This window comes from Musca domestica, unplaced genomic scaffold (assembly GCF_030504385.1).
Source record: "Musca domestica strain aabys unplaced genomic scaffold, Musca_domestica.polishedcontigs.V.1.1 95, whole genome shotgun sequence".
Classification (NCBI taxonomy): Eukaryota; Metazoa; Arthropoda; class Insecta; order Diptera; family Muscidae; genus Musca; species Musca domestica.
The window spans coordinates 2,351,412-2,423,500 of NW_026712445.1; positions in this window are offsets into that span (position 1 = coordinate 2,351,412).

Below are 72,089 nucleotides of genomic sequence, written 5' to 3' on the forward strand. Positions count from 1 at the left end.
TATCCTGGCGTTTTAGATTAAACCAGCAGCCACAAGTTGCACAAAAGTCAAAAGATCAAAGAGGTGGCAGCCGTAACAGCAATGGCGTACTTTTTTGTATTGTGTATTGGCCAGAATGGTGTTGGCGTTTTTTTGTTGTCTGTGTGTTAAGTCTAGCTCCCTTTTTCTCTCTCTCCCGCTCTCCGTATCTCTCACTTCGCCTTATTTACATAAATAATAAACCGGCAGACAGTGCAGATGTTCTGACGTTGTTTTCAATTAGAAAAATGAATTAAAAGTCTAGTATTTATGGCCTTTTGTGGGGGATATTTTGTGTCGTCGTGGTGTTTAAGTATTAATGTGTGTGTGTGTGAACATGTGCCTGTCCGCCAGCCTCTCTTTTGTTGTTAATCAGCTAAAAATTTATTACATTTTCCATTAATGGATCTAATTTCAAATGTTTCGAATCAATAGAAAGCTTTGTAGCATTTAATGTTATTGAAATTTTTAATTCGTGATATCTATTATGCTATTGAAACAAAAATAACAATAAATATTATATTATGTATTTTAAATTTATTTATAATCTCGTCATAAACATGCGGACTAGTAAAGAAAATCGTCAAAGGCTTAATTCTTGTTCTATGAAAAGGCCAAATGAAATATTTAATAGAGAAACAAGTAAGCAAAGGTTATAGTCGTACGGGGCCGACCATGTGATACTCTATATGGTTGCCCATATTCGACGGACCTTTGGGCCCATTCCTATCGACGAGGCTTGTCCGCAGGCAACATTCTTTGCGTCAATTGAATTTTGTACGGGAACAAATACAAATCAATGCGAATAATCCGTTGTAAAGTGGACCGAGCCATGCCCAACTGCTGAGAACGGCGTTTTTAGGATGTTCTTGGGGACCTCTCAACACTGGCTCGCACGGCAGCGATATTCTAGGCCGATTGCCTTGGTCGACTTTTATATGGCCTCTTCGGATAGCCTTACCATTCGAAAATTTTTCGTATAAACGCTTAATGGTGTACTTAGAAGGCGCACTTCTCACATTTTTTAATGTTCTAAAAGCACGTTGAGTTTTCACAATTGACTTCTTCTGTTGAATGTAAATTTCAGAGCGCTCGCGTGGCATGTATTGGCTCATGGTAAAAATCTGCTTGGACTGACGCTTCAAACGCGGTATGTCATTAAGCGATGTGACATCTCTGTCAAAAGTTATGGCGTTGCCAGATGGGTCCGTCGAATATGGGCAATCCTGTACAACACCACAACATGTTAGAAGATCCCTTACATTCAAATCTATTTTGGAAGATTTCGCTTTTAAAATTATGTCATAGAGCACCAAAATGCTAGACTTCTACCCTGTCCTTAACTCTCTTCTCATACAAAATTCCGTGTCGATTGTTTTCAATTGTGTGATCAGGGTAATGTTTCTGTTTTTGGTTCATATCAACCCCTAAATATTTTGCCATCATCAAGAGACCCCTCTGTTTCTCCAAATTTAGACTCATCTATATAATTTGCTTGCCTACGATATCTGGCTTTATTCGTCAACGAAATCAGCATAAAAAGCCAGAAGTCTGTCTATCGCAAATTGAAAATACCATAGATTTGTCATGTGTAGAGAATATCAGACATCCTTCTCACAAAGAGAAGACAAGAATATTTCCTCACAAAGTCTTTCAGACATAGAAGATCAAAAGTATATTTCATATAGTGACGACCAGAATATTCAGATTTTTGTTCATTTTTTTTTTTCGTAGTCTCTTCATGTAGGATGGCCAGAAAAATCTTCTCCCATAGACAAGGGTTTCTCATATAGAATAGATGAAAATGGTCTTCTGATATAAGGAAAACCGAAGATCTTTCCCCTTAGAGAGTACCAGAAAATCTTCTCATAAATAGATGTTAATTAGGGTTTTTGATAAGAGTCCTTCTTCTAAAAAAACTTTCCACATATCGAGAATCCAATCCAAGATTTTATCAAAAAAATAATGCGGAGGTTGTATAGAGAGGAAAAGAAGATCATTTCAAATAGGGACAAATTTTACAAAGAAAAATCCATTGTATGCCACAATAAAATGCATCAATGTTCCGAAAAAACCCGACTGGCTTGAGGGTTAAAAGTTTCATCCAAAATATTCCTAGTGTTTTTATCTATAATATTGCCGACGACACTATATACCTAAAACGCACGGAGTTTGAGGAATCCTAATTTGAAAATTCCTAAAAGTGTGGAAAAGAGGGGAAATTGCCCCGGTTATTTAGGTTACTTTACGATGTAAACTTTCAAAACGCCGATACACGTGTCTTCGTTTTTAGCTCTACTTTCATAAAATTGAAATTTGTCGCACAGTGTTATGGAACAAAAATTGCCCAGACTATCTCATCATAATTTCGGATCAATTTTAGGCGCTATGACAAATTTAATATAAGTTTGGTACCAAGTTTAGTACCCTTTGGTAGGATTGGCACACTTAAGTACGCAATTTCGAAAACATCTCCTCATATCAGACACCCTCCTTATTTGGGTTCCAATGTAAAATTTCAATATTAAAAAAATTTTGAGTTAATGATACCTGTTTAGGCGGGGAATTGAGAGGAGGTGAAAGAAAGCAAATAAAAATAAAACACAAGTAGTGTTTAGTTTAATTCAAAATAAGTTTGGTGGTTTATTGAGTTATTCTTTTCGAGCAAACAAAAAAAATTACCTTATGTAATTTAGGGTAGGGCAGAGACCTTAGTGCTTACGTGTCAACTACTAAACGACAAGTGAACGCAGAGGTTCTTGCAATCGCAGAGGATCGCAGTGATCGCCAAGGATCATTGTCGATTACTACTACTACATTTACAATTATGTCCAATGAGAGCAGAGTCTCGTATGTATCAAAGTGAGCTAACCAACAACAACCACCGCCCGGTGGCATCTGAGCTCTACGGTCTCAGCCGAGTGAAGTTTGCCGAGGAGATGCCCGTTGTGTCAATCAGCATCCGTGATTGACTGGACTCGGAAAGTTGATGGCCTCATACAATACCAAATTAGTAGCTTTGAGTACCTTTTGTACACTTTAAGTTCGAATTTCCTAAAATCTCCTTGGTACACAGGTACGATACGTTATTAGTGATCCTTCATTCTAAATTTCAGAATTCTAGCTAAAAATGGTACAAAACGTAGAAATTTTTATTTGTATTCGTACTTTGCTCTTTCAATCTGCCAAATATTAACGGAACCATAATTATTACCTTTTTGCCCTTTTCGTACCATTATATCACGAATTTCGAAAAGACCAGCCCTATTTTTCACACCAGCCCCAATATTGACCATCACACAATTTATCCAGATTCTAGCTTCAGCCGTTTCGATTAGGCGTGAATCAACTATTTTATTTTTATAGATAGATGGAGGGCGGCAAAAGGATCTCCTCAAGATGACGAATGGTGTCTTTTCATATAGAGGAGACAAGAGGAGATCTACCCATATACGAGCAAAATAGCTTCTCTCATATGGGGCTGTCTAAAAAGAACCGTCAATTTAGACGATGTCAAAAACGTCCTTTTCTATAGAATGGTCTTTTCTTTTGAGCAGAAGGCTAGAAGTACTTCTCATGCCGATAACAACTATAGCTATCTCATAAAAAAAACATATTTCAGTCTACTTTTAAAAACAATTTCCAACTTTGGCCAAAAAAATCTCTGTTCATCACGGCGTATGCGTTACATGATTACAGACATGCAACATGTTAAGTATACGCTCCAATGACTTTTAAATTAAAAACTTTCAAAGCAAAAACACACTTCATTGAAACATCATTTAAAATTAAACTATATGTCCTTCAAATTAAACGCACACACACACAAACACTTACTTCCCTATTTATGTGTCACATACCAGATACAATCTTGATGTTTGATATTTTATGGTTCAACCAACAATAAATTTTTAACCAGAAAGACACAGCAAGAAACTAGCTTAAATTGAATCCGCATTATAGTCTTCAGTTTATCTTTGTCCTTTTACTTTGAGTTTTAAGAACAGCAACAACGACTACAAGAACAAACAGAACAAGTAAGACAAATGTACTCTGCAAGAAAAAGTAAAAAACCAACTAAAAATTCAAACGGACATACACACACACGCACACCATATCAAAGCTCTTTGACAAAAACCATAAACTTTGTTTGGGAAAAACTTTCACTATCCATAAATTACATTTGGTAAAATGCAACAGCAAAAATGGCAGAAGCATGAATTGCCCTCAAGCTCTTTATAGAGCGACAGCAACAACATCAACAAAAAAGACAGACAAACTTTCTTTTTTAAAACAGACCCAGTGCGTGTCTGTTTTGTATGGGGAAAGGGACAAAATCGAAATGAGATGTGAAGACCTGAAACTTGAGGAAAATAAAACAAAAAATACAGGCCATCTCAGACAAGGCTTTGTTGCTCCAGACTTCTTCAGTCAAGAGATTGCAGATAATGTGGGAACTTACAAAAAATTTCCTCGTGTACATATATTTTTCATTTAAATATGGGTTGAATGCTGTCAATAGAGTTCAGAGCATGCAACATCATCTTTGAAAAGTCTGATCCTAATTATGATAATAAGGATATTGAGTTTATGAAAGGGTTTAGAATTAAAATATGAAACACAATGTATAACAAAAATAATGAACTAAGAACCAATCAATTTGGGAACAATTCTACACCATTTAAAATTTGGGATATCTGTTCCATTGAATTAAGTTTGAATTAGCGACTCTAAAATATGGTTTGGTTTTCGTTTGGTTTCTACACGAATTCGTGTTTTTATGATTATTTTTAGGAAGATAATGTTTTAGTTGCAATATAGTCAGGCTTAATTCAATTATTGTTGTAAAAAAAGATTTTTTTTTTTTGGAAGAAAGATGGTAATCTTTACCAGGGGTAAGACAGGGAATACCTAGGTTTCGGAAAGAGCCACTAATTCACATAAGCTCCCCTGTTTTTTTACAGATATATCTTCAAGGACTTTTAGATGTAAAAATATTAACTAAAGGACTATTAAAAAGTGAATTTTATTTCAATGATATCCTAGTAATATTCATTAAAGGACCTAAATCCTGAATTGTTGGTAATATTTTTAAAGGACCTTAAATTCTTTAATCATAAGAACATTTTCGGAGGACCTGATATTTCGGATTTTAGGAAATATTTAAATACTATTCCTGATTTTTTATGAGTATTGTTTAACTCAGGGGAGTGGGGAGAATGGGTTCGATAGTGTCAAGACAACAAAAACTCCTCAGAGTTTTTAATGTGATATGAAAGGTGATGTGTTGTGTAGGTGAGAGGTTTGGTGCGGTGCGGGTGATACGCGTGTGTGGTGTAAATAAAGAAATATGACAATAAATAAAACAAAGATAAATTAGTATTAATTCTTAATATAATTTTTGCTTTATTTGTTCTTTCTTTTCGAACAACAAAATTACCTCTTTTCAAATATGGTGTTGGCGACAGTGGCCGTGTTGGGTTTCGCTTCAAAGGCTAAAGGCAAGTGAACGCAGAGGTTCTAAGTGATCGCAGAGGATCCCTTGTCTATTTCTAATACATATGCAAATACAGACAAGTGAACGCAGAGGTTCTGAGTGACCGCTGAGGGTCCCATGTCTGTATATTATTACAACTACAACTACTTCCAATGAGAGCAAGGTGAGCTTACCGCCAACAACCAATACCCAGCGGCGATCCGCTCACTACGGTATCCGCCAAGGGAATTGTAAAAGAGATACCTGTGTGCCAATCAGCATCCGTGATTGACGAGTATTGGAAAGTTGTGGTGGAACGTATCGAACTTATACAAGTATATTTTCCAAGAAATATTTTTCAAAGGAATTTTTTCAAAAATTAATTTTATGCAACTATTACAATTAAAATCTTGGCTTTTTAGGGATATAATTAAAAGACTTATTCTGGATTTTTAGAAATATATTTCTAAGGACTAATCGTGCGTTTTTCATAAACATTTTTCAGGGACTTACTGAATTGTTTTTCTATATATTTTGAAGGACTATTAATATAGGATTTTAAGCAAAGCACAGATTTGCTGATTTTCACTTGCTCGCGAACAATATTGCTGTGTGAGGAGGGGGGGGGGGGGGGGGGTGTGTGGATTATGTACGGAGTCTACGGAGTAGAATCTTTTCGATTTTTAACTAATTTTGCTCCCATTCCAAAACGAGGAAAATGCTCTCACTTGCTCGATTCTTTCCCTGCTCCCAGGAGAGTACTCGGTCGAATTCGAGTGATTTTTCACTCTTTGAACAAATTTGGGCGAGTTTTTGGAAGGCCTGATTATAGGTGTAGTTAGTAGGATTGTCTGCAAAGCCATAGAATTGCTATGGCAAATTTGTAAATGATGATGAGATCTATGATTGAGAAGAACGTAAGAGTTTCTATCGCCCACAAGCCAAATATTTTATGTCTCTTGGTTATCTTATCAAAGGAACACCGCTGTCCTATCTTGAGGTCAGATATCTGAGTAGTCAGTATGCCCACCACGATCCATAGAACAGACCTCCTAAGATATTTAAGGGAGCTTGTTCTTCTGCTCGAGATTATCCAAGGCAGGGGAGGGCTCTAGTGTAACTCTATCCAGTACCCAGTATTGGTATATTTTGTGAATAGCACAAGTTCGGTTTTTGCAGGGTATATTCGCAGACCATTATCCAGGGCCGAACCAGACAACTCTTCTAGTGCACCTTGCATTTGGTCAAAAATAGTTGTAAGAAATCTACCACTTCTCAGCATCACTACGTCATCGGTATATGCGACTGTCTTTGTTAGAAGCTGGTATTTCGTTAATCACATGAAGCCAAAGCAGGGGTGAGAGAACTCCTACCTGCGGTGTCCGTCTGCTTCCTAATAGAACTCTCTCCCAAGTTTGAACTTATTATTCCGCTTTTTAGCATACTATCAATACACTCAACCAGGATTGAGGAAATACCAGAGAGTACTATGGATCGATTCCAGTTTTACACTGTTAAAAGCCTCCTCTACATCGAGGAAAGCTGACAAAGTAAAGTTAAAGTTTTCCATGTTCTTCTCAACAACTTCGTGTAGAGCTATCTCCATTGACCGACCCTTGGCACAGGCATGATGCGATGTGCTTATTACACCCTCAGCCATATGGCTAAAAAGGGTATGTATCTATTGATACGGCCAAAACGTGCCTCATTGAAATAGCGGTTGAAGACCCTTTGTCTTATTGAACCAAATCCGTTTCACGACATTTGGAGTCGATCTAACGATGTCCGTCCGTCTGGCTGGGGCGCGCGATAACTCTTGAAGGGAGTATCCGATTGTGACCAAACTTGGTACATCGTAATATTATTATCGAACTTAGGTCGAGTCCGAAAATGGGCAATATCAGTCCACTCCTTTTGGTACCTACCCAACAAAAGGTCAAAATTTTCAAAAAAAAAAAAAAACTATACAGGAAGAGAAAGGATTATCGGAGGTTGCTCAAACTTAGCAAATCCTAATATTTCCATCGGTGCTAGGTTAGGTGCGTAAATGGACATTATCGATAAAGTTCCTTAATGTTGGCCCTTTGTGGGGAGGTACTATAATTATTCATTCCATCTTCATATCAGAACTAGAGTTGTTAGAAACATTGGAATATGCAAAATTTGAAGACAATCGGACAATCATATTTTATAAGCGTTGAGATCATTCGAAATGTTGACCCTTTTGTGAGCGTAGCATCTGACCCAGCACAGTTCCAAATATAAGGCTTTGAAAAATGTTATAAAATCGGATGATCCTTTCTTGTTCTATGGGGTCAATTATTTTGTGTAAAATTTTCACACTTAGTGGGGAAGTACCAGAAGGTGTGTAACGATATAGCCCATCTCCGAACTCGATCTAAATTTGATATTGATTTTATCATGTACCAAGTTTAGACAAAATCCTGCCTTCAGGAGTTATCGTAAGCACCAGACAGACATACGCCAGTAGATCGACTCAAAATGTCCTGAAACGGATATAGTCTAAAGGGATCTAGTGTCTAAAGCTGCTATTTCGATGTGGCACATTTTGGCCGCATTAAATGGTATATAGCCTCTTATGACTGAGGGTAAAATTAATGTTTATTCTGTTTGCAACCCCGACGGGTTTGCATTTCGAATTTAACATTCCTAAAATTTCTTAAAAATATTTCCAGATCCGAAACTCCACCTCTAGCCAAGGCTTTAAAATTCCCTAGAAAGTAGCATAATACCACAAAAATATAAAAAATAACTCACTAAAACCTTTGAGAACAAAGCAAACAGAATGTAATAAAACTCTGTAAAGAAGAGATGGAAAGTAATGAGTTTATTTTTTCGTAATTTACTTTCAAAGACATCAAGTCTGGCAGACAAGATATTTCAACGTCATCATTGTGAAATCTTAAAGTTGTGCACACACAAAACAATAACAACAACCACAAAAATGAAAACCAAAAAGGAAGCTAGTAAGTGAAAATGAAAAACGTAGCGGGAAAAAAAGAAATGCCAACCCTTACACGCATACTTTCCCAAGGGGCATTTTGAAAAACTGCACTAAGTATGTTTGTTGTTGTTTTAGTTGGTGCCACTTCTACTGGCACTACTTATAACTGCTGCTGCTGTTGGTGGGGCTGGTTATGAGATATTGTGTGTTGGGCTTCTTCTAAAAACTTGCTGGTGAGCAGAAGAAGAAGACTAGACTGTCTTATATGAAGTTGTCCAAACTTACTACCAACCATCGTCATCACCAACATCATCATCGTCATCACCACCACTATCTTCTTCAGCGCCCGTGATGAACACCATTGCATGGCTGTTAATGCAGAAAATATGTTGCAAAAATCACTTTTACAACAATGTGTTGAGTCTTTAGCCATCAGTTTAAACGTCATATCGCCATCGTCGTCGTCATCATCGTCGTCACCAACATGTCATGCGAGAAGCTTCATCCATCCACCATTTGCGCCATCACCTTCCATCCTCGATGTAGTTGTAATGGTTAATGGGCGGCGAGGGTTGCGAACAACATTCGGCTACGTTGTACAAGCCATGACGTTTAAGTCATTGCACTCTAAAGCACATTAAGTCATTTGCGTATGCATTACGTCAAGTAGATTTTGCCACATTGTTGTACACTTGAGAAGAAAAACACACCCACCCACACACACATACATACATGGGAAGTTGGGATGAGAGAGAGGAGAAAGAGGAACAATTTTCATTTCACAAAAGTTAAATTATGACGAAAGAATAACAAAAAACACAAATTGAAATGAAAATTGAAAATTATGTTCAATGGAGAGATTATTGAGAAAGAATGGAGAGAAAAGTGGGAACAGGGAAGTAATTTGTTCCGCGATAGATTGAAATAGATTATAGGGCGATTATAAGGTTTCTCTATTATTTTAAGTCATATGATACTAAATTTAAATGAAACGAAGTCCAAAAGGTTGCTCAAAAAGTTAGAATTGAAATTGAAACCTAAAACTCCACATTTTGTTATAGTTCCCCCTTTGTGTTGCCAGTATTATTCAAGAAACATCCAGTACAGTCTAATTGAGATATGGACATTTGAAGAGAATCCGAAACTGATTTCAAAATGTACTACAGTTTTTAATGTAGTGTCCGTTGCAATTACAAGTTTCCAAGTTCGAAAAAAAAAAAGTTGTGCTAATTTTTTTCGAAATTCGAAAACATTTGTTATATATTCGAAAAACAATTATTTTATTTATTTTATCTTATTTTTTTTTTTTTTTTGAAAAATCCTGAGAGGAGTTGTAATTTTCGAATTTCGAAAAAACTAAAGTTGTTCAAAATTGTATACAGTTTGTGCTCATTTGTGACGTTAACATTTTATTTTGATATCTCTAACCAAATTCGAAAAAACAATAATTTCGAAAGTATACCAGAATTGTAAATTTCGAATTTCGAAAAACAGTTGTGCTTCATCCAAATTCGACCAAATTTGTTTCACGACATTTAGAATCGATCTAACAATGTCCGTCCGTCTGTTGGTCTGTCTGTCTAGCTGATTGGTACGCACGATTACTCTCGAAAGGAGTACCCGATCTGATTCATACTTGGCACATCGTAATATTATTGTCAAAATTAGATCGAGTTGGGTTAAATCCTTCCACTACCTCCCCTACAAAAGGTAGAAATTAAAAAATAAAAAAATCTGCAAGGATATTTCGAGTTTGCTCCAACTTTGCAAATCCCAATATCTCCATCAGTGCTACGTCAGATGCGACAATGGCAATATCGGTCCACTCCATCTAGTACCTCCCCCACAAAGGGTCAAATATCCACGAAGTTCATAAAACGCGAAATTAATATCCGATTACATTTCGACTTAGTACAAGTCAATACTTTCATCAACGCAAGATCTGTCATAAAGATGGTAGAGATAGGACCATTTCTTTTGGTACCTCCCCCACAAAGGGTCAAAGTTTTGAATAACCAAAACCATTATAAAATCCGAAATAAGAATCCGGTTCGCTTAATATTTTTTCACATCCCATTATTTCTGATCAAACAAGATCTGCTGTGAAGATTGGATGTATCGGTCCACTTCGTCTGGTACCTCCCCCACAAAGGGTAAAAATTTTGAATATTCATGCAGCTCATAAAACGCTAAAATAACAACCGATTTCTTCTGGTACCTCCCCCACAAAGTGTGAAAGTTTTAAATAACCAAACGTTTATAAAATCCGAAATAAGCATGATATATAACGAAATAACAAATTTCAACCACTTCATTATTTTTACTAAACCAAGATCTGCTGTGAAGTTGGGATATATCGGTCCACCATCAAATTTTAGAATAAGTTTAGATTTGTTCGAATTGGTCACCAATGAAACCATCATTGTTGCTCTGCGGTATTTTGGCCCATTCCCGGCGAAGCGCTTGCTTGGTGTGATCGACAATTTTGTATTTTTTAGTGCCAACCTTGATTTCCAAAATACTCCAGACACAATAGTCCAACGGATTGGTATCCGGAGATTTTGGTGGCCATTGTGCCCTGAAAATGAAGCGAGGAGGAACCTCATTTTGTAACAATTCTTGGGTGGCGCGTGCTGAGTGCGATGGTGCTGAGTTCTGTTGGAATGTCTAAGGTCTGTGGCCAAAATGTTTGCGTGCCCAAGGCTTTAACACCCTCCAGAATATTTTCGCGATAATATTCGACATTTATTCTGATGCCATACGAGCGCGGAGCGACCATCGGCTGTTATGGCGGCCCACACCATCTTGAATTCTGGTGGCCAACCGAAGGTGCACATTTCAGCTGACCTCTTTGGCAATTGAACAAGGTCATTTTGTTTGTTTACAAACTGCTGGACAACGAATGCTTTCTCATCGGAGAAAACCAAATTCACCACTTTCGGTCAAGCGAAACAACTCTTTAGCTCTTTTGAGTGTATTTTCTTTCTGTTGCGGTGTAAGTTCTTGCACTTTTTGGAATTTTGAATGGCTTTACCCCGAGCTCATTTTTCAATATTTGCCGCGGCCACTGCGACGCCGGTTTCGATTAAGTCGCTTCTTCACTTTTCGAACCATTTCTGCTGATGTTGCTGTTTTATTCCGTCCACTTCCTTGAAGTCGGCCTACGGACGAGTGGCTTAAAAATGACAGCAGTCAGAAGTTGGTTGCAGTTTTTTCATCTCACCCTGCATATTCGGTACATCAAACACATTTTAATATTTCTAAAAATTTTCACATATTTCATATAAAGAGGAGGAAGTAAGCAGTATACGAATTGGACAATATTGACCCATTCTTTCGGAACATACTCCATAGAGATTCAACGTTTCGAAAAATCATAACAAAAGTAAAAGTATATTTAAATAATCGAACATTGGCTGGGGTTATACAACTGTGGGCAAATCCGACAGATACTTTTTAAGTTGTTTACATGAATTTCGATCTGCTCTAACTATTTTAGAATTGATATTCTCAACTTGATCTATACTCAATTTGGTCTATTTTAAGAACCAATATAAACCATTTCAGATTTTAATTCATCTAAATAGCTAAAATATACCCATATCCTCGTTAATGGTCCATTTTGTGACGATAACAATAAAACCCAAAACATTAAATTTTATTTAGAATCTTTCTCTTCTCTAGTTTTATAAGCTCCTCATCCTATAACTTTTTGGGTTTTCTCAATACTTATTTTGTGTAATCTATCCAAAGTCCCTCAATACAAAACTCAAGACTTCTTACATACTATCGATGAGGATAGATTCAAACTGGAAAGGAGAAAAAAAAACGTCTTAAGAACATAAATTCTATGGCAACAGCTGTGGCAACAAATAGTTTTGTGATGTGACTGTGAGTCGAACTACAATAGCAACAACGAAAAATGAACGACTCTGAAGAAAAAATATCAGACTTACAATATATATATACCCTGGTAACAAAGGATATGACAAGCCTGCTGGTCTCTTGCTCTTTAACACATCACTAATGTCCCTCGCCAGTTGTGAGGATACAAATAACAGCAGCAAGAGCAGCATCAGCAGTAGGAGCAGCAATACAAGACAGAGCAATAACGACAAAACAAATACTTTTGATGAGTGTTTGTCCGGCGATTGAAAAGGACAAGATGGACGAGCGGACAGACAATGAACCAAGAGGAAAGTTGAGAACATCTCAACTTGGATATACAAGAATTGCTAGACATCTTTAAAGAGTCTTTGGGTGGAAAGTAAAAAAAGAGAAAATAAAAAAAAACAAAAACACACTCATCCACGTCCACAACTAAAGCCATACTTTGGCACCCAAGTGGACTGGCAGCAAATATCCTGGAGTTTACTCTGCGTGTAAAATGCAGTTGTGCTTCTCTCTCCTTTGCACCCGTATTCCCATTACCCACTGGCACACAGCTGGAACTAAAACTGTAGCTGTAAATGTTGTTTGTTGCTCTCAAAGCTGAGTACTTGACAACTTTAATTAGTTCACAACGAAATGACAATAGAAAAACAAACTTTTGCATAAACAAAACAACTTGTTTTGCAACGCAGCGTAAGTTAGAAATAATTTTATTAAAAATGTAGTTAAAGCTAACGCAGCTCGTTTGGAGGACTGACAATTAACCAATGAGAGTGAGAACTTTTGAATGTGCCATGTAGTTAAAATTTAATGAATAGAAATGAACACAGAATGCAGGAGATACTTAAGGTGAAAATATTGATAACATTTTCAATTTAAAATCTTTAAAAAATCCACGTTTGAGCTTCTTGAGTCCTAGGAGAAAAATCTTTAAATAATCCGCAATTGAGACTCTTTGAGTCCTTGGAAAAAATTCTTTAAAAATCTACGTTTGAGGCTCTTTGAGTCCTTGGAAAAAAATTCTTTAATAAATCAATGTTTGAGCCTCTTGGAGTCCTTGGAAAAAAATGTATAAAAAATCCACGATTGAGACTCTTTGAGTCCTTGCAAAAAATTCTTTAAGAAATCCACGTTTGAGGCTCCTTGAGTCCTTCGAACATAATTCTTGAAAAAATCTACGTCTGAGCCTCTTGAAGTCCTTGAATCCTTGGAAAAAAATTCTTTAAAAAAATCCACGTTTAAAGCTCTTTGAGTCCTTGAATCCTTGGAAAAAAATTCTTTAAAAAAATCCACGTTTAAAGCTCTTTGAGTCCTTGAATCCTTGGAAAAAAATTCTTTAAAAAAATCCACGTTTAAAGCTCTTTGAGTCCTTGAATCCTTGGAAAAAAATTCTTTAAAAAAATCCACGTTTAAAGCTCTTTGAGTCCTTGAATCCTTGGAAAAAAATTCTTTAAAAAAATCCACGTTTAAAGCTCTTTGAGTCCTTGAATCCTTGGAAAAAAATTCTTTAAAAAAATCCACGTTTAAAGCTCTTTGAGTCCTTGAATCGTTGGAAAAAATTCTTTAAAAAAATCCACGTTTAAAGCTCTTTGAGTCCTTGAATCCTTGGAAAAAAATCTTTAAGAAATCCACGTTTGAGGCTCTTTGAGTCCTTCGAAAATAATTCTTAAAAAAATCCACGTCTGACCCTCTTGGAGTCCTTGAATCCTTGGAAAAAAAATCTTTAAAAAATCCATGTTTGGGGCTCTTTAAGTCCTTGGAAAAAAATCCACGATTGAGCTTCTTGGAGTCCTTGGAACAAATCTTTAAAAAATCCACGTTTGAAAAAACTCTTTAAAAAATCCACGTTTGAAAAAACTCTTTAAAAAATCCACGTTTGAAAAAACTCTTTAAAAAATCCACGTTTGAAAAAACTCTTTAAAAAATCCACGTTTGAAAAAACTCTTTAAAAAATCCACGTTTGAAAAAACTCTTTAAAAAATCCACGTTTGAAAAAACTCTTTAAAAAATCCACGTTTGAAAAAACTCTTTAAAAAATCCACGTTTGAAAAAACTCTTTAAAAATCCACGTTTGAAAAAACTCTTTAAAAAATCCACGTTTGAAAAAACTCTTTAAAAAATCCACGTTTGAAAAAACTCTTTAAAAAATCCACGTTTGAAAAAACTCTTTAAAAAATCCACGTTTGAAAAAACTCTTTAAAAAATCCACGTTTGAAAAAACTCTTTAAAAAATCCACGTTTGAAAAAACTCTTTAAAAAATCCACGTTTGAAAAAACTCTTTAAAAAAGTCCACGTTTGAAAAAACTCTTTAAAAAAGTCCACGTTTGAAAAAACTCTTTAAAAAGTCCACGTTTGAAAAAACTCTTTAAAAAGTCCACGTTTAAAAAATCCACGTTTGAAAAAACTCTTTAAAAAATCCACGTTTGAAAAAACTCTTTAAAAAATCCACGTTTGAAAAAACTCTTTAAAAAATCCACGTTTGAAAAAACTCTTTAAAAAATCCACGTTTGAAAAAACTCTTTAAAAAATCCACGTTTGAAAAAACTCTTTAAAAAATCCACGTTTGAAAAAACTCTTTAAAAAATCCACGTTTGAAAAAACTCTTTAAAAAATCCACGTTTGAAAAAACTCTTTAAAAAATCCACGTTTGAAAAAACTCTTTAAAAAATCCACGTTTGAAAAAACTCTTTAAAAAATCCACGTTTGAAAAAACTCTTTAAAAAATCCACGTTTGAAAAAACTCTTTAAAAAATCCACGTTTGAAAAAACTCTTTAAAAAATCCACGTTTGAAAAAACTCTTTAAAAAATCCACGTTTGAAAAAACTCTTTAAAAAATCCACGTTTGAAAAAACTCTTTAAAAAATCCACGTTTGAAAAAACTCTTTAAAAAATCCACGTTTGAAAAAACTCTTTAAAAAATCCACGTTTGAAAAAAACTCTTTAAAAAAACCACGTTTGAAAAAACTCTTTAAAAAATCCACGTTTGATCCACTTTGAGTCCTTGGATTTTTTTTAATCCACGTTTGAGTATCTTTGAGTTCTTGAAAAAAATATTCTTTAAAAAATCCACTTTTCCTTGAGTCCTTAAAAACAGCTATTCCTTAAAAAATCCACGTTTGAGTCTTTTTGGGCCCTTGAAAAAATGTTTAACAAAACCACGGCTCTTTGAAAGAAATATTTAAAAAACGCAAGTTTGAGGCTCCTTGAGTCCTTGAAAAAATATTCTTTAAAAAATCCATGTTTTTCCTCAACTGGTCTTTAAAAGATCCACGTTTGTGCCTCTATAGGTCCTTGAAAAAATATTCTTTAAAAAATCCATGTTTTTCCTCAACTGGTCTTTAAAAGATCCACGTTTGTGCCTCTATAGGTCCTCGAAAAAATATTCTTTAAAAAATCCAAGTTTGAGACTCTTTAATCCTTTCAAAAAATATTCTTTAAAAAATACACGTTTGTGGCTCTTTGGTCCTTTCAAAAAATATTCTTTAAAAAATACACGTTTGTGGCTCTTTGGTCCTTTCAAAAAATATTCTTTAAAAAATCCACGTTTGAGGCTATTTGGTCCTTTCAAAAAATATTCTTTAAAAAATTTACGTTTGAGGCTCTTTGGTCCTTTCAAAAAATATTCTTTAAAAAATCCACATTTGAGGCTCTGTGAGTCCTCGAAAAAATATTCTTTAAAAAATCCATGTTTAAGGGTCTTTGAGTCGTTGAAAAAATATTCTTTAAAAAATCCACGTTTAAGGCTCTATGAGTCCTTGGAAAAAATTCTTTAAAAAATCCACGTTTGTCCCTCTATAGGTCCTTGAAAAAATATTCTTTTCAACATATATATTTGTACCCCTATTAGTTCTTAAAAAAATATTGTTTAAAAAATTCACGTTCTTGGAAAAAATTCTTTGAAAAATTTATGTTTGAGACTTTTTGAGTCCTTTAAAAAATCCAAGTTTTTTCGTCCCTTAACAAATATACCAATAGCCCTTGAAAACATATTTTAATTCCCCCCACTTTATTACGGAAACCTTCATCAAAGAGAAAAAAAGAAAATCTCTCTCTGGCAATTATATCTAATGGATCAATTTTCCAGGCATCGAATTACCATAACATTGATTACATTCCAAAATGGATACATTAATTTGCCAATTACTCGCTACTCGTTTTGAATTTCCAATAACAATAACAATAATCATCATATTAAATGATATTGTTGTGTTTAAATATTGATAACTTTATATTCATTATGAGATGAAAAAAAAATGTGAAAAACCTCTGAATTTTCATTTCAATAATGGAGCTATTGTTTGATGGCGAGTAAAGGCTGAAAGCCAAAAACGAAGAGTGAAAAACCCACTGCGTGCGATAAAAAGCCATAAAAACAAAGCCTCTATAGATTTGTATGAATGTTGTTTGGATTTTTTTCCCAAACATTCCACCAAAAAGATGTAGTTTTTCTTTCTTTTTGCGCGCTTTCAAATATTTTTATGTAAAATTGTGTACTTGGCTTTGTTTTATTATGTAAAAACTAACCGAAAAGCGGGGAAAAAACTATGAAAACTCCACACAGTAATGAATATTTACCGGATGCAGAGATACTGCGGATTTAAAACAATCTATGAAAAATACATATATCAGAGTATTTGGCCAGCCAACTCATACTCTCAAATCAGCGAATCTGACTGATATGGTATAATACACAAAAAACCCACACACACGCAGACACACAAATGGATTTATGGAAATACCGGAAAAACATGAAGTGTTTATTTGTTTATATATATTCTGAAGTGGATGATGATACAATACAACACGAATGGTATAAAACTAAAAATACATTTACAATCACAATATATGTTGGTGTTTTTGTAGGTTTGTGTGTATGTAACATGTTGTTGTAGATCCCTCTATACCTCTCATTTGGTGTTCCATAAATGGGTCCTTGTCCTTTATTGATATCAGTTGTTTGTATTTTTGAATGCAAGCTTAAAATGGATGTATGCACAAACACATATACACATATATAGTGTATGTGTTTGTGAGTATGTTCTCGTTTTTGTCTCACATATTGGTGGTTTTCATAAACAATCTATTGATATATATATGTATTTATATATCAGTATTAGTAACTCTCTTCATCAGATTTATTTGAATACGAAAGTGTATGCAAGTCTACTAAGTTATTTATGGTTCAGCTTGGTGATTGAAAGGGAATTGAATTTTAGAAAGGGACACAAAATAGCTAAGGCGTGGATTTTTTCGTGAATATTTTTCAAGTATCGGAGCATCTACAAACGTGAATGCTAAAAAAAAGTATTTTTGTTTCGAGGATCATATTAGCTACAAGGGATTTTTACAAAAACATTTTTATTAAAAAGTCATATTTTTGCAAAGATAATCTTTGTAGTATCTGAATTAAAAAAATATATATATTTTTTCAAGCTCTATTGTGGATCCTCTAAAAATTGTTTTTAATTTTGCTAAAAGTGTGAATTCTCTGGATTTAAAAAATATTTTTTTAAGGATTTCGAAGTCATAAAAGTGGGTTTTCAGAAATATTTTTTCAAGGACAAAAAGGAACCTCAAATTTGGATTTTTAAAAATATTTTTTTAATGACAAAAAGAACCTCAAACGTGGATTTCTAAAAATATTTTTTTTAAGGATTTCGGAGCCATAAATGTGGACTTTTTAAATATTTTTTCAAGCATTCAAGCATCAAAACGTGGATTTTTTAAATAATATTTTTTAAGAGCCTCGAACTTCGATTTTTAAAAAATCTTTTATCAAGGATCAAAAGAGCCTCGAACTTGGATTTTTAAAAAATTTTTTTTTAAGGATCAAACGAGCCTCAAACGTGAATTTTCAAATAGTATTTTTAACACACCAAAAAAGCTTCCATAATATTCTAAAGAATATTTTTTCAAAGGACCCAAAGAGCCTCAAACGTAGATTTTTTTAAGAATATTTTTTGAAAAGAGCCACAAGCTTGATTTTTTTTTAAAGAATTTTTAAATGTTTTTTTGAAGGACTCCAAGGGCATGAAACATATTTTTTTAAAGAATATTTATTTCAAGAATTGCTGAGCCTCAAATTAAAAATATTTAATAAGATTTTTTCAAGGGCTCATTTTTTAAAAATTTTTGAGCCGTAAACGTGTAAACGTAAACTGAGTTACATTAACGTAACTGAGTTATAAACGTGGAACTGTTAAAGAATATTGTCCAAAGGACTAACAAACGAGAAATTTTTAAAGAATGTTTTTTCAAGGGCTTCCAGTGGCTCAACGATGGAATATTTTTTTCAAGGACCCAAATAGCCTCAAACGTGGATTTTTTAAAGAATATTCTTTCAAAGGAACCAAATAGCCTCAAACGTGGATTTTTTAAAGAATATTTTTTTCAAACGACCCAATGAGCTCAAACGTGGATTTTTTAAGGAATATTTTTTCAAAGGACTCAAAGTACCTCAAACGTGGATTTTTTAAAGAATATTATTTTCAAACGACCCAATGAGCCTCAAACGTGGATTTTTTAAAGAATATTTTTTCAAAGGACTCAAACATCCTCAAACGTGGATTTTTTAAAGAATATTTTTTCAAAGGACTCAAACATCCTCAAACGTGGATTTTTTAAAGAATATTTTTTCAAAGGACTCAAACATCCTCAAACGTGGATTTTTTAAAGAATATTTTTTCAAAGGACTCAAACATCCTCAAACGTGGATTTTTTAAAGAATATTTTTTCAAAGGACTCAAACATCCTCAAACGTGGATTTTTAAAGAATATTTTTTCAAAGGACTCAAACATCCTCAAACGTGGATTTTTTAAAGAATATTTTTTCAAAGGACTCAAACATCCTCAAACGTGGATTTTTTAAAGAATATTTTTTCAAAGGACTCAAACATCCTCAAACGTGGATTTTTTAAAGAATATTTTTCAAAGGACTCAAACATCCTCAAACGTGGATTTTTTAAAGAATATTTTTTCAAAGGACTCAAACATCCTCAAACGTGGATTTTTTAAAGAATATTTTTTCAAAGGACTCAAACATCCTCAAACGTGGATTTTTTAAAGAATATTTTTTCAAAGGACTCAAACATCCTCAAACGTGGATTTTTTAAAGAATATTTTTTCAAAGGACTCAAACATCCTCAAACGTGGATTTTTTAAAGAATATTTTTTCAAAGGACTCAAACATCCTCAAACGTGGATTTTTTAAAGAATATTTTTTCAAAGGACTCAAACATCCTCAAACGTGGATTTTTTAAAGAATATTTTTTCAAAGGACTCAAACATCCTCAAACGTGGATTTTTTAAAGAATATTTTTTCAAAGGACTCAAACATCCTCAAACGTGGATTTTTTAAAGAATATTTTTTCAAAGGACTCAAACATCCTCAAACGTGGATTTTTTAAAGAATATTTTTTCAAAGGACTCAAACATCCTCAAACGTGGATTTTTTAAAGAATATTTTTTCAAAGGACTCAAACATCCTCAAACGTGGATTTTTTAAAGAATATTTTTTCAAAGGACTCAAACATCCTCAAACGTGGATTTTTTAAAGAATATTTTTTCAAAGGACTCAAACATCCTCAAACGTGGATTTTTTAAAGAATATTTTTTCAAAGGACTCAAACATCCTCAAACGTGGATTTTTTAAAGAATATTTTTCAAAGGACTCAAACATCCTCAAACGTGGATTTTTTAAAGAATATTTTTTCAAAGGACTCAAACATCCTCAAACGTGGATTTTTTAAAGAATATTTTTCAAAGGACTCAAACATCCTCAAACGTGGATTTTTTAAAGAATATTTTTTCAAAGGACTCAAACATCCTCAAACGTGGATTTTTTAAAGAATATTTTTTCAAAGGACTCAAACATCCTCAAACGTGGATTTTTTAAAGAATACTTTTTCAAAGGACTCAAACATCCTCAAACGTGGATTTTTTAAAGAATACTTTTTCAAAGGACTCAAACATCCTCAAACGTGGATTTTTTAAAGAATATTTTTTCAAAGGACTCAAACATCCTCAAACGTGGATTTTTTTAAAGAATATTTTTTCAAAGGACTCAAACATCCTCAAACGTGGATTTTTTAAAGAATATTTTTTCAAAGGACTCAAACATCCTCAAACGTGGATTTTTTAAAGAATATTTTTCAAAGGACTCAAACATCCTCAAACGTGGATTTTTTAAAGAATATTTTTTCAAAGGACTCAAACATCCTCAAACGTGGATTTTTTAAAGAATATTTTTTCAAAGGACTCAAACATCCTCAAACGTGGATTTTTTAAAGAATATTTTTTCAAAGGACTCAAACATCCTCAAACGTGGATTTTTAAAGAATATTTTTTCAAAGGACTCAAACATCCTCAAACGTGGATTTTTTAAAGAATATTTTTTCAAAGGACTCAAACATCCTCAAACGTGGATTTTTTAAAGAATATTTTTTCAAAGGACTCAAACATCCTCAAACGTGGATTTTTTAAAGAATATTTTTTCAAAGGACTCAAACATCCTCAAACGTGGATTTTTTAAAGAATATTTTTTCAAAGGACTCAAACATCCTCAAACGTGGATTTTTTAAAGAATATTTTTTCAAAGGACTCAAACATCCTCAAACGTGGATTTTTTAAAGAATATTTTTTCAAAGGACTCAAACATCCTCAAACGTGGATTTTTTAAAGAATATTTTTTCAAAGGACTCAAACATCCTCAAACGTGGATTTTTTAAAGAATATTTTTTCAAAGGACTCAAACATCCTCAAACGTGGATTTTTTAAAGAATATTTTTTCAAAGGACTCAAACATCCTCAAACGTGGATTTTTTAAAGAATATTTTTCAAAGGACTCAAACATCCTCAAACGTGGATTTTTAAAGAATATTTTTTCAAAGGACTCAAACATCCTCAAACGTGGATTTTTTAAAGAATATTTTTTCAAAGGACTCAAACATCCTCAAACGTGGATTTTTTAAAGAATATTTTTTCAAAGGACTCAAACATCCTCAAACGTGGATTTTTTAAAGAATATTTTTTCAAAGGACTCAAACATCCTCAAACGTGGATTTTTTAAAGAATATTTTTTCAAAGGACTCAAACATCCTCAAACGTGGATTTTTTAAAGAATATTTTTTCAAAGGACTCAAACATCCTCAAACGTGGATTTTTTAAAGAATATTTTTTCAAAGGACTCAAACATCCTCAAACGTGGATTTTTTAAAGAATATTTTTCAAAGGACTCAAACATCCTCAAACGTGGATTTTTTAAAGAATATTTTTTCAAAGGACTCAAACATCCTCAAACGTGGATTTTTTAAAGAATATTTTTTCAAAGGACTCAAACATCCTCAAACGTGGATTTTTTAAAGAATATTTTTTCAAAGGACTCAAACATCCTCAAACGTGGATTTTTTAAAGAATATTTTTTCAAAGGACTCAAACATCCTCAAACGTGGATTTTTTAAAGAATATTTTTTCAAAGGACTCAAACATCCTCAAACGTGGATTTTTTAAAGAATATTTTTTCAAAGGACTCAAACATCCTCAAACGTGGATTTTTTAAAGAATATTTTTTCAAAGGACTCAAACATCCTCAAACGTGGATTTTTTAAAGAATATTTTTTCAAAGGACTCAAACATCCTCAAACGTGGATTTTTTAAAGAATATTTTTTCAAAGGACTCAAACATCCTCAAACGTGGATTTTTTAAAGAATATTTTTTCAAAGGACTCAAACATCCTCAAACGTGGATTTTTTAAAGAATATTTTTTCAAAGGACTCAAACATCCTCAAACGTGGATTTTTTAAAGAATATTTTTTCAAAGGACTCAAACATCCTCAAACGTGGATTTTTTAAAGAATATTTTTTCAAAGGACTCAAACATCCTCAAACGTGGATTTTTTAAAGAATATTTTTTCAAAGGACTCAAACATCCTCAAACGTGGATTTTTTAAAGAATATTTTTTCAAAGGACTCAAACATCCTCAAACGTGGATTTTTTAAAGAATATTTTTTCAAAGGACTCAAACATCCTCAAACGTGGATTTTTTAAAGAATATTTTTTCAAAGGACTCAAACATCCTCAAACGTGGATTTTTTAAAGAATATTTTTTCAAAGGACTCAGACATCCTCAAACGTGGATTTTTTAAAGAATATTTTTTCAAAGGACTCAAACATCCTCAAACGTGGATTTTTTAAAGAATATTTTTTCAAAGGACTCAAACATCCTCAAACGTGGATTTTTTAAAGAATATTTTTTCAAAGGACTCAAACATCCTCAAACGTGGATTTTTTAAAGAATATTTTTTCAAAGGACTCAAACATCCTCAAACGTGGATTTTTTAAAGAATATTTTTTCAAAGGACTCAAACATCCTCAAACGTGGATTTTTTAAAGAATATTTTTTCAAAGGACTCAAACATCCTCAAACGTGGATTTTTTAAAGAATATTTTTTCAAAGGACTCAAACATCCTCAAACGTGGATTTTTTAAAGAATATTTTTTCAAAGGACTCAAACATCCTCAAACGTGGATTTTTTAAAGAATATTTTTTCAAAGGACTCAAACATCCTCAAACGTGGATTTTTTAAAGAAAATTTCAAAAAATTCAAAGAACCTTAAATTCTTATTTTTTAAAGAATTTTTTTCAAGGACTCAAACATCCTCAAACCTAGATTTCTTAAAGAAAATTTCAAAAATTTCAAAGAACCTTTAATTTTTATTTTTTAAAGAATTTTTTTCAAGGACTCAAACATCCTCAAACCTGGATTTTTTAAAGAAAATTTCAAAAAATTCAAAGAATCTTAAATTTTTATTTTTTAAAGAATTGTTTTCAAGGACTCAAACATCCTCAAGATTATTTTTTTCAAAGCCACAAACATCCTCAAGAATGTTTTTTCAAGGACTCAAACATCCTCAAAAATGTTTTTTCAAGGACTCAAACATCCCCAAGAGTATTTTTTAAAGGGCTCAAACATTCTCAAAAATAATTTTTTTCAAGGACTCAAACATCCTCAAACGTGAATTTTTTAAAGAATATTTTTCCAAAGATTCAAATAGTCTCAAGCGTAGATTTTTTAAAGAATTTTTTTTCAAGGACTCAAAGAATGTCAAACGATGATATTTTAAAGAATTTTTGTCCAAGGACTAAAATATGCTCAAACGTGGATTTTTCAAAGAATTTTTTCCATGGACTTAAATAGGCTCAAACTTGGATTTTTTAAGTCATTTTTTTAAAGGATCAAAAAAAGCCTCAAACGTGGATTTTTTTAGAGAATATTTTTTGAATGTCTCAAGGATTTTTTAAATATTTTTTTAAGGATCAATGAAGCCTCAAACGTGGATTTTTTTATAGGAATATTTTTTGAATGTCTCAAGGATTTTTTAAATATTTTTTTTTTAAGGATCAATAAAGCCTCAAATGTGGATTTTTTTTATAAGAATATTTTTTGAATGTCTCAAGGAGCCTCAAACATGAACTTTTGAAAGAATATTTTTAAAGGACAATTTGTCAATGAAAAACAGCAACAAAAACGTGGAGATCTGAAGGACACTTTCTCAATGAAAAACAGAGACAAAAAAATGGAGATTTAAAGAATATTTTTCTAACACAGATAGAGTCAAGGACTCACTGAATCAAAAAAAAAAAAAAATAAATAAAAAATATATTATTTTATGGAATCACAGAATCAAACGTGAACTTAAAAAATATATATTTTTTAAGGACACACAGGATCACATGTGGATTTGTAAATAGCTTTTTTCAAGCACCAGTTTCAACAGTGAGGATTCTTAAGAATTTATTCGTTCAAGAACTCACAGGATATTAATTGATTTTCTAATTTATGTTCTCTTATAGCTTTCACAGCTCCAGCCATGAATTGTTTATAATCTTGCAAGTTTGCAGAGCTAGATGGAAAATAAAATCAGTGACCTGCTGAACTTAAGGCAGGTGCCAAAATCGATAATATCAGCCTACACCTTCGGGAATGTATCCCAATAAGATTTTACGAAAAAGCGAAATGATAACTGGAAAAAAATACGCTTAGATTATAAAAGTAGAGCTATACATAGGACACACGTGTATTGGCGATTTGAGAATTTAAATCGGGAGGTAACACAAAAAAGGTAAGACGACTAATTGAAATAAAAAAAAAAAATTGGTACCTTAAGAAAATATAATTTCGGGTCACGCAAGAATACAAATGCAATTTTATAATTTTTGTTTAATTTCGAAATATAATAAAAAAAAAATTGGTTCATGTATTTATTAAAATATATTTTTCAAAACTGCATGTTTTTAATGTTTTTAAGGAGATATGGTAAGTGCACCAGTAGTCGGCACTTTTAGGATTTTCGCGTTTTTAATCGCTCACCATTCTGAGTGGAACTTTTCAATTATTACAAAGTTAATTTATTCAGATTCGAAATTTTGTATAGTTTTTGCAATAATAAATAAAGTTTTAATAACTTTTTATTGAATTTCATAAATTTGTAGTTTTATTAAAACAATGTTTTTTTGCCAGTAGTCGGCACCACTTACCAATTGTCGGTATGGCATGTACCAACAGTCGGCATACCAATTTTTTTGTAAGAACAATTAATAATTCGACGTCTTTATTGTACTTTTCTTAAGAATATGGATTGTTGTGGACCTTCACAGACAAAAATTTAATTTTTATTAGAATAAATCATCTTTTCTTAGCGAAATTGTACACAAAGATAGCTGACAATATATTTGAAGTAAACAAAATACATTTAGTTATAATAGTTTCATTTATTTGGGCTTAAAAATAAAACGTGCCGACTACTGGGACATGCCGAACTTAGGCACACTTACCCTATATATGTAAAATGTATGAGTGGTCTAATAATATTCAGTAATTATTTTAAATATTTTTTTCTATTACACATTCAAGCCAACTGAAAATTCCTTAAAAATATTTTTATCTAATGAAAGTTGTTAACTCTATTTACATTTCACTTCATCAATAATTGTATGTTTGTATGTGTAATAATATTTATATATATCATTTTTTTCAAAACTTTTTGTTCAAAACTTTTTTTGTTGTATAATCCGTACATGTTTTCATTGTATCATTTTAGAAAAACATTGAACTTTGTTATTTTAAATAAGGGCTTTATTTTTTGACATTCACACATGAATAGAAAAACACGAGATTCGTTATTGTATTTGTTCATTCGAAAAAATATTGATTGAGATAAAATGACAATAATGAATGGGCAAGGGTAGGGCAACGAAGGGCTCTGCACATAATGAATGAAATGATAGATGAATATATTATTTTTGGGACATTTAATGAAGATTTGATTGTCAAGTTTGTATCTCACAAAAATATCAGAAAACGACAATAAATCATGTTGCAAAATATATAATATTTATTTAATTTCTTTTTTGGCACAAGTATGTATTGGTAAATTTTTCAATCTAACTAAAAACTTTATACAAATATATACATATATATTAAAAATGTATATAACAAAAATGGATATAAATTGTTTATTTGTCAATACATATGATTTCAATATATTTGCATTGCTAAAAAATCAGATATTTAAATAAACTTGTAAATATTTCAATTGTTTTAATTGAGTAGCTAAATTGACATTAAATGATAAATAAATATTAAGTTGTCACTATTGTGCTACATTGCCGATTTTTTAATCCATTTTTCTTAATTTAATAGACCTCAGGCAATTAAAGAAAATGACAAACACATCCAGGTCATTTTATATTGAGTAATTAACTAAAAAGCGAAATATTGTTAAAATGTCGTATTAATGGAGCAAAATGTTGGCTCATAATAAGCTGGTTAGGAAAATATGAATCTCAAGTGGGACCGATTGAATGATACCTTAATGAGATTGTTTAATTTCCAAAATTCAAAAAAAAAATAAATAAAATAAATAAATAATAATAATAATAATAATAATAATCATAATAATAATCATAATAATAATTATAATTATAACAAAAAACGCACTCCCATCAGTTTTTATGAGATTTATGTTTGTGTCTTAACAAAATGTTGGGCTTAGATTTTCGATAATCTTGGACGAACTAAATTCCAGGAAATTTGGAGTTGATAAAGCCACGTTACTCCGTCTTTACGCCTAAGTATCTGATATACCGACTGGTGCGCACGATAACTCTCGAAGTTAGATCAAGTTCAGAAATGGTCAATATTGATCTATCTTCTGTCGGAAGGTATTCTACAACCGAAGACACAGATATACAAAATGTCGGCCAAATCGATTGGAAAATAGAACAAATACCCTGGTAATTACTAAAATCAGGGAATATATAAAAACATGGACCAACATACATAATTAGAACACATAATAGAAAAATTAAAAAATGTAAATGGAAAATATTACAATAAAGTAAAAAAACTGGAAATCGGGTCTGACACTTTCATAAAACCTATACCAAAAATCTACATGTCCCATTTTTTTAACCAATGATTTTTGAATAATTCAAAGCTCTCTGTGCAATCTGAAAGCTTTAAACAAAATGTTGTGAAAAATATCTCACAATATTGAGATTCCTTTGTATACCCTCAAGGCCTTATATAAAGGCCTTAAAAAGCTGTTCCTAAGGACGCGAAACACTTTTGTGGTTATTATCTATAAACCGAGTATAATCAAACCCGCTTGTCATTTTCCAGTGTCCAGAGTGGCTATTGGGCAAGAAGAGGTCATAATTATAGGCCACTCTAATCGGAATTTTGGACGGAGCTAGAGCTTAGGTTCTTCGCAGCCCTTCCAATTAATATGGCCATCGAATAATATGTAGTGATTGAGAAAGGTAATACCTTTTACAGGGTGCGATGAAAAAACTGCAATCAATTTCAGACTGCTGTCATTTCTAAGCCACTCGTCCGACAGCCGTAAAAAATATTCCAGTGACAGCTCATTATATTGTTTACAAGCGTACAAAAGCATTTTGATGACAATTTTCCAGAAAAAAAGTTATTCGTGATGGAATTTAAGCGTGATAGTGTGATTCCTAAATATTTGACTGGAGAACCACAAGAGGCTATCGTTAGAGCACTCCAGTATTTAAATGTGAATAAATTTTTTGTGTCTCGTACCATCGCTCGTTACCGTCATACTGGTAGCGTAGCCCGACGTCAAAGAAGTGAAGGGAAGAAAACTTCAACATCAGCAGAATTGGTTTGAAAAGTAAAGAAGCGACTTGATCGAAACCCTCGTCGCAGTGTCCGAAAATGGCTCGTGATCTGAACATATCGCAATATTTCATTGGGAAAATATTGAAAAATGAGCTCAGGGTAAAGTCGCTAAAATTCCAAAAAGTGCAAGAACTTACACCACAACTGAAAGAAAATAGACTCAAAAGAGGTAAAGAGTTGCTTTTCTTGGCCGAAAGTGGTGAACTGCCGAATTTGGTTTTCTCCGCTCCGATGAGAAAACATTCGTTGTCCAGCAGTTTGTAAACAAACAAAATGATCGTGTTTACTTGCCAGAGGTCAGCTGAAAATGTGAAACTTCGTTTGGCCACCAGAACTCAAGCGCCGGCCATGGTGATGGTGTGGGCCGCCATAACAGCCGATGGTCGCTCTCCGCTCATGGCATCAGAATAAATGCCGAATATTATCGCGAAAATAAACTGGAAGGTGTATTAAAGCCTTGGGCACGCAAACATATTGGCCTCAGACCTTGTACCTTCCAACAGGATTCAGCACCATCGCACTCAGGACGCGCCACCCACCCAAAATAAGGTTTCTCGCTTCATTTCCAGTGCACAATGGCCACCCAAATCTCCGGATTCCAATCCGTTGGACTATTGTGTCTGGAGTATTTTGGAAAGCAAGGTTGGCACTAAAAAATACCAAAGTGTCGATCACCACAAGCAAGCGCTTCGCCGGGAATGGCCTAAAAAACCGCAGGGCAACATTCGGGCAGCGTGTGACGGTTTCATTGGCCGTTTGAAGGCCATAATTCGTGTCAAAGGTGACCAATTCGAACAAATCTAAACTTATTCTAAAATTTCCGATATTTTTTGTTTTCATTCAATCAAACATTTAAAAAAAAAGTTAAAAGTATGGCGTTTGACTTTGTTGCAGTTTTTTTATCTCACCCGGTATATGGGAGCTGCATCAATTTGAACTGATTCTCACCAATTTCAATAGGATTCGTCCTTGAGGCAAACAAATGTTGTTTCAAAAATTTTATCTCAATTGGATAATAAATGCGACGTGGATTGTGTTCACAAGAATACGCTTGCTTTGACCGTTTAGTTTTTCAACATCTTGAACCCTATGTAGGGGATGTACCAGATGGAATGTTTTTTTCACTACCATTTTTTTAATAGATATGGTGTTGACGGAAATTTTGCGATGTACGATGTCTTAGTTTTGTGAGCCTCACGGATATTAAAAATGTTGACGCTTTGTGGGGGAGGTAGTAGAACAAGTGGACCTCCACACCAGACCTTGGGTTAGTGGGTTAATTAATGTGATGTGTGCAATTTTAAGACAATCGGATCCTATGTGGAGGGATGTACTTGATGGAGTGAACCGATATTGCCTATTTTCTTACCTGACCTATGACTGATGCAAATATTAGGATTTGAAAATCGGATTATACTTTTTCTTTCTGTACAGTTTTTTTTTAGCACTTTCTATTATCTCTCCAACGAACAAATATAAGTAGAGAAAAAGGATAAAGTCAAGAGAGCGCTGGATGTGGTCCAAGCATTATTTGTTAAACTTTTACCATAGCCAAGTAAATAAAACATTTTCTTTAATACCGTGACTAGCACGTATCATTCGAAAATACTTTTTATATCCTAAGTTTGATTGGGTCAAAAATTATGTAACACCTCGAAATACTGGTTTCCCACATAGGAAAGTATATATGGATCTTCCTATCTCGCCGAGATGAGTCGATCTAGCTATGTATGTCCGTCCGTCCATCCGTCCGTCTGTCCATGTTAATTTGTAATCAAGCTACAGGTCGCTATTATGAACCGATCCTCACGAAATTGAAAATGGAGGTGGGGTTATGGTCGGAATAGAGCCTTATTGTTTTTGGAGATGATAGCACGATATATAGGGGTTGAAATGGACCAAAAACAGAAAAATTTCCTTATTTTGCAGTTGCTCTATAGGCCACAATTATGAACCAATCGAGGCGAACATTTACATGGAGTTAGAGTTTAGGAGTGGGCAGCAACCTACCAATTTCGGCGGCCATCGGACAATAATTAGTGGGTAAAATAGACCCTAACTTTTATGTAAGAAAGTAGGGAAATGTCCGCGAATATTTTCAATCCCAGCCAAATCACAATTACATTAAAAGATCACTTCTGACCATCACAGTGATGTCAATAGCCAAGAAAACGGATATATAGCAAAATAGGTACAATATATATGTAAAAGAATTGATCTTATTTATTTTGCTTATAAATCAAGAACCGCTGTGCCGATTTTCACAATTTCCATCAATTCAGAATCCTCTCTTGCCATAAAATGATAAAATCTAAGAAAATCGCGGAAAAATATAACAATAAAAAAGTGAATATCTTTTGTCGATTTTTTTTTTCAATTTTTGTCATATTTTTTATCGCCTGCAATTTTTTCAATTTGACTTACAATTTTGAATTGTAAATTTTCTAAATTTTTACACCCTCCAACACTACGATTTAAGGGTATTATATGCATATCGTAGTTATCGTGCGATCCTCACGAAATTTTGCATGGGGGTTGGGTTAGGGTCAGAATTAAAGTCTATTGTTCTGAAGATGTACATTTTGAGGTGCAAATGAACAAAAAAAAATAATTTTTTCTAATTTTGTAGTCGCTCTATAGACCACAATTGAAAACTAATCGACACGGAATTTCGCATCAGAAGAGAGTTTAACACAGAGAAGAAGTCTAGCATTTTGGATGACTGTAAAATTGACCACAACTTTCATGTGAAATTGTTTCGATTACTTAACAACACTACGGATTGCATAAATATTGGCCAAATTCTCCGGGTCAAAAAACAAAGGGTAACCTCTGGGCGGGGCTATTTGACATTATTTCAAAAACGAAATCTTTCAAAACGGATGTGGATTTAAGGGGGCTTCGAACATATTGTAGTGTTGTAGGGTATCAGATGGTCGGTCCCGCACGAATATAGCCTTTGATTACTTGTTATACCCTCCACCATACTATGGAGGGTATATAAACTTTGTCATTCCGATTGTAACTCCTCGAAATACTCATGTCAGACCCAACAAAGTATATATATTCTTGATCAGCGTAAAATTCTAAGCCGATTTCCGTCCTTCTGTCTGTCTGTCTGTCTGTCTGTTGTAATCACGCTATCTTTCGAATGAATTGAGATAGATGGCTAAAATTTTTCACACATGATTTTTTTTTTCCAGTAGGCAGGTTAACTTCGTAAATGGGCCATGTAGGTTCACGTTTTCATATAGTCCCCATATAACGGTACCTCCCTATATTCGGTATTTTGATGATTTTAGCGACATTATTCACGGGAATTGTTTCAAATTTGGTATTTGAAGTTCAAAATGGATACTACACCCTAAGATGGAAAAGTGTCTGTGCAGGTCCACGTCTTCGTGTAGCCCCCATATAACGGTACCTCCCGATATTAGGTATTTTGATGATTGTAGCGACATTATTCACGGGAATTGTTTCAAAGTTGGCATTTGAAGTTCAAAATGGATACTACACCCTAAGGCAGAAAATTATCTGTGCAGGTGCACGTCTTCATATAGCCCATATAACGGTACCTCCCTATATTCGGTATTTTGATGATTTTAGCGACATTATTCAACGGAATTGTTTCAAAATTGGTATTTGAAGTTCGTTATGGGAACTACAGTCTGTGACAGAAAATTGTCTGTGCGGGTTCAGGTCTTCGCACAGCTCCAATTTAACGGCACCTCCTTATATACGATATTTTGATTATTTTAGCTACACTATTCACCGTTTATTTCAAGTTTCGAATTTGAATATGGTAATGGCTTATGACAAACAATGCCTATGTATGTCCACGTCGTATAGACCCCAATCTAACGGCTATATTCGGTATTTTTAATATTTAAAGAGAATTTTTTAAGGATTTTATTTTTTTTTTTTTAAATTTCCAAATTCGTTGCAAATGGTGGAGGGTATTAAAAGTTCGACCCGGCCGAACTTACTGTTTTTTTTTTTTTTGAGTTTTAGTGACCGAACTTGACAAATTGGTAGAAGATTTTGTTTCGAACGCTAAGGGTTGTTTCAAGTCCTACCTCTACATCAGCAAGTAATCACGGTCTTCTGCGTTTATCAAAACCGTGTCTCGAATTCACAAACATCAGTTTTACCTTACTCATTACTTGGTAATGAAGAAATTAAGTCATTTTACTTTAACATTTTTGTACTAATGCCGCATTATTTTCAACCTCTTGATAATGCCGAAAATTATATTTTTCCATTTTAAGAAAGATTGTATTAAAATATTTTACATTCAGGTATAAAAATGGCTTAAAATAATTACCAGTGTTTGGCAACCAAAAATCAACTTCATCAGCTATAGATTTATATCATCCCAGAAATAAACAAAAATTATTTACATTCAAAAAAGTGAACCACACACGCTCACGAAAACCATGACGTTTTTTCAACCCAAAATTTTATGATAATTTGAATATAATTTTTACAACATTGTGCAATTATCCGTTATCATAACGTGGTACGTGAATAATTTAAAATGTACCATGAAATGGAGGAGGGGGGTATCGGGTGAGAGAGATACATTTTCGTTACACTTGTTTATGCGAAAGTCATATTTCACACACAAAAACAAAAGCCGTGCTTGAACTTTGATATTTGTAAAACTCGCGCACATGTTTTCACACCAGCCAATTGTTAATGTCAGATTTTTGTACATACTTTTTCGTTCGTGTTTGTGCCCAATACACACACATACATTTTCACAACAAACCCTCCATTCACATACATGCAAATATATTTTTTCTCAACATTCATATTTATACAAAGGCTTGGCTGATTTTAATATTTGCCCAAAATTAACCCAGTCGCCAGCCACCAACACAGCAGTTGCAACGAAACTGAAACATTTTTTTTTTTTTTGCCGCCCAGCAGGAAATTGTGGAAGTAATTTGTTTTTTGTTTAAATATTAACATTTAAATAATTAAATAGCACTTTATTTATTATTTTAATATGATTGGTACTTGGTGCTGAATGAATGAATGAATGAATGGATGAGGGGTCTGGTATTTGGATTAAACTCATGATGTTTGTTATTGATACAAGGACATTAAAAGTGAATATGGGTTGGTTTTTTTGTTGAGCGAATGAATGAATTTAATTCGCATGGATTTTTATATGTTAAAGGGGTTAAGTTTGGTAGTTATGAAAAACTATATAAATATAAATTAATTTGTATTAAATGTATAACAGAAAAAACTTTTAAACATTTTTTTGTTTCATATCTATATTAAAACAAGTAAGCAAAGGCTACAGCCGAGCGGGGCCGACCGTTGAATACCCTACAACACTATAATAAACGATACACTTTATGTAGGCGAGATACTCGAAAGAATTCCACAAGATATTGTGACAAATAATAAAAGAGAACCATCAGGTTTCGTTCTCTAATTTTCGAATAATAGCAACTTAAACTAATTTGCTCATTTCCAATTTATTGGTAGATGTTGCACGTAAATGGCCTTCCTAGATCTGGAACTAATATTTCCCGAAGACCTATAATATCTCAGAGGTGGCAAAAGATTAACATTTATTATTGGTTTTTGACTGAAACGCATCTATATGAGATACAGACATTTGAATATATTCTTCAACGAAACCAGCGTTAACGAAATAGTCAGAAGTGCGTCTTTCCTGTATTTGTGAATTCTCCAAAAAGTCACTGGAATGGACATTTTCGTATTTTGTCTACAAAAGTTGGCAAACTATTCACACATTGAATATTTTTGGATGGCCATCCAAAACTGCTTGGCTTTTGCAATGTCCGGTAACCCCCATTCAAATGTGCGTGAGGATCGGGCGATAATTACGACCTGCAGACAATTTTGCACTTTTTGGTCTATTTCAACCCCTAAATATATGGCGATCATCTCCAAAAAGAGTAGGCTTCTATTCTGACCCTCATCTGATCCCCATGCTAAATTTTTTTAGGATCGGGCCATAAATGCGATCTGTATATGATATCCTGATATCCTAACTACTTAGTTTTGTTAGCTGTAGAAATATTACCAAATGTTTAATTCAAAATGAAAACATGCCAAAAATATGACAAAATTGAAAAAATATGAGAACATTTTACAAAATCAATATTTTCATCTTTAGAGAGATATTTTTATGCGATTTTTTTAGACGTTTTTTCTTTCCTGCCAAGAGGCCATTCCGAATTAATGAGAATTGTCGAAATCAGTTCAGCCGCTCTCGACATATAAGAGATTTTTCAAGCATATCTTCTTTGATAGTCATATATATCGCACATATTTTGCTATATATCCGATTTGTTGGATGTTAACATCAATATGAAGATCAGAAATAACCTTGTCATGGCTTTGTGATTTCGCCGGGATTTAAAATATTCGCGGTTTAATGAAAAATTTTGAATTTTTTTAAACACAAAAGATATGGTCTATTTTACCCGCTAAATATTATCCGATGACCACCCAAATTGGTAGGCTTCTTCCGCGTCCTAAACTCTAGCTATATACGAAATTCCGATTCGATTGGTCTATAATTGCGACCTGTACAGCTACTGCAAAATCCGATATTTTTTCAGTATTTGGTCCATTTCAACCCCTAAACATTTGGCGATCATCTCCAAAAGAAATAGGCTTCTATTCTGACCCTAACCCCACCCCCATTTTAAATTTCGTGAAGATCGGACCATAATTGCGACCTGTAGAGTGATTACAAATTAACATGGACAGACGGACAGACGGATGGACGGACGGACGGACATACATAGCTAGATCGACTCAGCTCGGCGAGATAGGAAGATCCATATATACTTTCCTATGTGGGAAATCAATATTTCGAGGTGTTACATAATTTTTGGCCCAATCAAACTTATAATACCCCCAACACATAGTGTTGTAGGGTATAATAAAACAAGTAAAAAAGTATAGGTCGGTTCTGTCGACAGAAGTATACCCTCAGCCAATGTTCGATTATTTTAAAATACTTTGACTTCGGTTATGATTATTCAAATGTTAAACCTCTTATGTAGTTGGTTCCGAAGGAACTGGCCACTTCGTATCGGACCTAAATAAATATGATATAAATATTGCGACGTGCTAGGTTTGGACTGTGTTGTGGTAATGGAAATTTTGGGATGTACCAAATCTTGAATAGAATCAGATGTTAATTTCGCTTTTTATGAGCTTAATGGATATTCAAAATTTTGAGCCTTTGTGGGGGAGGTACCAGAAGGAGCGGACCGATATATCCCATCTTTACAACGGATCTTTTGTTAGTGGAAATAATGGGATGTGTGAAATATAAAGAGAACCTGATGCTTATATCGGATTTTATAAACGTTTTGGTTATTCAAAACGTTGACCCTTTGTGGGGGAGGTAGCATAAGGAATGGTCCGATCTCTACCTTTGTTTTTTAACAGATCCTGTGTTGATAGAAATATTTGGATGTGCCAAATCTAAATGGAATCCGATGTTAATATCGCGTTTTATGAGCTTAATGGATATTCAAAATTGTGACCTATTATGGGGGAAATACCAGAAGGAGTGGACCGATATATTCTATCTTAACCCCAGATCTTGGGTTTATGAAAATATTGGAATGTGGGAAATTTTAAGACAATATGATTCTTACATCACATTTTATAAGACTTATAATTATTCAAAAGGTTTACCCTTTGTGGGGGAGGCACTTGATTGAGTAGACCGATATTATCCATTTTTGCACCTGACCTAGAACTGACGCAAATATTAAGATTTGCAAAATTGGAGCAAACCCGGATTATTGCTTCTCTTTCTGTGCAGAAAAAAAAAAAAATAAATATATTTTTTTAATTTCGACCTTTGTGGGGAAGGTACCAAAAGGAGTGGACCGATATATTCGATTTTAACCAGACCTTGGGTTAATATAAATATTAGGATGTGCGAAATTTGAAGGCAACCAGACTCTTACATCAAATTTTATGAGAGTTATATTTATTCAAAATTTTGACCATTTGTGGGGGAGGTACTTGATGGAGTGAACCCATATTGTCCATTTTCACACCTGACCTAGTACTAACGTAAATTTTGGGATATGCAAAGTTGGAGCAGAATCGGATTATCCTTTCTCTTTCTGTGCAAAAAATATATTTTTTGAACATTTCGACCTTTTGTGGGGGAGGTACCAGAAGGAGTGGACCGATATTGTTCATCTTAACACCAGACCTTGGGTTAATATAAATACTGGGATGTGTCAAATTTGACGACAATCGGACTCTTACATCACATTTTATGAGAGTTGTAATTATTCAAATTTTGATCATTTGTAGGGGAGGTACTTGATGGCGTGGACCGATATTGTCCATTTTCACACTTGAATTAGCACTGGTGCAAACATTAGGATTTGCAAAATTGGAGCAAAATTGAAAATTTGAAAATTTCAACCATTTGTGGGGGAAGTATCAGAAGGAGTGGACCGATATATTCAATCTTAACAGCAGACCTTGGGATAATATAAATATTGGGATGTGTGAAATTTGAAGACAATCGGACTCTTACCACACATTTTATGTGAGTTTTAATTATTCAAAATTTTGACCATTTGTGGGGGAGTTACTTAATCGATATTTTCTGGACCGATATTTTCCATTTTCACACCGGATTATCCTTTCTCTTCCTGTGCAAAAATTATATTTTTTGAAAATTTCGACCTTTTGTGGTGGAGGTACAAGAAGGAGTGGACTCGATCTAAGTTTGGCAAAAATATTACGATGTACCAAGTTTGGATCAAATCGAATACTCTCTTCGAGAGTTATCGTGCGCACCAGCCAGACAGACGGACGTACATCGCTAGATCGACTCCAGATATTCTGATTTGGTCCAAAGAGACCTAGGGTCTAAAACCGTTATTTCGACTAGGCACGTTTTGACCGTATCAAATGTAGCCATATGGCTGAGGGTATAAAAAGAGTAAATTGACTGACTGATTGACTGACTTAAGGATTCATCAACGCTCAGACAAAGCGGCCGAAGCTAGAATGTTGAAATTTTGGGTGAGGTTCTCTCTTGGTCCGAAGGGTTCGGACAAAGCTGGGTTTTTGGAAATTCGTACTAGAGCGAAACGAAAAGTATTGTATTTGAGGAAACAGTAGAGCTGGAACTCATAAATTTAGAATGTGTGTCATGATGGAGTGTATGATAGATGTACCAAGGGATTTTCGTACCGTAATTATACTAAAAGTACTAAAATGTATTACATTTTGTACTATTTCGTATCATGTGAACGTTTAGAGCTAAAAACTTGAGATTTGGAATGGAAATTAAGTTGGACGAGTATAATCAATTTAAGGAGGTGGTTTTGGAATTGTGAATCTTGAAATTTCGTATTGGAGACCTTTTTAGTGGTAACCTTTTGATAAAGAGGTGGTTTGGGAAATGTGTACTACAAATGCACGAAAAGTACTATATTGGTTATGCATCCTATATTTATACGAAAAATACTAAATGGTACTAAATTTGGTATAGGGTGAAGGTATAGGGCTGGAAACCTCTGTTGGTGTATGCAATTTAGATATGGAGGGAGTTTTGAAAATGTGTACTATAGATGGACGAAAAATACTATATAGTACTAAATTTGGAAGTGGGTGAGGGAATAGAGATACAATTCTGAAATTTTATGTTTAGGTAGCTGCAGGGTGCAGGAACAGACCTAGAATCCTGAAATTTTATACAGATGTCATTATTGGTATATTTAGCTGATTGAAGGTTGAAGGAAATTCGTACAATAAATTATGAAAAGAGCAAAATGCCTTTTGCAATATGTGGCGTTGGGATAGAGATTACATTATGGAATTGGGTATCGATATCACAGTTAGTGTCTAGGGTGGAGAGAAGGAGGTGGTTTTGGTAGTGGGAGAAGGGTTAGAGCTGGAATCTCGAATTTTACAATTGACGTCTTTGTTGGTATCTGGTGGTGTTGTTGTTTTTTTTTCTTTTGGAAAAGCGTTTTATATTTCTTCGAAAATTACCAATCCAAGATTTGTACCTTGGATCACTGTTGGTGTCTTGGATGGAGAGGTGTAGATTGTTCTGAATATGTGTAGTAAATGTTACTAAATTTGGTATTGGGTGAAAGATCTATTCCTTTCATATTTGAAATTCGATATTGAGGTCACTGTTGGTATCCAGTTTTTACATGTGGAGTCGTTGAAATAGTTTTGGACAAAAAAGATGGATGTGGATCTATTGTGCAATGGTTTTACGTATATCTTCCTCGGTAAACTTAAAATGAATGATTTTGAAGGATTTTTGGGTAAAAGGTAAACATTTTTCTATTTTGAAAATCTGAATTTTGAAGAATATATTTAATCTGAATAAAAATTAAAACTTTTTTCAAACTAAACAAAGTGTGTATTTTGAATACTAACAAGTAAAAAAGCTATTCGAAGATTTAAAAAAAAATCCGTAGAAAAATGAAAACTTTTATATACGAATACGTGTTCCTTCATAAGTATGTTTTGGAATAGGCTGTTGTACTCACAAGGACTCTCAAAACGAAATTAAAAACAATACCGCTAAATAACGTCGCTAAAATCATCAAAATACCGAATATCTGGAGGTTTAGTTATGTGGTGGCTATACAAAGAAGTAATTTTTTTCACAGGCTGTAGTACCCCTTACGATCTATAAATACGAAATTTGAAACAATTACGGTGAATACAAATGTAGCTAAAATCATTAAAATACCGAATATTGAGGAAAAGTACTCAGAATGAACTCCTGGTGCGGATTTTGAGACAATTCCATTCAAAAATGTGGCTAAAATCATGAAAATACAGTATATCGGGAGGAACCGTTATATGGGGGATATGCGACATCGTGGACCTATATAGACAACTCTCTTCCAGAGAATAAAGTACTCTGATGAAAATCCTTTTGCGGATTTTAAAACAATTCCATTCAAAAATGTGGCTAAAATCATGAAAATACAGTATATCGGGAAGAACCGTTATATGGGGGATATGCGACATCGTGAACCTATATAGACAACTCTCTTCCAGAGAATAAAGTACTCTGATGGAAACCTTTTGCGGATTTTAAAACAATTCCATTCAAAAATGTGACTAAATTCATCAAAATACCAAAAATCGGGTACCCCGTAATATGAGGGCTATACGAATACTTCGAACTTGACATGCCTGAATACAAAAGACTGATCTGTGCAAAATTTTATCTTCTTTTCTTACTTCTTTTTCACTCTAGCGTGATTACAACATACGGACATAAGGACAGTGCTAAATCATCTTAGAATTTTAGGCTGATAAAGAATATATATACTTTGTTAGGTTAGGTCTCCATACTATGTATGGTGGAGGATATAAAAAGGCCAAATATACTGTTGGAACGCATCTAAAATTTTATGATGGGATCTTCGTTTACGGAATAGCGGGTCCTTACTAATGTATTAATAATCACATTTAAAATTTAAATGAATTGTAATCCGTCCGATTTGTCCGCAGGTTAAAGATTTTACCCTCATTTCAACATACAGGGTGAGATAAAAAAATCTGCACAAATGGCCAATAAAACCGTCACACGCTGCCCGAATGTTGCTCTGCGGTATTTTGGCCTATTTCCGGCGAAGCGCTTGCTTGAGGTGTTCGACACTTTGGTATTTTTTAGTGCCAACCTTGGTTTCCAAAATACTCCAGACACAATAATCCAACGGATTGGTATCCGGAGATTTTGGTGACCATTGTGCGCTGGAAATGAAGCGAGGAACCTCATTTTGTGACCATTCTTGAGTGGTGCGTACTGAGTGCGATGATGCTGAGTCTGGTTGGAATGTCCAAGGTATGCGGCCAAAAAGGATGCGTGCCCAAGGTTTTAATAACCCTCCAGTATATTTTCGCGATAATATTCGACATTTATTCTGATGCCACTGTCGATTAATACGAGCGGAGAGCGACCATCGGCTGTTATGGAGGCCCACACCATCACCATGGCTGGCGCTAGAGTTTTGGTGGCCAACCGAAGGTGCACATTTTAAGCTGACCTCATTTTTTCTGTTTACAAACTGCAGGCCAACGAATGTTTTCCCATCGGAGCGGAGAAAACCAAATTCGACCGTTAACCACTTTCGGCCAAGCGAAGCAACTCTTTAGCTCTTTTGAGTCTATTTTCTTTCTCTTGCGGTGTAAGTTCTTCCACTTTTTTAAATTTCAAAGGCTTCACCCCGAGCTCAGTTTTCAATATTTGCCGAATGGAATATTGCGATGTGTTCAGCTCACGAGCCATTTTTTGGCCACTGCGACGTGGATTTCGATCAAGTAGCTTCTTTACTTTTCGAACCATTTCTGCTGATGTTGCTGTTTTCTTCCGTCCACTTTCTTGACGTCGGGCTATGCTACCAGCATTATGGCAACGAGCGATGGTACGAAACACAAAAGATTTATTCACGTTCAAATGCTGGAATGCTCTAACGATAGCCACTTGTTGTTTTCTAGCCAAAATTACAGAAATCACACTATGGCTTAATTCCATAAATTCTCACCAAAATGCTTTTGTCGGCTTTTAAACAATATCATGAGCTGCCACTGGAATAATTTAAAGAGCTGTAGGACGAGTGTCTTAGAAATGACAGCAGTCTGAAGTTGGTAGCAGTTTTTTCATCTCACCCTGTATGTGTACGTATATATTATAATTTCCAAAATTTATTAAGTTTTTGACAGCCTAGTAAAGTATGAATACACATAGTGTTAGATGCCTAAAATATTAATAATGGTGTAAAAATTGTATTCCAGTTTTGTGTCACTCACCCAAAAATGTAAATGTCAAATGTTATGCATGCTAAGCATGATGTGACATTTACATATCTATTTTTGTTGGAACAAAAAAAAAACGAAAAATTCCATGTTCTACGCATTTCATGCGCTTCATTGACAAATATGAAAATTTTATGAACTCGATTAGACCATATGTTGTCCTTTTTTTTGCTGGGGGAGGGTGAGGGGGAGGTGGATTTCAGTTGGAGAAACTCGTTTGGGGTTACATTGCCATTGTACCAGACAGAAGAGCTATGACATTAAAAACGCATAACAATGAAAACCGAAACCAACAAAAAGACACCTAGACGACATACAACCTATGCGAAGGGCCATGAAAATATACAAAAAATACAAAATTTGTTTTCGTTCAGGAGACAGCTGCTAACATGGTAAGCAAAATTTACAAAATACCAAAACGTGTGTGTAAAAATTCCAAAAAACCTAGTCAATGTATGATATATCATACATAAATTATGTTGATGAAACATATTCCAAATTCAGATACACACATACTGGCATTGGAATATGTTTTGGGAACATATTTTACCTAAACATGTACCTTGTGCAAAAAAACCACACATACACACAAATTATGAGGGGAACCAAAAATTAGCATAGCCCAGAATCCAGTTTACCCTCCCTTATTTATGTCGGTAGTTTATACCATATGACCCTTGAATGGCCAAAAGCTTTAGAAATAGCATTAATTTTTAATAATCATCTCGGACACCAGCTGCTATCCTAATAACACTAAGCCACAAAACCCATATTTTTTCTATGCATTTTTGGGATGAGTCCAGACTGGATGACGTTGGATTCTGGTAATGTATTCAAACTAGAATTCAATGCAAAATTTTGGAATATTTATTTACATTGATAGCATAGAGGTCGCTCATAGGCTATTTAGGTATTCTTTCTTACCATATCAATTACAAATAAGTTTCAACGTGTACTAACCTGAAAAGAGAAAGAAACAAAATGTTAGGATAGTTTTCGATGCATATTTGAATTTTCATAAAAGCTAAGCGTTATATGCTAAACATCATTAAGATATTTGGTCCTAAAATGAAGGAAGTCTAAACCATTTAGCATGAGCTCCGCATAGCGATACAGAATAGTTTTTCACCGGTGAAAAAATCTCACATCTTTATACCCTCAGCTATATGGCTAGAGAGGGTCGTATCATTTGATAGGCCAAAATATGCCATATCGAAATAATGGTTTTAGACCCTATGTCCCTTCGACAAAATTCGTTTCAAGACATTTGGAGTCGATCTAGCGATGTCCGTCCGTCCGTCTGTCTAGCTGCTGGCTATTGTGCACAATAACTCTCGAAGGGAGTATGGTTTGGTTCAAACTTGGTAAATCGTCATATTATTATGAAATATAGATCGAGTTCGAAAATGGGCAATATCGGTCCACTCCTTCTTAAACCTTCTTAAACCACCACAAACGGTCGGAATATTGTATGTGATGTGATGTCAGATTGTATTCAAATTTCTCACGTCCCAATATTTCTATCAACACAAGATTTGATGTGAGGATATTATATACCGGTATATTCCTTCTGGTACCTCCCCCACAAAGGGTTAAACTTTTGAATAACTAAAACCCTTACAATATTTGAAATAAGCATTCCACTCTCTTCAAATTTTACGTATACCAATATTTTTACTAAAGCAAGACCTGGTGTAAAGATGATATATGGCGCGGCCTACCCCTCCTGGTACCTGCCCCACAACGGGGCTCAATACTTATATCTCTACTAACTTGCGAAACCAGGTCCATATTCTCACCCCGGTTTTACGGTAATTTAAAGAATCCATTTTAAGTCCCAACCAATTCAGCCGTAATTTGGCGTTTTGAGTTTCAGCCGTAATTTGGACTTTTAGGTTTCGCCCTGAAATTTATTCCTGCAAGTTTTGTAAGGATACCTAAGGGAACTAATCTAAACGAACGAACTTAGAACCTTGAAGTTTTGCGTGAGATCTACAGGGTGAGATGACAAAACTGCAACAAACTTCAGACTGCTGTCATTTTTAAGCATCTCCTCCGTTAACCGTTAAAATTATTCCAGTGACAGCTCATTATATTGTTTACAAGCGCACAAAAGCATTTTGGTGACAATTTTCCAGAAAAAAAAAAGTTATTCGTGATGGAATTCAAGCGTGATAGTAAGATTTCATTATATTTGACTGGAAAACTACAAGTGGCTATCGTTAGAGCACTTTGCTCCAGCATTTAAATTTAAATCAATCTTTTGTGTCTCTCTTACTGATAGCGTAGGACGACGTCAAGGAAGAGGACGGAAGAAAACAGCAACAACAGCAGAAATGGTTCGAAAAGTAGAGAAGCGACTTGATCGAAACCCTCGTCGCAGTGGCCGAAAAATGGCTCGTGAGCTGAACATATGGCAATATTGAATTCGGCAAATATTAAAAAAAGTTTGTAAACAAACAAAATGATCGTGTTTACTTGTCAAAGAGGTCAGCTGAAAATGTGCACCTTCAGTTGGCCACCAGAACTCAAACGCCGGCCGTGTTGATGGTATGGGCCGCCATAACAGCCGATTGTCGCTCTCCGCTTGTATTAATAGATCATGGAATCAGAATTAAGGCCGAATATTATCGCGAAAATATTCTGCATGGGAGTATTAAAGCCTTGGGCACGCAAACATTTTGGCCGCAAACCTTGGACATTCCAACAGGACTCAGCACCATCGCACTCAGCACGTGCCATCCAAGAATGGTTACAACAATGAGGTTCCTTGCTTCATTTCCAGCGCACAATGGCCACCAAAAACCTCCGGATACCAATCCGGTGGACTATTGTGTCTGGAGTATTTTGGAAAGCAAGGTTGGCACTAAAAAATACCAAGTGTCGATCAGCTCAAGCAAGCTCTTCGCCGGGAAAGGGTCAAAATACGCTAGAGTAACATTCGGGCAGCGTGTGACGGTTTCATTGGCCGTTTGAAGGCCATAATTCGTGCCAAAGGTGACCACCAAATCTAAACTTATTCTAAAATTTGATGCTATTTCCGACAGTTTTTGTTAAACTTCAATAAAATTTAAAAGAAATGTAAAAATTATGGAGTTTCTTTGTTGCAGTTTTTTATCTCACCCTGTACATCTGTCGCAAAAACCAACTGTGGGGGAGATACCAGAAGAAATGATCCGATCTCTACCATATTTCTTACAGATCTTGTTTACATGGAAATTTTGAGAGGAGTCAAGTCTGAATGGAATCTAGTGTTAATTTCGCGTTTTATGAGTTTCATGGATAGTCAAAATTTTTTACCATTGTAGAGGAGGTATCAGAAGGAGTGGATAGATACATTTCATCTTAATATCGGATCTTGTGTTAGTGGAAATAATAAGATGTGTGCTATATGCAGAGAACCGGATGCTTATTTCGAATTTTATAATCGTTTTGGTTATTCAAAACTTTGACCTTTTCTGGAGGAGGTACCAGAGGGAATAGGCTGATCTCTACCATTTTTATAACAGATCTTGTGTGATGAAAATATTAAGATGTACTAAGTCTTAACGGAATCGGATGTTAATTTCATACTTTATGAGTTTCATGAATATTCAAAATTTTGACTATTTGTGGAGAGGTACCAAAAGGAGTGCGCCGATATATTCCGAGACAATCGAAGTTTTACACCATGTTTTATTAGAGTCATAATTATTTCAAATTTTGACCGTTTGTGGGGAAAGTACTTGATGGAGTTGGCCGATGTTGTCCATTTTCGTACCTGACCTCGAACTGATACAAATATTATAATTCGCAAAGTTGGAGCAAAATCGGATTATCCTTTCTCCTTCTTTGCAGTAAATTATTTCCTTTGAAAATGTTTACATTTTGTGGGGGAGGTACCAGAAGGAGTGGACCGATATTGTCCATCTCCGAACTCGATCTAAATTTGACAATAATATTACGATGTACCAAGTTTGGATCAAATCGGATACTCCCTTCGACAGTTATCCTGCGCATCAGCCAGCCAGACAGACGGACGGACGGACATCGCTAGATCGACTACAAATATCTTGAAACGGATTTGGTCCAAAGAGGCCTAGAGGCCTTTCGATGAAACACGTTCTGGCCATATCAAATGATATATACCCTCTCTAGCCATATGGCTAAGGGTATAATAATGACATTTCACTTACTCGCCCTACAATAGACAATTCATTATAGATATCCGACATTGTTGCCACATACAAATTTACTTCGGCTACCTACCCTTACTTTCAGTTAGTTTCTCTGTCAATGTCATCCCAATTGTGTCCATGTGGTGGGATTCGTGGTGGTCGCGGCTGCTTAATATCTAATCTCTGTTTTCGAAAAATAATGTAAAACTCTTTTAATCGCCATATCGACATTCTTTGTCCTGAACTTGTTATTTGGAAATGTTACTTCATGCATTGGCCTTAGCATATGATGAGCCTCGGCAGCAATGGCATTCATTATGGGGGCGCTCACATTACAATGACTGTTGTTGACAAGAGGCACAGGAGACTTGGGGTATTTGGCAATGCATATGTTTGCCTTGATGCGAAATGGTGAGGGTGTGAGTGTGTGTGCGTTTGTGGTTAGAGAGAGTTCTCTCACATTGAATATTGTTGGCCTTATTGTCAGACAGCCAGTCATTCATACAGCTTCGAAAGTTTCTGACAAAGTTTTTTCCCCACTGCATACTGTGGAGGCAGTAAACGAGCCACTCTTCCCCCCGCCCCCTCCTAACCTTGTGGTGTGGGAAGAGTGCATACTTATAATAATAGTGTCAGTTGATGTTGAAAACTATCTGTGACGCAAACATTTACGCAAGTTCACACACACATACACACACAAATATGAGACCATCCGCAAACATGGAGACTATGTGAGTACGTACGTTCTTATGGCGAATCCGATGATGTCGAGATGCTCAACAGCAAGTATTTGGGTATTTGGGAAATTGCAACTGAATTCCCCATTTAATGCCACTGTTTCATGTTTGTCCTTGGCGTTACGCTGTTGCATCTAGCTATTCGCCGCCTCTGACATGCTCAAAATTTTGTATGGAATTCAAAGGGGAGTATAAACACATGCATACACATACATACACGTGAAAGGACTATGGAACAATGGCGCTTGCATTTTGTGCATGAATGGTGCGGGTGTGTGTTTTCGTGGAGATTAAATGCGTAAAGTTTTCTTGCCACAAATTGTTAAACAAATTCTCAGTTAATATTGTTTGGTTGATATCAGACAGATACTTAAAGTACGAGAAATGTTTTGACAAGTAATGTCGGGGAAAAATAACATGATTGCATCTCTATTAGAGGTATGAAGAAAGGAGGAAAGTTTGCACAAAACTCTTCATAAGATCATGTTCGAAAAAATGGCAGTGATGTTTTTTGAATTCTTAATATAAGGCAGTTATAAAGCATCGTTGTATGACCTTATAGGTGAATAGACCAATACACGAAAAAAACAAAAAGACAATTCTCATTTCTATATTTCGAAAAAATATCGATAGAATTTGTGTAAAATTTAAATTTTTCAAATATGTTTTCATTTAAGTAGCCAATGATTTTTTATTATTATTATACCCTCAGCCATATGGCTAGAAAGGGTATACAGCATTTGATACGGCCAAAACGTGCCTCATCGAGAGAACGGTTTTAGACCCCCTTTGGACCAAATCTGTTTCAGGACATTTGTAGTCGATCTAGCGATGTCCGCCCGTCTGTCTCTCTGTCTGGCTGGTGCGTATGACAACTCTCGAAAGAAGTATCCTTTTTGATTCAAACTTAGTACATCGTAATATAATTATCAGACTTAGATCGAGTTCAAAGATGGGCAATATCGGTTCACTCCTTCTGGTAACTCCCCCACAAAATGTCAATATTTTCAAAGAAATTAATTTACTGCACAGAAAGGGAAAGGATAATCGGATTTTGCTCCAAATTTGCGAGTCCTAATATTAGCATCAGTGCTTGCTTCGTTAGAAAATGGACAATATCGGTGCACTCCATCAAGTACCTCCACCACAAAGGGTCAAAATTTAAGAAAAAAAAATTCTAAACATAAAGAGAAAGGATCATCCGACTTTACTCCAACTTTGCGAATCCTAATATTTGCATCAAAAACGGACAATATCGGTCAAATCCATCAAGTACAACCCCCCCCCCACCCCCTACCCCACCCGAATAATTACAACTCCTATAAAATGTGATGTAAGAGTCCGACTGTCTTCAAATTTCACACATCCCAATAATTTTATTAATCCAAGTTCTATAGTTAAGATAGAATATATCGGTCCACTCCTTCTGATACCTCTACCACAAAATGTCAATATTTTCGAAGAAAATAATTTACTGCGCAGAAAGAGAAAGGATCATCCGATTTTACTCCAACTTTGCGAATCCTAATATTTGCATCAGTGCTATATCAGGTGCGAAAATGGACAAAATCGGTCCACTCCATCAAGTACCTCCCACACATAGGGTCAAAATTTTTAATTATTTTAACCTTTAAAATTGTATTCAAATTACACACATCCCAATATTTGTATTAGCCCAAGGTCTGGTATCAAGATGGAATATATTGGTCCACTCCTTCTGGTAACTCCCTTACAAAGGGTCAAAGTTTATTTTAATGTTTTTTTTATTTATTTATTTATTTATTATTATTATTATTATTATTATTATTATTATTATTATTATTATTATTATTATTATTATTATTATTTTTTTTTTTTTTTTTTTTTTTTTTTTTTTTAATATTCATGAAGGTCATAAAATACGAAATTAACATCCGCTTCCATTCAAACTTAATACATCTTAATATTTCTGTCAACACAAGATCTGTTATAAAAAAAGGTAGAAATAGGACTGGTACCTCTCCCACAAAGTTTTGAATAATCAAAACAGTCAGAAAATCCGAAATAAGCATCATGATCTCTTTATATTTCACACATCCCAATATTTCTAATTACACAATATCTGCTGTGAAGATGGGATATATCGATCCGTCAAAAGGGTCAAAATTTTGAGCATCCATGAAGCTCATAAAACGCGAAATTAACATCCGATTCCATGCAGGCTTGGCAAATCTCAATATCTCTATCAAGGCAAGATCTGTTATAAAGATGGTAGATATCGGAACATTTCTTCTGGTACCTCCCCCACAAAAGATCAAAAAACAACCAAGAACTGGTTTAAAGATGGTAGAGATCGGACCATTCCTTCTGATACCTCCCCCACAAAGGATCAAAATTTTTAATAACCAAAACAATTATAAAATCCGATATAGGCATCTGGTTCTCTTAATATTTCACACATCCCATTATTTCTAACTTCTAACAAAAACACATGGGAATATCGGTTCACTCCATTTGTTAAAGGCTCAAAATTTTGAATATCCATGAAGCTCATGAAACGCGAAATTTATATCCAATTCCATTCAGATTTAGCACATCTCAATTTTTCCGTCAGTACAAGGTCTTTTATAAATATGGTAGAGATCGAAAAATTTCTTCTGGTCCCTTCCCCTACAAAGGGTAAAATTCTTGAATAACTAAAACGATTATAAATTTTGAAATAGGCATCTAGTTCTCTTAATATTTCGCACATCCCAGGGCTGCCAGGGCAACTGAAGCCGTGGGCAGTGGCACCGTTTATAGGTATAAGGCCGATGATTATTATACTAACACAATATCTGCTGTGAAGATGGGATATATCGGTCCACTCCTTTTGGTACCTCCCCCTGGTACCTCCCCCACAAAGGGTAACATTTTTGAATAACCAAAACATTCATAAAATCGGAAATAAAAAACCGGTTCTCTTCAAATTTTACACATGCCATTATTTTTACTAACACAAAATCTGCTGTTAAAATAGGATATAGCGTCCAACTCTGTCTGGTACTACCCCCACACTAGGTTCGACATTTTGAATAACCAAAACGTTCATAAAATCAGAATAAGCATCCGGTTCTTTTCAAATTTCACACAACCAAACATTTTTGCTAACGCAAAATCTATGATATATACCTGCGAACCCCTTCTGGTACCTTACCCACAAAGGGTCACAATTTTCAATACTTTTATCTGACATATGTTGCGAAACAAGTCGGCGATACTTTACAGCTTGCTATGTCGAAATATTTCTCTTAACCTGATATCTAATATGACTTTTTTTGTAGAACAGTTTGGTTTGTTTGTTCGGGATACCATAGTATTTTGTTGTTGCAAAATGGCTAGGTTTAATCCCTTTATTGTTAATTTAAAAAAACAGCGTTTGTTTATTAGTGGAGAACGATGGTAATGTTTACCAGGGGGTAAGGCAGGGAATACCTATGTTTCGGAAAGAGCCACCAATCCTCATCAGTTCTCTTGTTTTTTGTCCGGGATATTCTGTCCAGAAGTTATTTTAAAAATAACTTCTATGACAAAAAACATTTTTTACCCAAGTGACGAGATCGTAAGCTCAATAAAAGAGGAGCCAAAGAATCAAATAAAACTAAAATTCTTTTGGAAAAACTTCTAAATCTTACAACTGCACTTTTTTATCGAAATTTATGATTTCGTATAAAACTGGATATAAAAGTTCGATTTCCTTTAAATTTTGCACATACCAATATTTTGTTCCGTATTAGATGAAGTATGAAAATGGAATACTTCGGTCCGCTATATCGGTTACATCACGAATATTTCCCCATTTTCCAAAATATTGAACATATAGTCGACATATTTTAAATCTGGTACGTTGTAACATTTTTATATCAGTCTTAGGTCAGATACGAATTGGTCGATATTGGCCAATTGCTTCGAAACCTCCCCCATAAGGGGTCAGCAGTTTGAATAATCATAACTCAAGGTTGGGGGTATATTTCTGTCGGCAAAACTGACTGATACTATTTTACTTGTCTTTATTAGCTTGAGGTTTAACATATTTTATCAAAATACTTTGATTTTCCATTGGCAATATTGCCGAATGCACTACATACCTAAAAGGAATCGTAATCCGAAAATTTTCAAAATTGTGGAAGGAGGTGGAACTTTTCCTCCATTTTTTTTTACGTTTCGATTTCCAAACGCCGATACGATGTATTCTTATTTAACTTTACTTTCATAGTCTGCAAGATCTTCCACGTAATTTTTTAAGAATTTAATTTTGTCGCACAGTGTTATAAAATTGAGGCTAGAAATAGAAGATTGGTGTATTGGCAATTGCATTGCCAAGATCTTGTAAAAGTCCAATATTTTTTTTTGCGTAAGCCAATGAACGTTAAATAGCAAATTGCACTTAGAATATAACTTGTAATTTTCCACAGTTAACCATTAAACCTTAAATTATTTCCTAAGGGTGCAATATAATTTCCTAACTAGAATAACAAGCATCTCTCGGTGCTAGCCTATTTAGAAGGCTTGCCTTGCCACCATACGATAGAGAGAAATACACCCCAATCATATTTGTATTTACTGCAAACACAGTTACTTTTTCCTACACAACCTACTTTTAAGTCCTTCATTCTCCCCTCTACACAAACTCGCACTCACACACATACGCATATTGTTACGCACTGGCATTGTGTTTAACAATATAAACAGATTTTTTTCCAACAGCTAAAACTATGCGTGTGCAATGAGGGTAAAGAGTGAGAGAGACATGGAGTGCTTACTGCAAACATGTTAGCTGGAGAATTGTGTTAATCCTTTTTCATTGCCAAAGGAAATGTGGAGAAAATGGGAAAAAAATGAAACGCCACACACACAATCAACCGCACACCCTCACTCACCCACCACTAACACAAAACTTAAGGCTGCTGTGGTTGCCACGGAAGATATTCAAACAATAAAAAATTATGAATTATTCTATTGCTTTACAGCAATTTGCAATTGTGTGTGTGTTGGAGGATGTGTGTGTACGAAGGATACGTTACTTAGTAATACGTTTTCTCTTTGTGATTGCAATTCCAGTGCGGAAGTCTAAAGTTTTTAACAATTATGCCACAAAAGACAAAATCCAAGACAATGCTCTGTGATTTCATTACTTGCATGCATCGGTGGCGTTATTACTGGGGGGTAGAATGAAGAGAATATTATTGGGGTGGTCTCCCAATTGCACAAAAACATTGGGAAGGACTAACAGGATATTTAAAGAATAATTTTATGGACAAAATAAACAAATATATTGTTTTAAGGATCACCAAAGCTCCAAACTTGGATTTTTTACAGAATATTTTTTAAGGATAATCAAGCCTCCAAACGTGGATTTTTGAAGAATATTTTTTAAGGATCATCAAGCCTGCAAACGTGGATTTTTTAAAGAATATTTTTTAAGCATCATCAAGCCTCCAAACGTGGATTTTTTAAAAAATATTTTTTAAGGATCATCAAGCATCCAAAAGTGGATTTTTTAAAGAATATTTTTTAAGTATCATCAAACCTCCAAACGTGGATTTTTTAAAGAATATTTTTTAAGGATCATCAAGCCTCCAAACGTGGATTTTTTAAAGAATATTTTTTAAGGATCATCAAGCCTCCAAACGTGGATTTTTTAAAGAATATTTTTTAAGGATCATCAAGCCTCCAAACATGGATTTTTTAAAGAATATTTTTTAAGGATCATCAAGCCTCCAAACGTGGATTTTTTAAAGAATATTTTTTAAGGATCATCAAGCCTCCAAACATGGATTTTTTAAAGAATATTTTTTAAGGATCACCAAGGCTCCAAACGTGGATTTTTTAAAGAATATTTTTTAAGGATCATCAAGCCTCCAAACATGGATTTTTTAAAGAATATTTTTTAAGGATCACCAAGGCTCCAAACGTGGATTTTTTAAAGAATATTTTTTAAGGATCATCAAGCCTCCAAACGCGGATTTTTTAAAGAATATTTTTTAAGGATCAAAAAGGCTCCAAACGTGGATTTTTTAAAGAATATTTTTTAAGGATCAAAAAGGCTCCAAACGTGGATTTTTTAAAGAATATTTTTTAAGGATTATCAAGCCTCCAAACGTGGATTTTTTAAAGAATATTTTTTAAGGATCTTCAAGCCTCCAAACGTGGATTATTTAAAAAATATTTTTTAAGGATCATCAAGCCTCCAAACATGGATTTTTTAAAGAATATTTTTTAAGGATCAAAAAGGCTCCAAACGTGGATTTTTTAAAGAATATTTTTTAAGGATTATCAAGCCTCCAAACGTGGATTTTTTAAAGACTATTTTTTAAGGATCATCAAGCCTCCAAACGTGGATTTTTTAAAGAATATTTTTTAAGGATCATCAAGCCTCCAAACGTGGATTTTTTAAAGAATATTTTTTAAGGATCATCAAGCCTCCAAACGTGGATTTTTTAAAGAATATTTTTTAAGGATCATCAAGCCTCCAAACGTGGATTTTTTAAAGAATATTTTTTAAGGATCATCAAGCCTCCAAACATGGATTTTTTAAAGAATATTTTTTAAGGATCATCAAGCCTCCAAACGTGGATTTTTTAAAGAATATTTTTTAAGGATCATCAAGCCTCCAAACGTGGATTTTTTAAAGAATATTTTTTAAGGATCATCAAGCCTCCAAACATGGATTTTTTAAAGAATATTTTTTAAGGATCATCAAGCCTCCAAACGTGGATTTTTTAAAGAATATTTTTTAAGGATCATCAAGCCTTCAAACGTGGATTTTTTAAAGAATATTTTTTAAGGATCATCAAGCCTCCAAACATGGATTTTTTAAAGAATATTTTTTAAGGATCATCAAGCCTCCAAACGTGGATTTTTTAAAGAATATTTTTTAAGGATCATCAAGCCTCCAAACGTGGATTTTTTAAAGAATATTTTTTAAGGATCATCAACTCTCCAAACGTGGATTTTTTAAAGAATATTTTTTAAGGATCATCAAGCCTCCAAACGTGGATTTTTTAAAGAATATTTTTTAAGCATCATCAAGCATCCAAAAGTGGATTTTTAAAGAATATTTTTTAAGTATCATCAAACCTCCAAACGTGGATTTTTTAAAGAATATTTTTTACGGATTATCAAGCCTCCAAACGTGGATTTTTTAAAGAATATTTTTTAAGGATCATCAAGCCTCCAAACGTGGATTTTTTAAAGAATATTTTTTAAGGATCTTCAAGCCTCCAAACGTGGATTATTTAAAAAATATTTTTTAAGGATCATCAAGCCTCCAAACATGGATTTTTTAAAGAATATTTTTTAAGGATCAAAAAGGCTCCAAACGTGGATTTTTTAAAGAATATTTTTTAAGGATTATCAAGCCTCCAAACGTGGATTTTTTAAAGACTATTTTTTAAGGATCATCAAGCCTCCAAACGTGGATTTTTTAAAGAATATTTTTTAAGGATCATCAAGCCTCCAAACGTGGATTTTTTAAAGAATATTTTTTAAGGATCATCAAGCCTCCAAACGTGGATTTTTTAAAGAATATTTTTTAAGGATCATCAAGCCTCCAAACGTGGATTTTTTAAAGAATATTTTTTAAGGATCATCAAGCCTCCAAACATGGATTTTTTAAAGAATATTTTTTAAGGATCATCAAGCCTCCAAACGTGGATTTTTTAAAGAATATTTTTTTAAGGATCATCAAGCCTCCAAACGTGGATTTTTTAAAGAATATTTTTTAAGGATCATCAAGCCTCCAAACATGGATTTTTTAAAGAATATTTTTTAAGGATCATCAAGCCTCCAAACGTGGATTTTTTAAAGAATATTTTTAAGGATCATCAAGCCTTCAAACGTGGATTTTTTAAAGAATATTTTTTAAGGATCATCAAGCCTCCAAACATGGATTTTTTAAAGAATATTTTTTAAGGATCATCAAGCCTCCAAACGTGGATTTTTTAAAGAATATTTTTTAAGGATCATCAAGCCTCCAAACGTGGATTTTTTAAAGAATATTTTTTAAGGATCATCAACTCTCCAAACGTGGATTTTTTAAAGAATATTTTTTAAGGATCATCAAGCCTCCAAACGTGGATTTTTTAAAGAATATTTTTTAAGCATCATCAAGCATCCAAAAGTGGATTTTTTAAAGAATATTTTTAAGTATCATCAAACCTCCAAACGTGGATTTTTTAAAGAATATTTTTTACGGATTATCAAGCCTCCAAACGTGGATTTTTTAAAGAATATTTTTTAAGGATCATCAAGCCTCCAAACATGGATTTTTTAAAGAATATTTTTTAAGGATCATCAAGCCTCCAAACATGGATTTTTTAAAGAATATTTTTTAAGGATTATCAAGCCTACAAACGTGGATATTTTAAAGAATATTTTGTAAGGATCGCGCCGCTCCAAACGTGGATATTTTTAAGAATATTTTTTAAGGATCGCCAAGGCTCCAAATATGGATATTTTTAAGAATATTTTTTAAGGATCGTCAAGGCTGCAAACGTGGATATTTTTAAGAATATTTTTTAACGATCGCCAAGGCTCCAAACGTGGATTTTTTAAAGAATATTTTTTAAGGATCATCAAGCCTACAAACGTGGATTTTTTAAAGAATATTTTTTAAGGATCATCAAGTCTACAAACGTGGATTTTTTAAAGAATATTTTTTAAGGATCATCAAGCCTACAAACGTGGATTTTTTAAAGAATATTTTTTAAGGATCATCAAGCCTACAAACGTGGATTTTTTAAAGAATATTTTTTAAGGATCATCAAGCCTACAAACGTGGATTTTTTAAAGAATATTTTTTAAGGATCGCCAAGCCTCCAAACATGGATTTTTTAAAGAATATTTTTTAAGGATCATCAAGCCTCCAAACATGGATTTTTTAAAGAATATTTTTTAAGGATCATCAAGCCTCCAAACATGGATTTTTTAAAGAATATTTTTTAAGGATTATCAAGCCTACAAACGTGGATATTTTAAAGAATATTTTGTAAGGATCGCGCCGCTCCAAACGTGGATATTTTTAAGAATATTTTTTAAGGATCGCCAAGCCTACAAACGTGGATATTTTTAAAGTATATTTTTTAAGGATCGCCAATGCTCCAAATATGGATATTTTTAAGAATATTTTTTAAGGATCGTCAAGGCTGCAAACGTGGATATTTTTAAGAATATTTTTTAACGATCGCCAAGGCTCCAAACGTGGATTTTTTAAAGAATATTTTTTAAGGATCATCAAGCCTACAAACGTGGATTTTTTAAAGAATATTTTTTAAGGATCATCAAGTCTACAAACGTGGATTTTTTAAAGAATATTTTTTAAGGATCATCAAGCCTACAAACGTGGATTTTTTAAAGAATATTTTTTAAGGATCATCAAGCCTACAAACGTGGATTTTTTAAAGAATATTTTTTAAGGATCATCAAGCCTACAAACGTGGATTTTTTAAAGAATATTTTTTAAGGATCGCCAAGCCTCCAAACGTGGATTTTTTAAAGAATATTTTTTAAGGATCGCCAAGCCTCCAAACGTGGATTTTTTAAAGAATATTTTTTAAGGATCGCCAAGCCTCCAAACGTGGATTTTTTAAAGAATATTTTTTAAGGATCGCCAAGCCTCCTAACGTGGATTTTTTAAAGAATATTTTTTAAGGATCGCCAAGCCTCCAAACATGGATTTTTTAAAGAATATTTTTTAAGGATCTCCAAGCCTCCAAACGTGGATTTTTTAAAGAATATTTTTTAAGGATCGCCAAGCCTCCAAACGTGGATTTTTTAAAGAATATTTTTTAAGGATCGCCAAGCCTCCAAACGTGGATTTTTTAAAGAATATTTTTTAAGGATCGCCAAGCCTCCAAACGTGGATTTTTTAAAGAATATTTTTTAAGGATCGCCAAGCCTCCAAACGTGGATTTTTTAAAGAATATTTTTTAAGGATCGCCAAGCCTCCAAACGTGGATTTTTTAAAGAATATTTTTTAAGGATCGCCAAGCCTCCAAACGTGGATTTTTTAAAGAATATTTTTTAAGGATCGCCAAGCCTCCAAACGTGGATTTTTTAAAGAATATTTTTTAAGGATCGCCAAGCCTCCAAACGTGGATTTTTAAAGAATATTTTTTAAGGATCGCCAAGCCTCCAAACGTGGATTTTTTAAAGAATATTTTTTAAGGATCGCCAAGCCTCCAAACGTGGATTTTTTAAAGAATATTTTTTAAGGATCGCCAAGCCTCCAAACGTGGATTTTTTAAGGAATATTTTCTAAGGATCATCAAGCCTCCAAACATGGATTTTTTAAAGACTATTTTTTTGGGGATCACCAAGCCTCCAAACGTGGATTTTTTAAAGAATATTTTCTAAGGATCATCAAGCCTCCAAACATGGATTTTTTAAAGAATATTTTTTAAGGATCATCAAGCCTACAAACGTGGATTTTTTAAAGAATATTTTTTAAGGATCATCAAGCCTACAAACGTGGATTTTTTAAAGAATATTTTTTAAGGATCATCAAGCCTACAAACGTGGATTTTTTAAAGAATATTTTTTAAGGATCATCAAGCCTACAAACGTGGATTTTTTAAAGAATATTTTTTAAGGATCGCCAAGCCTCCAAACGTGGATTTTTTAAAGAATATTTTTTAAGGATCGCCAAGCCTCCAAACGTGGATTTTTTAAAGAATATTTTTTAAGGATCGCCAAGCCTCCAAACGTGGATTTTTTAAAGAATATTTTTTAAGGATCGCCAAGCCTCCTAACGTGGATTTTTTAAAGAATATTTTTTAAGGATCGCCAAGCCTCCAAACATGGATTTTTTAAAGAATATTTTTTAAGGATCTCCAAGCCTCCAAACGTGGATTTTTTAAAGAATATTTTTTAAGGATCGCCAAGCCTCCAAACGTGGATTTTTTAAAGAATATTTTTTAAGGATCGCCAAGCCTCCAAACGTGGATTTTTTAAAGAATATTTTTTAAGGATCGCCAAGCCTCCAAACGTGGATTTTTTAAAGAATATTTTTTAAGGATCGCCAAGCCTCCAAACGTGGATTTTTTAAAGAATATTTTTTAAGGATCGCCAAGCCTCCAAACGTGGATTTTTTAAAGAATATTTTTAAGGATCGCCAAGCCTCCAAACGTGGATTTTTTAAAGAATATTTTTTAAGGATCGCCAAGCCTCCAAACGTGGATTTTTTAAAGAATATTTTTTAAGGATCGCCAAGCCTCCAAACGTGGATTTTTTAAAGAATATTTTTTAAGGATCGCCAAGCCTCCAAACGTGGATTTTTTAAAGAATATTTTTTAAGGATCGCCAAGCTTCCAAACGTGGATTTTTTAAAGAATATTTTTTAAGGATCGCCAAGCCTCCAAACGTGGATTTTTTAAAGAATATTTTTTAAGGATCGCCAAGCCTCCAAACGTGGATTTTTTAAGGAATATTTTCTAAGGATCATCAAGCCTCCAAACATGGATTTTTTAAAGACTATTTTTTTGGGGATCACCAAGCCTCCAAACGTGGATTTTTTAAAGAATATTTTTTAAGGATCATCAAGCCTCCAAACGTGGATTTTTTAAAGAATATTTTTTAAGGATCATCAAGCCTCCAAACGTGGATTTTTTAAAGAATATTTTTTAAGGATCATCAAGCAAGAGTGGATTTTTTCAAGAATATTTTTTTAAGGATCACCAAGGCTCCAAACGTGGATTTTTTAAAGAATATTTTTTAAGGATCATCAAGCCTCCAAACGTGGTTTTTTTAAAGAATATTTTTTAAGGATCATCAAGCCTCCAAACGTGTTTTTTTTTTAAAGAATATTTTTTAAGGATCATCAAGCCTCCAAACGTGTTTTTTTTAAGAATATTTTTTAAGGATCATCAAGCAAAAGTGGATTTTTTCAAGAATATTTTTTTAAGGATCACCAAGGCTCCAAACGTCGATTTTTTAAAGAATATTTTTTAAGGATCACCAAGGCTCCAAACTTAGATTTTTTAAAGAATATTTTGTAAGGATCACCAAGGCTCCAAACTTAGATTTTTCAAAGAATATTTTGTAAGGATCATGAAGCCTCCAAACGTGAGTTTTTTCAAGAATATATTTTAAGGATCACCAAGCCTCCAAAGGTGGATTTTTTCAAGATTTTTTTTTTAAGGATCAGCAATTCATTTTACAATCCACCCCATTATTGTTCACCATAAAATCCAATGAACGCAAAATGCTTAAAAAATTCTATTACACACCATTGCCATCACCGCCATCATCAGTATTACCAACAGCATGAAATTTACATTGTTATGGCGTCATTCAATGTTAACTGAATTTTTGTTGTTGGAAAATGGTGGCAGCAGATTTCCAATACTCCTGCTACTGTGGTTGTTGTTGGCAATTCTTTGGCTGCATTTTCATATTGTTGTTGGCTTATTTTTTTCTCATTGTCATGTAATTTCCAAACTAAGTGAATATGCATATGCAGGGATGGGAACATGCGGACATACTTGGAGGCAGATGCTACCATGCACCAGATTTGGTGTTCTCATTGTTCATTGGTTTCGTGTGTGTATGTGTGTACGTACGTGCGTGTGTTTTTGATGTTTGTTTTTCTTTCCAGTGCAGTAACGAATAATCAGGTCTGTGTCATTTTTATGATTTTTTGTTCTGTTGTTCTGCTGAGAGGACGGATTTTTACTCACAAACGCACACACACACACCCTTAACACTCTCGATTGTGTTTATCCCTACCGTTCGTTTCGCACACTTGGTTACGTATGAGTAATATTTAATTTGCTGTGAATGCTCTATTAAGTATACGCTGCGGTGGTGCATTGTATTGAATAATTGAATGAACCCGGGGGAGGGGGAGAACAATTAGTTGTTCCGTTTGTAGTGTTTACTCATTTTATTAATTTAAATTCATAGTTATATTTGATCAGGAATTAAAGAAGGAGGGTTTAAGAATCACAGGTGTCTAACCTAGAAATTAATTGGTAGCTATTTTCTATCCACATATTGGGACAGAATGTATAATTATAATAATTATAAAAAATTGACTATATTCGGGACTATAGGCCTAGCGAGGGTACTGGCGATAATTTTTATCGTTCTTCTTGGAAATTGCCTCTTGCCTCAGAATTTTTTTTCTTGTTCATAATTGCTTTTTCTGTGATTATACCCCCAGCCATAAGGCTAGAGAGGGTATATGTATCATTTGATACGGCTAATACATGCCTCTTTGAACCAAATCCGTTTCAGGACATTTGAAGTCTATCTAGAGATGTCTGTCCGCCTGTCTGTAAGTCAGGATGGTCGGCACTATAACTCCCTAAGGGAGTATCCGATTTGGTCCAAACTTGGTACATCGTAATTTTATTGTCAAATTTTTATAAACTTCCGAGATGGACAATATCCGTGCAGTTCTTCTGGAAACTAAAAAAAGGTCGAAATTTTCAGCAAAATATTTTGCTGCACAGAAAGAGAAAGAATAATCAGATTTTGCTCCAACTTTGCAAATCCTAATATTTCTATCAGTGCTATGTCACGTGCGAAAATGGAAAATATCGGTAAACCCCATCCAGTACCTCCCCCATAAAGGGTAAAAACTTGGAGTAACCCAAAGTCTGGTCTGAAGATGGAATATATCGATCCACTCTATCTGGTACCTACCCCTTCAAGAGGTCAAAATTCTGAATATTCATGAAGCTCATAAAACACAAAATTAACATCCAATTCCATTCAGACTTGGCACAACACAAGATCTGGCGTGAAGTTCACACCTTTTGGTACCTCCCTCAAAAAGGTTCAAAGTTTTGAATAACCAAAACGATTATAAAATCCGAAATAAGCTTCCGATTCTCTTCATATTTCACACATACAATTGCTTCCACTAACATATCACTCCTCCAGGTACCTCCCCCACAAAGGGTCAAAAATTTCAATGATTAAAACGATCATAAAATCCGAAGTACGCATCCGGTGCTCTTCAAATTACACACATCGGAATATTTTTTATTAACTCAAGGTCTGGTACCTCCCACACAATAGGTCGAAATTTTAAATATTGCTTAAGCTCATAGAACGGGAAATAAACATCCGATTATATTTCGACTTGCCACATCTGAATATTTCTATCAACACAGGAACTGTTATTAAGGCGGTAGAGATCGGACCATTCCTACTGATACATCCCGCACAAAGTTTTGAATAACAAAAAGCACCAAGAAAGCATCAGGTCTCTTTATATGTCACACATCCCGTTATTTCTACTAACACTAGATCTACCAGCACCGATATATCTGAAGTTGGGATATAACGGTCCACTCCTTTTTGGTATACTCCCCTTCAAAGGGTAAAAATTTTGAATATCCATGAAGCTCATAAAACGCGAAATTTACATCAGATTCTATTTAGACTTTGAACATCTCAATATTTCCATCAACATAATATCTGTTATAAAGATGGTAGAGATGGGACCATTTTTCTGGTACTTTCCCCCATGGGGGTACATTTTTGTATAAACATAAAAAACACAAAAGGAATTGAAAATACGAGCAATTGTTTTACATTTCCAGCCCCGTACACCTTTTTCGTATAATCGAAAAATGTCCACCAGAAAACTTGCCTAATATGAATTCGGACTAAGATAGGATATTTTTCAATAAAATACTTACAAAAATTCTGTTGGAAAAAATTTGAATTTGCAGATATTTTTGGAAGCTTTAGTTGTTTACCTCAATTTCTGGGTATACCAGATTGTTGTTCAGATATGAAATATATTAAAATTATTATTGTTTATTAAAAAAATCTCCCTTTTCATAACGGAAAAAATGGGCAGAAATTTTAATATTAAAAAATTTTAGAGATATAATATCAGCACATTCCTTTATTAAATAATATAAGAGAAAAATTTGCTTAAATTTCCGATTTCTTCAATAAGTTAAAATATGCAAATAATCATAATTTTATGCCAATTTTACCAACATTGTTTTGGCTCCACACGAAAATTAATTTCCATAAGTTACCAACCTATTCTCTTGTTCTCTCTCTCTATCTCTCTGTCTCATAACTTAAGATCATACATTATTCAAATTACAAATAACATCATTGTCTACATTCCACACACATAGGTATAAACACGCATACATACACCTTTGTTTATGTCCTTTGCACGGTAAGCATATTCTTATTGCCCACTCAAGTCTCCATGAGCCAAGACAAACGACGACAATAACCTTAGGTCAAATTTATTAATTATTCTAATAGCTAAGCACCGATTTGATTTGAACCAAAGCTGCAATGAACGACAACAAATGTGGTATTTAGGCGTTTAATGTTACCCCCACCCACTTTGGACTATGCTTATGTATAAAATCAAAGCTTAACGATTTTCATTATCAGAGTTGCCATATCTGAGTAGATATGTCAAAAATTATGGATTTTCAGATGATGATACAATTTGTAATGAATAATTGGTCTTCTCTGAGGTGAAAAATGGGTCCAATATTATTTTTTTCTATTGACAGAAAGAATTGTTCACCCTTAAGGATACCTACAAGAAGCTAAGGAGCTCCTCTACGATAAGATTTGCAGAGAGAAGATTACAGCCTTTCGTTGGGAAGGCTTCCATGAAAATACACTTAAATCATCAAATGAATGTAACGTCTTCTATGAGAAGACTACAAGGCCCTCCTTAAAGAAAATTTCAAAGTTTGCAAGGTCCTTTCTTTTATAAAAAGACTTCAAAGTTTTCAATGAGTCACGATAAATTCCTCTAAGAGAAACCTCAAAGTCCTCTATAAAAAAAAAAAAAACTAAAAACCTTGTCATAGAAGATTTTGAATTCTATGAGAAATTTATAGAATTTCATGGAAGGCTTTGAAGTCTTCTCTTAGAGCACTTTACCGTGACCATGGAAGACGACAAAGTCTTCTATAAGAAATCGAAAAATCTTTTATTAGAAGAGGTCACAATAAAGTCTTCATTGATGTTACTTTTAAATCGGTGAGTGGACTTCAAAGCCTTCTGTGAGAAGACTTAAAATTTTGCTATAAATCAATTCAAGGTATTCTCGATTCAGGTATATTCTCCGGCATCTATGAGAGCGCTTCAACATTTTCTAGAAAATAAGTTTTCAAAAAACAAGTCAGTCAGCTTTGCTGCCGGATGAATAAACTCCGGCAAAATTCGTTTATTTAAGTAAGTTTTGACTTGCGTTATTATTATTGAAATATTGAACCTTTATTGGGATGGTACCGAAGGAGTGGGCCAATATTTTCCATTGCGTGCCTGACCTATGTCAGTTATAAATATTACAAGGTGCCAGATTTGGACTATATAGACTACTTCCTTCGTTTTATATAACATATATATAATTGTTGAAAAAAATTAACATGTTTACGTGAAGTTCCAAGTACAGTATGCTGATGAATTCCACTTCGTCTTATAGTAAACAAATTTAAGGAAAATCGAATATTTATTTCCAATTTTATGCGAACGATCGATAATCAAGAATTTAACCTTTAATGGGCAAGGAACTAAAAGGAGTGTCCGATATATTCCATATTCACATCAAATCTCTGGTTGAGTGAAATATTTAGATACTCCAAAAATCTCTGAATTGCTTAGCAAGTTATGAGAAATATAATCATTGAAAATTGTGAAACTTTATGGGGGAGGTAACAAAAAGGGTGATCGATTTGTATCATTCACTAGCAAAATTTTTTTATTTTTATTTTATTTTCATTTTATCATCGTTTTGGTTATTTAAAATTTTGACTCTTTGTTGGGGGAGGTACCGGAAGGAGTGAGCTGATATCTACCATATTCACAGCAGACTTTGTGTTGATAGAAATTTAGAGATGTGCCGAGTTTGAAAGGAATCATATGCTCAATTCGCATTCGATGATCATTTCTGTTTTTCAAAACGTAGATCCTTTGTGGGAGAGGTACCAGTAGAAATGGTGCGATCCCTCCCACCACAATGACAGATCCTGTTTTGATGGAGATATTGAGATGTATGAAGTCTGAATGGAATGGAGAGTTATTTTCGAGTTTATGAGCTTCATAAATGCTCAAAATTTTGACCCTCTGTGGGTGAGGTACTTGAAGGAGTGGATCGATACATCCCATCTTCACACCAGATCTTGGGTTAATAAAATATTGTAAAGTGCGTAACTTGAAGAGAATCTGATGCTTATTACGGATTTTTTTCATCGTTTTGGTTATTCAAAAATTCGAACATTTCTGGGGGAGGTACAAAAAGGAATGGCCCGATCTCTACCATATTTATAACATATCTTGTGTTGATGGAAAAATTGACATGTATCAAGTTTGAATGGAATCGGATTTTAATTTCGTGTTTTATGAGCTTCATGAGTATTAAACATTTTGACCTTTGTAGGGGAGGTGCCAGAAGGAGTGGACCGTTATATTCCATCTTAGCACCAGATCTTGGGTTTATAAAAATATTGGGATGTGTGAAATTTTAAGAAAATCGGGTTATTACATCACATTTTATAAGAGTTATAATTATTCAAAATTTTGACCCTTTGAGGTGGAGGCACTTGATGAAGTGAACCGATATTGTCCATTTTCACACCTAATCTAGCACTGATGCAAATATTAGGATTTGCAAGTTGCAGAATCGGATTATAATTTCTCTTTCTGTGCAGTTAATTATAGTCTTTCCAAATTTTAATTTTTTTGGGGAAGTACCGATGTTGCTCCACTCCGAACTCGATCTAAGTTTGACAAGTTAGCTCCAAATCGGATGCTCCCTTTGTCAGCCAGAAAGACAGACATCCCTAAATCGACTCCAAATGTCCTGAAACGGATATGGTCCAAAGAGACCTAGGGTCTAAAACCTTTATTTCGATGAGGCATTTTTTGGCCTATCAAATGACATATTCCATCTGTAGCCATATGGTTGAGGGTATAAAAAAGAGTCGTCAAAGAAAAAGGCAGAGGCTTATTTGGGGATATTAACGTCCAATATTGGAATATGCTTCCGTACCAACGATATTCGAGGAAATATATCAAATACAACTCAGAAATGCTATTGCTAAACTTTGGAAGAAAGTGTATCGAATTTGGTGAAAATAAGTTAAGATGTACCTATAGGTCCCATATACATGTTTCATTCGATTTCGTATTTATGCCCCTCATAACCGTAAAATACACTCCACAACAACGATATTCGGTGCCAGTAATCAGATACAGCATAGAAATATCTTTGCTAAATTTTGTAGTGATCAGTTCAGATTTTGAAAATATATCTCCGCGTATATGTTCATCCGAATTCACGTTTATTGTGTCTGAAAAGTGTAATATCGATTCAAATAGTATAGATTTTGATTAATATCGGTTCAGACACAAGTGCCTCCGTCAAATTGTATTAGAAATCGATTCGAAATTTAGTAAAAATCATCCTACTCGATACCTCACATATATTAGTTCCTTTGGACTTTGGATTACGACTGCTTTAAAGTCATAATACGCATTCATAAATTATCATATTTGGTATGATTTAATTCTCAGAAATTCCCCATAACTCGATAACTCTACTAAATATGCAACGTGGTGGAGGGTATCATAAAGTCGGCCGCGTCAGACTTTTGGCATTTCTTTACTGGTTTTCCGATGTAGACTTTCAAAACGCCGCTACACGTGTCTTCTTTTTTTTCCTAATCTGCTAGAGTTTCCCCTTAATTATTGAAACAATTGAATTTTGTCGCACAGTGTTATTGAAGACCTTTGAAATTCCTAGTGAAAGAGTTTGATATCTCCTCATAGAAGACCCATGAGCATTCCTATAAAACACATACGATAATACCAATGTATCGAATACCCGTGTTTTTGTTATTAAGAAAAAATTACTAAAATATTAAAACACGTAACATGGCAGCACTGACGCCAATATTAAACAGTTTGAGAATATTCTTAAATCTCATACACGACTTTTACATAAAGACTGTGTAGGCTCCCATACCCAAATTACCTTTATGTTCCTTTTCCATATCAATTTACATTAAATACATGTATGTTTGCCTGCCTGTCTGCTTGTCACATTGAGCGATATCTTTATGACACTTGGAGTGTTGAGTGTTAGGCACACCGTTTTATGTAAAAAAGTCAAAACGCTAAAATATCTGGCATTGATGTTATGTTATTGTATTTGTGTGGTAATGTGTGTGTATATGTGTATGTGTTGTTGATATGATTACCAACAATAACTTTAATGAAATGTTTAATGAGCAATAAACTTTATGCTACGAAGTTTGAAAGAAATGCCTAGAGGCAAATCAAGAACATACCTAAACATAAACACACACACATACAAATAGAAGCTGTAAAACATGTGATTTTATGATTCAGCTTATTGTTTGTATGTGTTAGTGTTGTAGTTAGGTTATACATGTGGTGGTGGTATTTTACTAATGTGATGCTATAAAAATTCGCATCGACAGAAGGTCATGTTAGGGAAGGTATTCCCTAAGGAGACTAGGAAAAGAGGAAATTAAAATTTTCATGAAATCATGTTAGGGAAGATAAATTTGATTGAGGGAAGAGAGTTGTAAAGGAGACATGTAAGAACGTACCTGCCGGATATGCAAACTCTGCCTATGGCTGCCTAAATATTTTGTGAATTTTTGAACAATTTTAGAAAAATTGGGAAATATGCGGGAGGGAGTAGACATAGCGGACCGATGCATTCCATTTTCATACTTCATCTAACACAGATAAAAATATTGGTATTTGAAGGAAATCGAATATTTTTATCCAATTATATAGGAAATCATAAATGTCTATAAATCACATCACCTTTCTGGTTAAGTGAAATTTTGGATATAGCAAGTTGCAAAGAATCCCTGAATTTTTGGGTTAGGTACCAGAAGACGTTCGCAGATATACATCATCTTCACAACAGATCCTGCGTTGGCAAATACATTTTAATGGGATTTAAAGAGAGTTTGATGCTTATTTCGCTTTCTTTGAGCGTTTTGTTTTTCAAAATCTTGAACCCTATGTGAGGAGATACCAGAAGAAATGGCCCAATCTCTACCATTTTTATAACAGATCTTGTGTTGATTGAAATATTGAAATGCGCAAAGTCTGAATGACATCGGATGTTAAATTCCCGTTTTATTCATGTACAGGGTTGCCCATATTCGACTGACCCATGTTTTTTTTTTAAATCAAAGAAAAAAATAAAAATTTGGCGGTTGGTAATGTTAATCATTTAATTTGTTCCTAGTAGATTTGTTCACATCAATTTTTGAATATGATATCTCTCAAACGGCCGCCTCTGGCGTTGATGACGTATTGTGCCGTTTTTGGTGCATTTTCCATCGTATTTGCCAAAATTTCGGCCGGAATAGCGGCTATTTCTTCACGAATGTTGTCCTTGAGCTCTTCTACGGTCCTTGGTTGTTAATGTAAACCTTTGACTTCAAATATCCCCACAAGAAGAAGTCAGGCGGCGTCAAATCGGGCGAACGCGGTGGGCGGTCCAAATCACCACTTTTCGACATCAAACGGCCCGAAAACAAATTCTTCAGAAAATCGATTGTTATGCGACTTGTGTGCGGTGGAGCGCCGTCTTGTTGAAACCAGAACTGCCTCATACGCTTTCGACGAATAATTGGCATCACAAAATAATAACGCTCCTGATTGATGGTAACAGCATGGCCATTTTCATTTTGGAAGAAAAACGGCCCAATGAGCGTTTTCGCACTAACGCCGCACCAATCTGTGATTTTTTCGTCATGAAGAGGCACTTCTTGAATCTCTTGAGGACTTTCAGTGGCGTAAAAACGGCAATTTTGCTTATTTACGGTCCCATTCAATGTGAAATGGGCTTCATCGGACATGATAATTTTGTTCCAAAATTGCTCGTCATCTTCGGTCATTTCGATGACTCTTTGGGCCCATTTCAATCGACGAGGCTTGTCCGCAGGCAACATTCTTTGCGTCAATTGAATTTTGTACGGAAACAAATCCAAATCAATGCAAATAATCCGTTGTAAAGTAGACCGAGCCATGCCCAACTGTTGAGAACGGCGTTTTTGGGATGTTCTTGGGGACCTCTCAACACTGCTCGTACGGCAGCTGGTCGACTTTTATATGGCATCTTCGGATTAGAAAGAGCCTTACCAGTCGAAAATTTTTCGTATAAACGCTTAATGGTGTTCTTAGAAGGCGCACTTTTCACATTTCTTAATGTTTTAAAAGCACGTTGAGTTTTCACAATTGACTTCTTCTGTTGAATGTAAATTTCCACTATTTCAGAGCGCTCGCGTGGCATGTATTGGCTCATGGTAAAAATCTGCTTGGACTGACGCTTCAAACGCGGTATGTCGTAAAGCGATGTGACATCTCTGTCAAAAGTTATGGCGTTGCCAGATGGGTCCGTCGAATATGGGCAACCCTGTATATTCAAAATTTTGACCCTTTGTGGGGGAAGTACCAGATATATCTTCACACCAGATCTTGGGTTAACAAAAATATTGTGATGTTGTAATTGAAGACAACTGGATGTTTTTTTCGGATTCTATGATCGTTTTTGTTATTCGAAACTTTGACCCTTGTTGTGGAAATTTCAGAAGAAATGGTCCGATCTCTGCCATTTTTATAACAGATCTTGTGTTGATGGAAATACTGAGATGTGCTAAGTCCGAATGGAATCGGGTGTTAATTTCGTGTTCTATGAATGAATTTTCAACATATTGACCTTTTGTGGGGGAGTGGACCGATATATTCCATCTTTACACCAGACCTTGGGTTAACAAAATCATTGGGATGTGTATCATTTGAGTAGAATCGGACAGTTACATGACACTTTATATGCAATTATTCAATATTTTGACCCTTTGTGGGGGAGGTACTGGATGAAGTGGACCGATATTGTCCATTTTCACACCTGATCTAGCGCTACTGAAAATATTAGGATTTGCAAAGATGAAGCAAAAACGGATTATCCTTTCTCTTTCTGCGCAGTAAATTATTGTCTTTGAAAATACTGATATTTTGTGGGGGAAGTACCAAAAGGAGTGGACCGATATTGTCCATCTACGAACTCGATCTAAGTTTGACAATAATATTACAATCCACCAAGATTGGATCGAATCGGATACTCACTTCGAGAGTTATAGTGCGCACCAGCCAGACAGACGGACGAACGGACGGACGGACATCGCTAGATCGACTCCAGTTGCCCTGAAACGGATTTGGTCCAAAGAGACGTAGGGTCTAAAACCATTATTTCGATGAGACACGTTTTGGAGGCACTTTTTGGTCAGAAGGAGTTAGCCGATAGATTTCATATTCACATGAAATCTCAGGTTGTGAAAAACGTTGGAATCTGCTAAGTTTAAAAAGAATCTTTGACTTGGTTCGCAATTTATGAGAGGTATAAGTACTTAAAATTTTAACCATCTATGGGGTAGGTATAAAAAGCGGCTGGCTGATATCTATCATCTTCACATCAGATCTCGTGTTAGTACAAATAGTGCAATTTGCGAAAGGAATCAGATGCTTATTTCGTATTTTATAAGTGATATAATTATTCAAAATGTTGACCCCTTTGTGGGAAAGGTACTAGAAGGAGTAGATCTTGTGTTGACAGAAATATTGAGATACGCGAAACTCGAAGACAATCGGATGTTTATTTCACATTTTATAAGAGTTATAATTATTAAAAATGTTGACCATTCGTAAGGGAGGTACTCGATGGAGTATTCCGATATCGTCCATTTTAGCACCCGACCCAGCATTGACAAAAATAGTGGAATTTGCTAAGTTGGGATAATATTGGGTGATTCTTTGTTGTTCAACACGGTAAATTCATTTCTGTGAAATTTTTTACCTTTTCTAGGGGAGGTACCAGAATTAATGGACCGATACTGCCTTTCTCCGAATTCAATCTAAATTTGACAATTATATTACGATGTACAAAGTTTGGACCAAATCAGATACATACAGAAGACGGATGGACATCCAAATATCCTGAAACGGATTTTTTCCAAAGAGAGAGAAGGGTCTAAAATCGTTTTTTTTTTCGATGCGACACGTTTTGGCCTCTTTTGTCATATGACAGGGGGTATAGTTATGCTATTGTATTGGCATCGGCTAAATCTACTTCAAATTTTCTGAAACAGATTTTGTCCGAAGAGACGTTTGGTCAAAAACCCCGAGGATGCATACTTTGTACGCACCATAAAGCAGAGATTATAAATACTCACCTAAAACTAACATTTTCAAATTCAATATTTTTATTGAACAACAAGTCAGGACTCGTTTGCATTATACTTCTTTAATAAAATGAGAAAAATAATTAATAATAATAAAAATTATTAAACCCACAAATTTTAAAAAATTTCCGTTTTCTATGAAACCAACTCCGTATATATCTTAACAATATTTCTGTTGTCATTGGCATCACACACATCCCTCATAAAATGATGCCTGTTTAACTATTTACAAGTCTAAACGCATACGCTTAGGTGTTGTGTACATGACAATGCACGTGGGTGTGTGTGTTTGTCATTCCGTGCCGGCTTTTTTGTTGTTGATATTTGAAATTGGTTGAGTTAGTCATTTGCTGCTGTCGAAATTGTTGTTGTGGTTGCTGTTGTTCTAAAGGGACAACGTTAAGGATGTAGTAAAGCTCAGTTTACACGTAACACATAAATATGTATATGACAAACAGTCAAACTCATGCAGGGACACCTAAACACATGAACATAAGTATGGTTGAATGAATGTATATGTATGTGTGTGTGTGTGTAAAACTCTTGGCGTTTGTGTGTGGGTATACCGTTTTCCATACTCAATGTTAATGCTGTTGTTGCTTATCGCATAAACAGACATACGTATTTAAATTTATAGTGGTAATTACAAAAGTTAACACACTACCACACATTAACGCAGAGAAGAGAAAGAGAGTGAGAGAGGGAGAGAAAGAGGGGAGGGACTTGGTTACGACCATAAACTTGCCAATTACAGTCTAACCAATTGTTTATGACGACTAATCACAAGCAAAACTCTCGGCAATTTCTATGGAAGTGTGAGCACTAAACTTTCTATTCAATTAATTTTGTTATTGTAAACAACCGAAGAGAATGAAAGAAAAGGGAGAGAGAGAGAATGTTAAAACGGGTATTAGCTTTTGTAGTTCATACTCGTAAAATAAAATGTCTGCCAGTGGCCTGATAAATTCCAAAGAAGCTTCCATCGACAGAATTTCAAACACAAGATACTTAATTCTTAATTGGCTTATTTTCCCATTCATTGATTGAGGAATTTGCCTTTGTTCGACATATCAATAGAGGAGATTTGAATTTTTCATGTTTAGCTGGTATAAAATGTCAATGAGAACCTAAAGCTATTTTATGAGTTAAATTAATGGGATTAATATTTTGAAATAACAAAAATTAAATAATTGGGGTACAGAAATTTAAAAAAAAGTAGCCTTTTTTTAGACTTTTCAAAAACCATTAATTTTTTAAAAAAAAATATTTTTTCAAGGATCCGCAGAGCCTCAACCGTGGATTTTTTTAAAGAATATTTTTTCAAGGACTCAAATAGCCCCAAACGTGGATTTCAAAGAATATTTTTTTAAGACTCAAAGAGCCCCAAACGTGCATTTCAAAGAATTTTTTTCAAGGACTAAATGATTTACAAACGAGGATTTTTAAAGAATATTTTTTCAAGAAATCATGAGCCTCAAACCTGGATTTTCAAAGAATATTTTTTCAACGACTCAAAGAGCCTCAAACGTGGATTTTTTAAAGAATATTTTTTCAAGGACTTAAATATCCTCAAACGTGGATTTTTTAAAGAATATTTTTTCAAGGACTTAAATATCCTCAAACGTGGATTTTTTAAAGAATATTTTTTCAAGGACTTTAATATCCTCAAACGTGGATTTTTTAAAGAATATTTTTTAAGGACTTAAATATCCTCAAACGTGGATTTTTTAAAGAATATTTTTTAAGGACTTAAATATCCTCAAACGTGGATTTTTTAAAGAATATTTTTTAAGGACTTAAATATCCTCAAACGTGGATTTTTTAAAGAATATTTTTTCAAGGACTTAAATATCCTCAAACGAGGATTTTTTAAAGAATATTTTTTCAAGGACTCAAAGTGCCTCAAACGTGGATTTTTAAAGAATATTTTTTCAAGGACTTAAATATCCTCAAACGTGAATTTTTTAAAGAATATTTTTTTCAAGGACTCAAAGTGCCTCAAACGTGAATTTTTTAAAGAATATTTTTTCAAGGACTTAAATATCCTCAAACGTGGATTTTTTAAAGAATATTTTTTCAAGGACTTAAATATCCTCAAACGTGGATTTTTTAAAGAATATTTTTTCAAGGACTTAAATATCCTCAAACGTGGATTTTTTAAAGAATATTTTTTCAAGGACTTAAATATCCTCAAACGTGGATTTTTTTAAAGAATATTTTTTCCAGGACTTAAATATCCTCAAACGTGGATTTTTTAAAGAATATTTTTTTCAAGGACTCAAAGTGCCTCAAACGTGGATTTTTTAAAGAATATTTTTTCAAGGACTTAAATATCCTCAAACGTGGATTTTTTAAAGAATATTTTTTCAAGGACTTAAATATCCTCAAACGTGGATTTTTTAAAGAATATTTTTTTCAAGGACTCAAAGAGCCTTAAACGTGAATTTTTAAAGAATATTTTTTCAACGACTCAAAGAGCCTTAAACGTGGATTTATAAAGAATATTTTTTTCAACGACTCAAAGAGCCTTAAACGTGGATTTTTTAAAGAATATTTTTTCAAGGACTCAAAGAGCCTTAAACGTGGATTTTTTAAAGAATATTTTTTCAAGGACTCAAAGAGCCTTAAACGTGGATTTTTTAAAGAATATTTTTTCAAGGACTCTAAGAGCCTCAAACGTGGATTTTTTAAAGAATATTTTTTCAAGGACTCTAAGAGCCTCAAACGTGGATTTTTTAAAGAATATTTTTTCAAGGACTCTAAGAGCCTCAAACGTGGATTTTTTAAACAATATTTTTTCAAGGACTCAAAGAGCCTCAAACGTGGATTTTTTAAAGAATATTTTTCAAGGACTCAAAGAGCCTCAAACGTGGATTTTTTAAAGAATATTTTTTCAAGGACTCTAAGAGCCTCAAACGTGGATTTTTTAAAGAATATTTTTTCAAGGACTCTAAGAGCCTCAAACGTGGATTTTTTAAAGAATATTTTTTCAAGGACTCTAAGAGCCTCAAACGTGGATTTTTTAAAGAATATTTTTGAAGAATATTTTTTCAAGGACTCTAAGAGCCTCAAACGTGGATTTTTTAAAGAATATTTTTTGAAGAATATTTTTTCAAGGACTCTAAGAGCCTCAAACGTGGATTTTTTAAAGAATATTTTTTGAAGAATATTTTTTCAAGGACTCTAAGAGCCTCAAACGTGGATTTTTTAAAGAATATTTTTTGAAGAATATTTTTTCAAGGACTCTAAGAGCCTCAAACGTGGATTTTTTAAAGAATATTTTTTGAAGAATATTTTTTCAAGGACTCTAAGAGCCTCAAACGTGGATTTTTTAAAGAATATTTTTTCAAGGACTCTAAGAGCCTCAAACGTGGATTTTTAAAGAATATTTTTTCAAGGACTCTAAGAGCCTCAAACGTGGATTTTTAAAGAATATTTTTTCAAGGACTCTAAGAGCCTCAAACTTGGATTTTTTAAAGAATATTTTTTCAAGGACTCTAAGAGCCTCAAACGTGGATTTTTTAAAGAATATTTTTTCAAGGACTCTAAGAGCCTCAA